This window comes from Sinohyriopsis cumingii, chromosome 5 (assembly GCF_028554795.1).
Source record: "Sinohyriopsis cumingii isolate HCF-2022 chromosome 5, ASM2855479v2, whole genome shotgun sequence".
NCBI classification, from domain to species: domain Eukaryota; kingdom Metazoa; phylum Mollusca; class Bivalvia; order Unionida; family Unionidae; genus Sinohyriopsis; species Sinohyriopsis cumingii.
In genome coordinates, this window is record NC_142965.1 from 129979405 (window position 1) to 130051493 (window position 72089).

A 72089-nucleotide genomic window follows, 5' to 3' on the forward strand; every position below is an offset into this window, starting at 1 on the left:
TCTGGATTCTTCCACTGCCATTTATACTGGCCGCCATGTATAACCTATTTTATGCTTAAAGATGGTGTTAAACCCTATAACAACCACCACCACCACCACCGTATAATATTTCAGAGAAAGTCATGCACATTAGATGGCAACACCGATTTGGAATGTAAGGATAGATCTGATATGCTAAGCACTGTTGGGTTTGATCCAGGTCATTAATTTCTAAATTCAAACTTTGGTAAATTCTTCACTGTAAACTATCTGGAACAAGGAGGCTCATTTATTGTCAAGTTGTTTAGGTAGGCACTGTAATTTGCACAACAAAAATTTGTGATGCTATTAGGTAACATAAAATGCAGCATAATATTAGATATAATGGACATGCATCGATGAGATTGAAAATTTTATATTGGTAGATTATAGGTATATTTATTAATTGCAAGTTGATGTGCAATCTTGTTATAATGTAAACGTTTTATGCGCCGTTAGAAACAATCTGAAATGAGTGTCACGTAGCTGTATTAATAGTTATCACTCAATTTTCAGAATTTCTTCTCAAGGTATATTCAAGCACTAATGATTCAAGTTATAGGCCCATGTATATAACAAAATGGAGACTCTACAGTATACCATCAAGTCTATTGTTAGTCTTTTGTCAACATTAGTGGTCTTCTCATGTCAGTTTTTTTTTCCATCAGGAAAAAAACATCAAAACTGGTTAGATAGTAAAAGGGGTTAGTGAAAATTGTCAAGATGCATGAACTCCATTTCACCTTATTGATGTTAATTAACGTGTCAAAAGTAATTACTTCTGAAGTGCATGAATCAGGTTTTTAATGTAGCTTTAAAAAATGTGTCGTATCGCTATGATGTCTGCAGTGTGGCAGTTTATAGTCGTGTCTAGCAGTGAGGCATCATGTCCCACCCAGTCACATCATCCTTGACACCAGACTGACCAATCCTAATGCTGAGCACTAGGCAAGGAAACTGCTAGAACCGACTTGTAGAAATATCTGCTGGCATCTTCAATTTGGTGAAATACATAAATAAGTGTGCAGTCCCAAACATAGAAGTGATCTGGGCATAACAATCATCTGAGCAGAAGGATATTTTCTTGCTCTTACCTACCCCAACATTATACCCCCAGCACTTGATGAAAAGCAAAACTTCACATTAAAATTACATCAAGATCACTAGAAAGTGGAATTGTAAAACAATTTCTCAAGTTACAAACTTTAATGCAACGAATTACACACGTCGTCTACATTCAGATAATGGAGTGGCCCATTGGTCAAAGACACTTGCATTTACCAATCACTGACATCCCACCTGATGCATTGATGCAAGTCTCAACTTGCCCACTAGGGGTATGTATTGTTGTTTTTGTGTGCTTTTTATGCATTTTCAGCATACATGGCAGTTGGAAGGAAGAACACAGGAAAAGCCACCAACCCATGGGAAGCTACTTGAAATGACACAGACCCCCCAAGAGCCAAGATCGATTGATTGCAGATTTTATGGCATATCAGCACAATTAGGCTATTTAGCACCATACAAAAGGTTATATGTAGGACGATTTAAAAGTGATACAAGGTATATGGACCAGTGATAAAACCACGTTAAAAGCAAATTAAGATGGTAAGGGTATATATATATATATATATATATATATATATATATATATATATATATATATATATATATATATGTGTATATATATATATATATATATATATATATATATATATATATATATAAAAAGCTTTCCTGATTAGTGGGGAATGTAAATGGTATATGTTAATTAAGATTTAAATGAAAAGGTATTGAATATCAAGGACGGTATATACATTACATAAAAATGCTCAAGGTGATAGCATACAAGTTATATTTTAGAATAAATGTTCACTTCTTTCAGGAATTTTAAAGAGCTGTTTATGGTATCAAAAAGTTCCTTCATGTCATGCACACTGTAGTATTGATTGCCAATGGTTGGAGATTTAAACACTACGTCATAAAGTGCTTAACAGTGAATGGTTCACTGCAAGAAGTGCACTCTGGTGGGTCTTCATCTTTTAGTATGTGGGAGTGGGTTATATAAGTATGACCAATTCTAATTCTTGCAACAACTACCTCTGTGATACTAGGTTTAAAATCAGTTTACAATATTTTAAAATCAGATGGTTCTAGGGATAGGGCCATTTTAGCAGCACGATCTGTTCTTTTCATCTTTAATACTAATATTGCCAGGTAACCAACAGTATAAAAAAAATCCATGTACCATTTGGTAAGCGAACTTTTGTTGCGTTTTCCACTAATGAAGGTTGCAGTAGCCTTTTCCTCATCCTTTGATCCATTAGTATAAATTCTTGTGTAGCTTTTAAATTCGATGAGGAGTTAATGATAAGAGTTGTTAAAGATGGAAGGCTTTGTCTGATTTTTTTTCCATCATGTAAAAGTACTTTTGCTTGCTTCAAGTAGCCAGGGAGGCATTTTGTAACCGCATATTTTCTGAATTTTAGAAATACCAACTTTTGTACCGTCAAGGCTGGATGATATTCTAATGCCAAAGGAAGGTGTGGCTTGTTTTGGTATAATGTTACGTATTTGGGTTGATATACAGCCGAAAAAGCAGGGTTCAGAGAGTTTGATCTCAATTTGAGAGCACACTGTGCAGAAAGCATTTCTCTATGATGCAATAAAAGGCGGTTTGTTCGCTTCAGCGAGAAGGCTTTCACATGGGGATGTCTTAAATGCTCCAAGAGCAAATCTTACTCCTTGATGATGAATTGGTCAAGCATCTTCAAATACATTCTAGCTGAAACATAACCAACGCAACCATAGTCCAGTTTGGAGGGAATAAGAGTTCTATATAAACCGAGAAAGATTTTTCTATTAGCACTCCAGTCATACTTTAAGTAAATCTAGAGATTTTAAGCATTTAGCTTTCAAGTTCTTTTTGTGTGGAATAAAGGTCATTTTTTTGCTGTCGACAATACCTAAAAATTTTGTTTCTTCAACAACCGAGTTTAGATTCATCATGGCATCTTTGTAACTGACAAAAATGCACGAATACTGTTTTCGATTTATAACATCTGAACCTGTTGGTATTGGCCCAATTTTGAATCTGGTCTATATTTTGTTTTAGTTGTCTTTCAACGTATAGAGAACAATCCACACCAGTAGCTAAACACTTGGTGATGCTATTTTGATGTTGAAAAGCGTTACAGATAAAATACTGCCCTGGGGTACACGCATCTTTTGCTCGTACAGATCCGAGAGGGTTGAACCCACTCGTACCTTGAATTCCCTGTTTGAAAGTTCGATATAAAAGGGGGCAGATGGACTTTAAGACTCCATCGTGCAGGTCATTCAATATCCCGTACTTTCATGTGTCATAGGCCTTTTCTAAATCAAAGAAAACCGCTACAAAATGTTCCGTCTTAATAAAAACGATGCAAATGTTTCCAGGCTAACCACATGGTCATTGGTGCTGCAGCCATATCAAAAGCCATTTTGAAAAGGAGATAGTACCATATAAGCCAAGAAATGATCATTTGTTTCATTGTTTTGCACACACACAACATTCAGTGCAATGGGGTGGTAGTTGGTACGATCTGTGCCATCTTTACCTGGTTTGGAAACTGGTATTACTGTTGCTTCTTTCTAAGCCTTAGGTACATTACCAGTACTCCATTAATCATTGAACATTTTCAATAGAGATATTAACGATGGTTCTGGAAGGTGTTTCAAAATTTGTCAGGTCCAGCAGATGTACTGAGAGCTGAGATGAAAGTGATGTGCAAGGGCACATTAGACCACTCAGCCACCCAGGGGTAAGTGACAAAGCTTGTCAGTAGCTTCCAGTGGGTTGGTGTTTCTTCCTCCACCAAAAATACTTGCCACAATGTATAGAATTGTGTAATGAAAATGGTGTTTAACCCACAAAACCGAACATTCACCCAAAGCATACAATTTTCATGTCTTGAGCAAATTTCGCTATCAAGCTTGCATCAGGTGATTGTACAGACAGCTGATAATTGTACATGTTCTCCTGGTTCATGAGCTTAAAAAGACTGCATTGCCTGTATGCTTATACTGAACAGCACGAACAGTAACTTGTTACAAGAATTAAGCATTTCTTTCCACAGTTTATGCACAAAGTTTCTGTGCCTATGCAGGTAAGATGATTTCAAAAACAGACCCAATCACACTTCTTTCAGTTTAAAAGCAGAGCTAGGACACATCAGCTTAGCATAACATTTATACAAGTTGACCAAGACTGTGCATTTCCTTCCCCCTTGTGTTGCCTCCTCTTCACTGGATGAAGAATTAAAAATAAAATAAAAAAAAAACAACACAACTTTCTTTCACTGTGGACTTTATTTTAATCTATGCTTTTTTTAAACGGTCCTCATGACTTGAATTACACAGACTGCAATATTGGAGGTTCATATCCCTCAGGTCTTTCCACTTTCTCGCCTGTCTCCGTGGCAGCAGGCTTGCTAGTAGTCCCTTCCCCATGCAACTCCATCAGCCTTCCCACTGCAAGAAAAGTAAAAGTTCAGTATATATGCCCTCTCATGGTCATCATTACTAGCATCAGCCATCATGTGCTGAACAAAACTCATCCGAAGATAAACCATGTTTGAACTGATATACCGATGTCATGTATTGATAGTGTAATAAACATTAATGATCCACGTATGAACTTGTCAGTGGTAAGTACACGTTGATATACTGGTTGCATTTCCAGTATGCAGATTACAGACATAGACTTCTGTTTATCTATTTATCGACAAGATAACAAAAATAATTCTAACAGACTACCTGTTGTCAGTGATTTTAATTTAATCTTTAAGGCCATTTAAGGCTGCTCCATTGCAGATGCAGGACTCACTTTGGCCACTATACCATTTGTTTTGTACTGTACTGATGTAGACCTGCCAACCCCAGCAAGACATCAATAAGACAGTCAATTGTTTTCTGTAAGTTAAATATCGTTTGATATTGCGATGTTGGCCCTATTTTGTGGCATTTCAGCATTACTTGTAAGTTTATGTAAAGACTTTCATGCCATGATTCTTTCGATCAAATCTGGCCACATTCTCATAGATGCCACCCTCCCCCCATACAAAAATACAGACGGCTTGTGACAAAAATACTGATTTTCAGGAACAAACATTGATTTTTAAAATTTGAATGCACATGTTAACTATTTACAACATATTCAACCATCAGTTAAGTATGACAGTGCCTTACATAATTATTTAATGTCAAAGATGTAGGTGTTGCACACTTATACCTTCTGGATGGGCACCATGTTCCATTCAGGTGCCCATTCAGAAGGTGCAAGAGTGCAACACACTCAGACACCGGCTGTTTATAGAAGCCATTTCCACACCCTTTTTTCTTCTTCATCATTATCGATTCCAATTTACCAAGTTTCATTGATGATCTCAATTCTGTTTGATTTTCTAGCATGCGAGTAATCCTTTGCGATCTTACTGTCTGGAAAAAGGATGCAATTAAATCGCCAGCAACACTAGTAACTGAAAGAGGAAGGTCCAGTTCTAAAAGAAATTTAATAAACTGAATTTCGATCGAATTACATCAAGGCTCTCTGCTGGTATTTATATATGTCGTAAGCGGAGGCTGAGTTGTGCATGATGAAGCAGCAAGCTGATGTTTATTAGCTTTTTCGTGCTATTGTATGTCATGGACACCTCCATGCCCAATAGCAAAACCACATTACACAATTTGCAAAACGTAAAGATGATTACACAAATCTAAACAAGATGGCACAATTATCCTTCCAGTTAAGTTGAATATTACGAAGATGAGATACAGTGACAGCGGTAACTTTGTGTGTGTTAGCCTCAGTTCTGAATGAACCAATCATACTGCAGAACTTTATTCCTATATACATGTGATACATTTCTATCAAAATGGAACTGAGTGCATGTTTGAAAATGAAAATGCCAAGGAAATTTTTTGTATTATTTTTTTTAAATTAAAAAACTTTTTTGCCAACAAATTGTACACCCGTATTCAGGTCCAAAATACGGGACAAATATGGTAAAAACAGGACACATGGCAGCTAGGCATTCTGTTAAATGATTTTAGAGTTCAATTTTTAGAACAGTGGTCATATTTGAAGATTGGCATCTTCTGAACAAATATGAAAGATCTTTCCATCAAATTCTATCGAGTGGCATTTGAGAAGTTAATGATTTTATTCTCTTTTTAGTAACGAGAGATTTTATCACAATAAGCTACATCTGAAGAGATTTAAAAAAAGCTTCATGTTGGGATGTTTTCCGTCAGATGTAGTCAAATCCTGCTGATTGATTTATGATAAATCCTTTAAGTACTTTCCTATTTTTCGTAATGGTGGTCATATTTGATGAATGATCAGCATCGCTGGAACAAATATTAAAGAGCTTATGCCAGAATAATTTCTTTCACATCTGATCAATTTCTGCACAAGTTTTTCAGAAGTCACTAGTTTTTTTTATATAAAAAAAATAAACATCAGCTAAATTTGACAGTGGACCATGCCATTAGCTAATCTGGCATTACAGAGTGACTAGGACAAAACAATGAATAAATACCAATATTCTGAGACATGAATCGTAGTACACGATTGTACTACGATTGTATACATGCTTGCTTTATATATTTTTCCAAAGTTATATCCTGATTCTGGTATAGCCAATGTCAGTTAAAAGTTTTCATCATTTCCTGCACGTACAAGACCAACTTGAGACAAAATCTGAGCTGTTCTATGGTGTAACTTGTTTAATAACATCCTTCTAAAATCGGAGCTGTTGTGAGTAGGGATGGATGGGTACTCGTGTCAGCTGGATTTTGTACTACCTAGAAACGTGATCTTGCCAGGATGCCCCCCCCCCCCCCCCCCGCAATAATGGTGATGTGCGTATCATGCGTGGAAACCAGACAAAATGGAAGTGGTGAAACCTGACCCAGCTGGATACCTTGCAAAATTGTATTATATATTCAACCCTTGTTATGAGGATGGTATAACTTGTTAAAATTTGTAACAATCTGAGCTGCTTTATGTATGGAGGAACTTTATAGAAGATGTTTGTTTATCAAATAAATGTAAAATTTAAACTCACAGTCAAATTTGGGTTTCTTAAGGACCTTGACTTTTCTTATGAAAACATCATGCAGGGGGTAGATGCCTTGACTGGCCTTCTCAATGTCCTTCCCAATACTGTCCGGGATCCTGGAAAGCAAACATACTGATGTAGGGCAAGCATACTAACCATAAACTGAAGAAACAGATCAGCATCAATCTCTGCACTGATATCAGTCATTTAGACACATTACAAATTCTATGGACCATTAGTCACAGCCCACATGTAAATCATTCACTATTGCCCATGAAATGTGAAGCTTATTTCCACATTTTTCAACGGCACAATGTTTTATATAAAGCACATATTAATTAGTTAGGCTTGGTGGGGTTCAATGCTATTTTTAAGTACAAGACAGGCTTTACATGGCAGTCAGTATATTTGACACATGTAAATGAAAATTTTCTGAACTTAATAATAATTTTCTATTCAAATGTTTTTCTCTCACTAGAAATTAAAGAATCTTGGTTACATTCCTACACCTTGGGTTGCAAACTCAGAATCCCACTCAGTCAACAGCATAGGAAAAGAGTATCAATTAAAACTGCCAAGTACAGGGTTAGCATACCTGTAACGTTGATTACCATGCCTCTGATCTAGTCAATGTTAATTACATTGCTTCTGATCTCATCAATGTTGACCACCCAACCTCTGATCTAGTCAATGTTAATTACCCTGCCTCTGATCTAGTCAATGTTGACGGCCCTGCTTCTGATCTAGTCAATGTTGACCACCCAACCTCTGATCTGTCAATGTTAATTACCCTGCCTCTGATTTAGTCAATGGTTGATGTTTTCTACAGAACCAAAGGCTGCATTTGCAAGAACCAGTCTATATTGTCACAATCATATCCTTATCACTTCAACTGATGGGGGCATAATGCTGATTAATTCCCCTCTTGAATGCCACCCCCACCCCAAATCATGGCTATGTTAGAAGGGCCAAATAATTGTCATGGGGATCCAAAAAAGTTGTAGATTTTAAATTTGAAAACAAAACAAGTCTGATATCATTGACCAACTCAAACTTCAGTAGAAAACTAATTTCTTTTTTTTTGAGTTAACATGTTCATTCAACTACCAAATGGAGTATAAAATTCTTTGCCAAATCTGCCTCAATGTTAAGACATATTCACATGCAAAGTTTGGTTAAAAGGGTGGGCAGATAGAGATGCACTGAATAGAGATTTGATGAACTACTGAATGAATAGCCAAAAAGTGTGATATCCAATGCTGCAAGCAAAGCTTTTAGGAATTTTTCTCGGGAGGACTTTAGGGTAGTGACAAATTCGTGCCATTTATACAGCTGTGTTCAATTCTGCAAGTGAGTCTCCATATTAATTAAAGTGAAGAAATGGACATGGGATCTCCATGTATAACAGGTACCTTCCAGTGTCAAAAACAGTCCTCTGGAATGCAGCCTGAAGAAATGTTTAGCTTGAAATAAAATGAAACTTACTTTCATAGAAAATGTTAAATCTAATCAAAATCAAGCTCCCCATTATAATGTAGATCCAACAGACACCAACAGCATCATGCTCTGCTTACTTTTAGACCCATCGATCAAGCTACAGCTTTCCTAAACTTAAAGTGAAAAATGTCACTTTCAACACGCAGTTCTGATAGGCTACTAATAAAAAGTGGACACGGAATCCATATAATAGATAGGTCTACTTGTACAGATATAGCATTAATCAGACAAAGCAAATGTAATGCTTATCGGACCAAAAAAAACGTCTGGAATACTCACAACTTGTTGACAACCTCCTTCATATCATTTGACGAGACCTCTCTTGTGATTATTTCAACCATCTTTTTCCTGATGGCCCTGACCTAAAAATATTAACAAAAAAAGTTTATTACCAGAGCAAGCTATGGATCTCTCGTCTGTAGCAAAAACAAATGAACTTTTGAAACTGATAAAATTATTGAAATTAGTATAATACACCAGACAAGTTTTGAACATAAAAAAGAAAATAAAGCCAAATAATGAGAAAGAATTGACAACTTCTGTGAAAATCTGCACAAATGGTACATTTGAGTATATTGGTCATATTTAATATTTAAAAAATTCAGTTGTCCTAGAGGTCGTAAAGGGTTTTTCTGCTTGTTGTAGTAGTGACCATATCTGATGACAGTTTAGCAACATTTAAGCAAAATTAAAAGATCTTCATTCCAGGATGCTTTCTTTCCAATTTTTCCTCAGAAACTTTTAACTCTTGGTTTAGTAATAGTTTTATCTGGATGTTTTCAATTTGGTCCGATGCTGATGCAGTGAATGAGATGTAAACAGCTATTGATAACAGAGGAAAAACCATACATCAAGCTACCTTTGTCTTATGGCTAGGTAAGATCAACATGCACAAACCTCTGGCTTACATAAATACCACCCATTCAAGTGAGCTTGAATTTTGAATATTTGAGCATGAAATCAAAAGGATTCCTTATCCCAAGTACAAGGCAGCCACAAAGTTGGTAATTGAAGAACTCAAAAATTATTGCTCAGAAATGAAATTAGCAACAGAGAGATGACAGAGAACAAAATATACTCTGCCTTATGGAAGGTGTATACAAATAAAATTTAAAATGCATATGGACTGCAATGACAGCAAATAATGTTACTGTGTGGAACCACCACCTTACTTTAATAAATTAAAATAAAAACCCAAACATTGCGACTGAATAAATAATTTAAAATTTACAAATATGTAATTTTAATAGAAATATACACTCATCTAACAAGAAAAAAAAAATCAATACAAAAAAATAAAATACAAATGGACTAAACATTTTCTAAGCAACTGATGCATCTAAGACATATGTTCAACACAATTCATACAGAATGTGGATGTTACATATCAACATAAAGCCAAGTTTTCATGATGAAAGTGTGAATGGAAAGGGAAATCACTTTGGGACTTGATCAATGAAACTATCATTAACAAAGTTTGCCACCAGTCATTAAATAGCAAACCTGTGTGTGTTGTGCATAACAGGTCTTCTTGACTTGGTAAGGCTTTTTCTTGGTGAAACCTATACAGAACATCCTAAGCAGATATCCGTCCGTGGTTTTGACATCTATGTGTGCCTCGATCAAAGTCTGCCACTTCTTTACCATAGAGCACAGCTTATCACGGGTCAAATCCATCCCATGGAAGTTTGTCAACACGTTACGACCCTGAACTTCCTCTGCCATCAATTTGAATTTCCTGAATGTGATCTCATCATTCTGCAAGTCAGCAAGTGAAATCTCGAAGACACGACCCTTCAAACCATCAGAAGCAATCTCTGCAAGATAGAAGTAAATATAGAAATATCTGAACAAATAACGTCTGCAGAATGTGGCATCTTGCAAGCACAACATGCTGTAATCTATCCAGATTCTTGCTTGCAAATTTGTGCAAAATTTTAATGATGCAAAAGCTCTAGCCTTCAAAGAGTGATGGGTCTCCCCAATTGCTAACAAAGAAGGGCTCCATCACGTCCCACGAACTAAAAGGGTCTTCCAAACCCAACAATAACTATTTCAACAACAACAAAAAGTCCCTTGAAGGGAGTTGTACTCTACAAGGCACAAAGAATATTCATATCAGTCTTTTAACTGTACTGTGTTGAAACCATCTCAAATATTTCGCAGTGATACAATTTTCAAATTATCTGCAGTGGTAGACATACTGGCTGTCTGACATCAAAATTTTCACAACAGCATTTGTTGCAGTTGTATGGAATGTATGACTGACATTTTCCTTTAGGACCAGCTTGATATCACAAGAAACCCACACCTATTTCAATTGTACCATACATTTGGGAGGATAATGGAGATAATACTATCCTGGCTGTAAGTTTTAAAGTGCCCTTTCTGGAAGAAAAATACATTGCCCTCTTTCAGTTCTGGGGGAAACAATCAAGTGCCAGTGTTTACTCCAACTTTCCGCGAAATAAAATGTTTGATGTTCTTTGCATTTTTGGAGGGGCCTTGCATACTACTTTATCATTTACTTGTTTACTGGAGGCCCCAGCTGGTATAGGGTTCCAAGGTGCTCACCTTTACAAATCATTGACATCTCATCTCTACAGAGGTCTTGCTAGGATTAGGAGTCAAGGACTCATATTTTGGGAAAAACAGGAGTCCCACCAGCAAAAGTTGCAGTCCCCTACCAGAAGCATATTTGGCATATCTGAAATGGCTAAATTTCCAGGTTAGTAGAACCATTGGTTGTCACAGAGTTTATTTTTCAACTTCTTGACACCACTGACATATAGCTGTTTTGTCCATGAGAGTAAGAGTGAATTGTCAGGCCAAGGAAAGGTCTTATTCCAAGCACCAGGCTAGTCACCATATATCCAAGCGATCTATCAGTTTTAGCAACTTTAGTACTCTGCTATATTTCATTACAATGTTCCTCAATTTGCCATTTAACCCCAAAATACTTATCCAAATTTGCAACAGCATTTTGTCCAACTCTCAACATGTCTTGATTTCGAGGTCACATGCACTACTTATCTGGCTACACTTGGAAACAAACACAAAAATGAATGCTAAAGTTGTTCATTTGATGTACTCTTATACACAAGTACATGACTGGGTCTTTTTGCCTCTGAATTCAGTCATTGTAAATAACTGCATATTTTCTCACCACTCAGCTAGTCAAGTCTTTGAACTTGCCGCCAAGCTATTAGGTCATATTCTTCTGATGTACTCTAACAATGACAACATGTACATCTGAAGTCCTTTCAGCCACTGAATTTTCTCATGGTAAATATCAGCACATCTAAAATGATCAATTGACCTACATATTTTTCCACTCAGCAGATGGTTGATGCAGGACAGGCAAGCACTTGAATTTGCCGTCCAGCAATCACATGCATATGGAGAACGCCTGCATAAGTGATTTTCTTTGTCCCAGTTAAAACATTTTCATCCGAATACACCTGATTACGCATTTCCGAGACCTCTGCTACCATTGCGGGTTTAAGTCTTGGTATGTGAGAAAGCTTGCCAGTGGTATCTCATGGGTTGGTGGTTTTTCCTGTGGCTTTCCAGGGTTAGAAAGAACAACTTGTTTACTGCATCCTAACAATTATGAACAGGCAAAAGTTCCTACAAATGTATTCAAACTGAAATAATGTTTATACATGCAGTACCTTAATTAAGCACGGTTTATTTAAATTTACTAAACAGTTGTTAACAAAATTAACTTTTTTCCATTCTGTAATTTTGAAACCTACCTTTTAGACACTATGCATTCTGCTGTTCTATCATTTACAGCAGTGGTTCAAGATTCCTGAGTGGATTCCCCACTACGGTCATCATTAACTTTGTTTCATGTGATCTCTAAAATACATTATATTACATCATCAGCTATTAAATGACAAATATTCCACACACAAAAAAGTAAAACATTCTTTACAATCCATTTTCCACCACAGCACAAAGTAATCTTGATCAATGAAAAGCTTGTCACATATCCAAGTTATAAAATCAAGCATCCCAAACAAGACCATCTCAGAATGCAGTCAAGCTAGCAAATGTCATAGGTTTTGCTTGATTCATACATTTCATGTGCAGTTTTAACATTATTTTCATACATTTCATATGCAGTTTTAACATTATTTTCTATTCATGTCAAGGATATGGGTATGTGAACTGAGTGCTTTTACTAAAGTCATGCCAAGGCAACCAACCAATGACGGGCAATGAACCAGACCAGAACCTGCATTGTCTGATGCTCTACCAATTGTGCCTCCACAGTAGCAATTTTTGAAAGCTCTTTTTCTTGTGCACTTTTCACGATCCATTACAGACTAATTCCAATTTTAATACCGAAATATAGCTCACTGGCATGGCCTGGAGAAAACACTGGAATTGTAAACAGAATTTGCCAGTGATTAAACCTTCAATATTTTCTGCCAAGATACCATCAAACATTTGTAATCTGGACATACTTGTTCCTTGTGTCCTGGTGACAAGGGTCTTGCCAATCTGGCGGATGTTGAACATGCTAGGAGCTTTAACATCATACCAGTCTTTCTTGGTGAAAGGGTCCACTCTGAAAAATTACAACAAAAGCAGAGGTCAAGTCAAATCCTGCAACTTGATCAGTGGAACCAGCTCCAAGCAGCCGTTTCACTTTTTAAGCAGACACTGCAAAAAAACTAAATCATTAAATAATTAATATTGCATTATAGCGGTAAATCCATTCATCAACACTCTACATGTTCAAAATTTTTACAATCATCTTTCATGACAAGCCCCTCCCCCAACGAAAAGTATTTCTGGTTGCACTGGATATAAAGTAGGGTGGGAAGAAGTTTTTCTTAATTAATTAATGAATAGTATATGTAATGTACCAAGTGCTTCAAGAACTGGGCCAAACTGGCTCAATTACATGCACATATCAATTTTAGGAATTGTATTTTTATTTTTAAATTTTGTTTTACCCTAGAGGAAAAGACATCTTTGCTAGCCAAGGTTTAGCTATGATAACCCTACTAACACATTAGCGGATCGAACAGATTTATTGGTGTATTGTCCTAGTGACATCTATTGGATTTCACGAGTTGCCTCCCTTAGTAATTCCAACTAACCAATAGTATGAGTACATCGGCAGAAAATGGAGGAGGCAATTGACCTAAAAAGGATACTTTCAAAATGTAACATCGACAGGATGACTATGTACCAACCATTACAAGTTTATCTGAATGAAATGTGTTTGTGCAAATACGGACCGGCAGTGGAAAATGGCTTATTTATGAGTCTATTCAAGTTCTGTACTCCCCATGTCTAGATAATGTTGTTGTCGGATTCAGCGGCAATTTTCAGCACACGATAGGCTATACATGACGGCCAGTATTAATGGTGGAGGATGAACCCGGGAAAACCCCAGAAAGAACCACTGACCAACGAGGAGCTATTGGCAAGCTTTCTCACATACCCACATTGGCTGAATCCAAGACTCGAAACCCACGCAGACAGAGGTGAGATGACAGTGATCCATAACAGAGAGTGCTTTAGACCACTCGGCCACTCGGGGTCCTTGTCTAGATCATGTAAGAATAGTTTAAATTTGAACTACGCTTTTCTACAAAGTAAAAGTCAATGTTTTTACAAAAGAAATGGACCTGTTTTCAAGTTTCATTGACCTACATTTCATTTGGCTGGAAAGCGACAAAAGCCGGGAATGCCAAAATTGGGTCAAGTTAAAATATTCTTTAATGACATGAATAAAAATATATTATGCCTATTGGAACTGTAAGCAACATTTCATCTGGTTCAAGAAACATATCCTCTACATGAACCTACTTATACATACTTCGGCACACCTAGACTACCATCGCATTGCAACAAATTCAAATGTATGTCAATGTAATATGACGATTCATCCCTTTGCTAGTGTCAGATTTTGATGCTGTTGTTCTAGGGTTTAACGCCATTTAACAGCACAAGATGGGCTATACATGGTGGCCAGTATAACTGGTGGAGGAAGAACCTTGGAAAACCCACCGACCTATGAGAAGTTACTGGTAGGCTTTCCCATGTACCCACGCTAGCCGAGCTTGGGACTCGAACCCACGCAGCCAGAGGTGAGATGGCAGTGATCTGGAACGGTGAGCGCTTAAGACCACTCGGGGCCCCATCAGATTTTTATTCCATGTGGATAAAAACAGCACAGCAAGTATATTAATTACATATCAATTTGTGGAAGAATGTTGATATGGGCTGCGAAGTGAGATAATCCAGAAACGTTTGACTACTTGTTCCAATGTCAACAGACATTGGAACACGCTATGCAAGACCATTCTTTGGGAAGCAAGACATAGCACTAAAACATAAATAATGTAATACGTCTTACATTGAAGGACTAAAACATTATGACTTTTCTTTGTAGAAACGCGTTAGTTATTTTAGTTGTCAGTTGTGTGAAATACTCCTGAAAATTTTACTTTCATACCGATGTTAGTCAACATCAAAACATGCTACACAGCGCCATTAGTTAGGCTGTAAGACCTTGACGCCCACAACATAAATATCAGCGTCAAGGTCTTACATGTAGGACTATAGTCTGATAATACAAGCCAGTTTGTTTGCAAATACCCCTACCGATTTAAATAATGGAAACCTTTGTGATAAAAAGTGTAAGGAACTTAGTCAATTCATTCACTGATTTATAATTTCTAACCTGACTCTGAGTAGAGTGGCCCTAACACTGTTACCTTATGTGCATTTCATGCTTAATGGAAGTTTTCAGTGCAATAGACGGACATGCTCGGATCCATTTCCAGTTTCTGGACAAGTCCATTTTCAGCAAAGGGGTCTATCAAGACTACAGATGTACATACACAAGTCGTGCTTCCAATATTTACAATGCCGAATCAAGCAATGGAAAATGACAACTACGCTTTTCATGTGGATTTAACAAGCGGTTTAATTTCTATGTTCATGTATGCAGAGGGATATAATTCCAAACTCTCAACGTTATGTAGTTTATGCAATTATTCAGCATTTGCCGAACGGGATGAACTACGTCATTAAGTTGTCTTATGGAAATAAACTAACCTACAGTATACGCAATATGGCGCCGTGTTAGTATGGAAAGTCCGTTAAGCATGAAATGGTGCATGGGATGCCAGCATTAGTGCCATTCTGGTCAGTCAGGTTAGAAATTATAAATCAATTATTCAATTGACTTAGTTCTGTGCCCTTTTTATCACATTAAACGTTCTCGTTTTTGAAATCGGTAGCGGGGTACGAACAAACGAGTTTGTATTATCAGACTATAGTATTATCAGACTATAGTATTATAGGACAAGGCAGACGTTTTACATTGTAGGACTATGTCAACGTCTTACACTTTCGGACTAAAATCTTACCGACACTGACCAGGATAATTTAACAATCACATCACATAGGCCTAGTTAAGATGAATTCACATTTAATAGGCCCAATATATTACCAACTGAAATACAGTACTTGTTAGCGATTACAAAGAATCTAGAACCGATAAATGCAGTTTTCATGATAGCTGCCTAAATTTTAAAATTACCCATTGCTTTTCATTAATTTCCCGTTGCCTTATATGGTTAAATTGAGTCACTAACCCATCACAACAGCTTTCTACTTTTCAAAGGTGCAGAGATACATGATATGGTTAACTTGGTGTAAATCGCCGATACCACAAGTAATGTTTATCCGGTTCAATCGCAGTAGCACGAACAACATCAACACACTCTATTGTGATGTAATCATAATTCAATTCTTAAACAAAAGAAAAAGCAGATTTATATTACGTACACTTTTTTCTTAGCACCCTTTTTTCCACCTTTAGTAAGCCTCTTATTTTTTCCGACTGCCATGTTTCATGTACGAGGCAAAAGAGGAAGTTCACACCGGAAGCTCAATTGAGACTCCGCGGATTTCATCGTAGGAACTATTTGGTTCGCCATATTGTTATGGTGGAAATCGAAACAATTAAACCATACAGTGTGTACCGTGTACGTAACTCGCATGGGATCAAACGTAAAAGATCTAATAAGCGCTCGCCTGCCACCCTATGAATATCCTCCTCCCTGGATACCGCCTCATGAAGTAAAACCATCTCTCTCTATCTCTCTCTCTCTCTGTCTCTCTCTCTCTCTCTCAGTCTTTAGACATTTGCAGCACACCAGAGACCACAGGCACGTATAGTTGCTTAGAATGTACTTAAACACATATATTATGCATATTATATGGCAATTTAGTATTATTATTATTATTGTATAATACATGTGTATGAGTAAAATGTAAGCAACTTTATTGGTCTCTGTTCAAAACAGGTAATCAAGTAATGGCTAGTATTTACCATCCAGTCGTACTCGCCATGTTCTTAGTGAAGTGCTTGAGTCTGAGAATATTCTGTTCTAACAGCATGAAGCATTTAGATATTTTTTTCTTTGACAGTTACCAGTGTGTGTGTGTGTGTGATTTGGATTTTAACATAACTTTGACAATTTTTTCAGTCATATCGCTACGATGTCTGTAGTGTGGCAGTTTATAGTGATGTCTAGTACTGGGGCATCATGCCGCAGACATGTAGCATAATGTCCCACCCAGTCACATTATCCTGACACCAGGCCAACCAGTCCTAACACTAACCTCTTAATGCTAAGCGCCAAGTGAGGCAGATGTTAGTTCTATTTTTATTAGTCTTTGATAAGACTTGGCCGGGGTTTGGACCCATGACCTCCCGCTTCAGAGGCGGACACTACATTTACCAGTAATGCTGTCCAGAAATTGCACAGAAACACAGGTTACAAAAACTGTCTTATTATCTTGATGATTGGGGTAAACAATTAGAAATGGGTGACCATGTTTTGTATTAGACTGTGAAAAATGCTTTTGACACTGTCCACCACTGAATTGTCAGAGAGAATATTATTTATTTAATTGCCTGCAAAAGTCAACACTGAATTTACTATTCTTTTTTATGTTTTAAATGTCCATTAAATCCACTGACAGGTATTAAGCTTTGACTGTGAACTGATGCCTTCACTTTGCCTCCCAAAACCAAGTGGAAATTTGTGCTAATTTCATCCTATCCTTTGAGGATTTTGTTATTTTCTTATATTTTAGGACTTATTTTACAGATGGTATACTTTGTTTTTTTTTTAAGCCTTAATTAAGAGCATTTTTTGCCTATGTTGACTTAGTTTGTGTTCTCAGCATGGTCTACATGGTTACATTGTAGCTGAATGTTTGAAATTTGTGTTTAACACCCCTGGTATAGCATGTATTGCTGACTTTGTTAATATAGTTAACTTTTAATTTCTTCTTTCTTTTTTTTTCTTTTGTCATTGCAGAATTTACAATGTTAATGAAGTGAACTTAGTGCAAGACATTCAGTTGAGGATTCTCATTACTCACACTTCACCTGTACAAACTTTACTTTGTTGGCTAACTTCAGCATGTGTGCTGATTGGTCAGAGACTACATGGTGGACAGTAGGAACACTGAAGAAGAAAAAAACAGGTTGTGATGTGGAAAACCAAAGACAAAGAATACTGATGTTTAGAACATTCACCCTAAAACTAAGTCTTTTGCCATTCTGTATGGGGATACCATTGGAGCTCTTCCCCCAATAATGATACATCAGACATTTCCTATTGCTACTGTTTATATCAAGGGAATTGGAGGACACTGTGACTTCTCTACCATCTACACCATTTCTGGAGTTGCAAGTGAGTCGTTTGAGTCAGCAAGCAACAACAGAGATGATTAGTTCTGGCCAATTTTTCCCTGGCTTTCTGTCTTCTGTTTTGAGAATTTTGGAACTGTATGAGTTTCCAACCAATCCTAGGCAACCTAGTGGGCATAAGTCCTACTGCGTGTCCATGCATGGCCTTTAGGCCTGTAAGTCCAGACACATAGGGTTGATAAATGACATTTTTGTTTTCAATGGCATATCGTCCTTGCATCAAGTAAGAGCCATGGAATATTAACTTTATGGGGGTACTTATTGATAGATCTGCCTGTTTGGCTGTCATTACTACTTTTCTGGCAGTGCCACTGTCTGTATGTTGACACCTTCAGCAGTGACTGATTTTGATTTTGACAAGTGATCCATACCAACAACTACATTTTCTTAATGCAATTAGCCATCATGGCTTACCTTCTTGAACAGGGGCCCTGAGTGGCCGAGTGGTCTAAAGTACTCTCTGTCTGGGATCACTGCTATCTCACCTCTGTCTGTGTGGGTTCGAGTCTTGGGATCAGCAAATGTGGATATGTGAGAAAGCTTGCTGGTAGCTTCTCGTGGGTCGGGGGTTCTTCCTCCACCATTAATACTGGCCGCCATGTATAGCCTATCTTGTGCTGAAAAATGGCGATAAACCCTATAACAACAACAACCTTCTTGAACAGTAATGTGACAGTCTTAGAGATGATGACTGTGCCTATTCTATGCCTCCAGGTATTATCTGAATATTGTTGTTGATTCCAACAAGGACTACCCACATACTGAGTATGGGGATGAACCTTATCATAGTTCCTGCTTAGGTCTCATCGTGGAAGTGATTGACTAAAGCTTTAGACAGCATTAGAGGAAATTTATCTGGTGAATGTCTGCATCCCCCCACTGGCATATGTGGTAAAGGCCTCAGTCGATATTGATAACAAGGAACATCTTTACTTTCTTCAGTTTTTAACTGCATTATCAAGGAAATTGCTGAGAGACTGTCTGCCAAGATCAGTGAACCTGGCAATTCCAAAGATCAGTGAACCAGGCAATTTCAAAAATCAGGGAACCAGGCAATTTCAAAAAATCAGTGAATCTGGCATTTCCAAAGATCTGTGAACCAGGCAATTTAAAAAAATCAGTGAATCTGGCATTTCCAAAGATCTGTGAACCAGGCAGTTCCAAAGCCTTTTATTTCTGTGAGTCAACTACAAGTATACTTTGCATTCTGCTGGTATAAGACCCATTCTTGTGCCTTTTCTTTAGATCTCACATTGTTAGATAAAAATTAAAAATTATGCTGCAGTTAATCTGACTTTGCCTGCACACTATACAGTCAATACGGATGGTCTAAGTGGTTAGAGCATCCACCTTGGATGGAGGAGCTACAAGTTTGAACCCCAGCCGAGCCATAGCACAGACATATAAAAAAAAAGTGGTACTAGCAGCTGCCTCACCTGGCTTCAGCATTATGGGGTTAGTGTTAGGACTGGCCTGGTGTCAGGATAACGTGACTTGGTGGGACATGATACTACATGTCTGCAGCATGGTGCCCCAGTGCTAGACATCACTAAGCTGCCACTCTGCAGACACCAAAGTGATAGGACTGATTTTTTTTTTTAAAGCTATGTTAAAAATCAAAAACACAGAGACACTAAGGTCAATGCAGGTGTATTGTACACCTGTTCAAAGCTCGATCAGAATGTATTGGCTGTGTCTTCATTGTTGGACTTGGCATCTAGTTATTTTTTGGCTTGCAGACGGCTGGCAGTGAACATGTATGGGAGTCAGTATCTAGAATATCAACAGTGTAACATTGCATTGACATCTGGATCAAATATATGTGTATTCCTGGCTGACTCATTGTCTTGGCCAATTCTCTGTCAAGCAAGGAACAGAGTCTCCATACAAAATGGCCCCTCCATCCATTGGTCCTTCATCAGATTTTCCTGCTTTTGGAGTATCTGATAATCAGTCTAGTTGGAATCATAACTACCCACCTTCATTTCCGCAGTAACAGATACTGAGGCTCGGTCCATCAATGATCTTTCACTCAGTTGGGAGGGTCTTTGGGACTTTTCCTACTCCCAGTAATCTTAGTAACAAAGATTATACAAAATTTGAGGGGCCAGACTTTGATTGCCCCTCTCTGCTGGGACAAATCTTGTAGCAGCGATCTCCTCAGTCTAGCTATAGATCTATCAAGGAAGATCCTGGCCAGGCCTAATCTTCTCAAACCTACTTGTTCCGTTTTTGCACAGACCATTTTTTCCTTCATGATTGGCTCTTGTTTGAAGAGTCTTTGAGCAAAAACAGTTCACCCCTTTGATTGTTGAAAGAATTTTACAATCTAGAGGACCCTCCACATTAAAGGTTACAAAGGAAATTAGCATGTTATGAGGAACTGTTACAAAGTAAAAAAATATTGTACCTTTGAGTGCCATTAAGTAGATGACTTTTTTTCTCTGGCTGTTCTGGGAGAAAATGTTGGCTCTGATTACTGTTAATGATATCATTATGATAATGATATCACCATTCAATGATATCAGATACAGTCCATCATCGTAGCAGAGAAGATATCTGTCTTATTGTCCAACTTTTACTCCTAGGCCTAAATCACTCACACACTGTTTCCCAGGTGGAATCTTTCCTGATTTCTGACTTAGCTGAATTCAAACAAATTCGAGTTTAGCCAGGACCTAGCTGAAGCTCCTTTTATACAAAGCCTGGTTCCTGACAGCATAAGCTTCGGCATTTAGAGTCAATTGTTATGACTCTATGACCTTAAACTATGTAACAAAAATGAAGTGAAACCAACAATTTGAGTAAAATACAACAAGCATTTTATATCCCAGGAATACAAAGTGAAAATTCAAAAGAAAATATTTTTAATTAAATTCCAAACAATCCTACATGTTTTATCCTAGGAAACTTACTTGTAAACAGGATCAGGTCTTGAACTTAAAATTAAGAAAGCAACCTGTTTGCTTCTTAGAATCAAGACAAAAAGCAGGTATTCACAATCCTCATTAACAACCAATTAAATTTTCACAACACAGTGAATAACATGCTTTCTCTTTTGACCCAGCATAGCTTCAGTTTTGATCAGATGGCTCAGTGGTCCTAATGAAGCAATCTGGTTTTTGTCGCGAAGATAATGTTGCCATCAGTGGGCAATTATAAAATGATGCTACCATTCTCTAGTATTGAAACATTCCAAGATGCTTTCAAACAGGACTCGGTACATGCACTGAATTTACCTGACATCAACTGGGCCAGTTCTTGGAGCTCGAAGATGGCTCTTTCTCCCAGGTAAACCTGGGCAAAAAGGACATAACCCCTCAAGCCCTCTCACTGTGTTTGAAGTGGGTAATACTCACAGCATACTCTTACATATCAACAGAACAGTCACTTCATGAAGATCTCTGCATATGAAATAAGAGCAATCACTGCCAGCCTTGCCTTTGACCATAATGTCTGTTAAAAATACCATTGAGTCAGCTTTCTTAAGTTTTTATCTATGAGACTCAGTTCCAGAGTAAGACTGTGGGTCAGGTCAGCCCAGTCTCATTCATACAAGCAGCCACCATACCCATGACATCAGCACAACTTCCAGATGGGCACCATGAACAGCTTTTGCTGGATTCACCCAGGAATTGATATGTGGTAAGAAGATCTCATTATTCTTTCCATGTCACCTACAGTTGTGTTGCTCACAAGATAGGAGAACAAGTTACCCTTCATATAGGGAATTCAATCTTTTTCCTTCAGAGGATACCTGAGGTATAGGTTGGATGCCCAACATTCCCTCTACCTATTACCTACTCTTCTAACAGTAATGTGATCAGAGAACATATTTGAAGAAGAAAGCAAATTTTTAAATAAATTATGTTTTGCCTAGAATACTTAACTGGTCATTTTATTTTAATAACCTCTCCTTCTCCCTGCAATGCGAGCATCGCATTACATGATATTCCACTCAGATTAAAAATAGTGCCACCTGTCAGTGGCAAGGGGAGGTAATGGTAAAGAATTGTTTCCCTTTGTCTATATAATATAGACTCGAAATTTTCATCTCTGGGAGGGCATGTATTCATATTCTATGAGAAACATAATTTACTGAAAAATTCACTTTCTCTTTGTATATTAATTATATTATGCTAAAAACTGGTTAAGAAATTTGCCTCTTTGTAGCTGCCATGCCTGTGTATGCTACAGAAATGTTAAGACCTAGCATTATACTAAGATACTACAAAACAGCATTAATAAACTAGTAAAGGGGGCATGCGATTCCAGCTGGAAGAAGTTTTTAGTAAATCTCAATAAATTAAGTGGCCTCAGGTGGCTTAGTGATTTACACACTTGCCTTTACAGATCACTGACATGTCAGTTCTGTTCACATGGGTTTGAGTCTTGTATTCAGCTGATGTGAATTTGTGAGAAAGCTTGCCTGTGGCTTCCAGTGGATCATTGGTTCTTCCCTGTTTTTTTTTAATGGGTTCTTCCATTTATAGCCTATCATGTTCAGAAAAATTGCTTGAAGCCCACGGAAACACCACATCAAATCAAGCGAAATAGTTAGGGGTCACAGTTATTAGTGATATGAAATAGAACCTTATATTCATGAATTATTCACCGATTGTACTTTAGGCCTATTAAGATATAACTTATCTTGACAAAGTGTGGAAGAAATGGTTTTCATCAGTGTTTTAGCACTAAAAAACAAGTCAAGATATAAAATAAATTGAGATCATTCTGTCTCTCTCATTAGGGTATTCTCATTGCATTCTGCCCTGGAGTCCTCAGTTGTGACACACTTCAGCACTCATATTTTCAGGAATATACTTCACTTTGATAGACACTCCTTATTTCATTTTGCATATCAGGAATATACTCCACTTTGATAGACACCCCTTATTTCATTTTGCATATCAGGAATATACTCCACTTTGATAGACACCCCTTATTTCATGTTGCATATCAAGAATATACTCCACTTTGATAGACACCCCTTATTTCATTTTGCATATCAGAAATATACTCCACTTTGATAGACACCCCATATTTCATTTTGTATATCGGGAATATACTCCACTTTGATAGACACCCCTTATTTCATTTTGCATATCAGGAATATACTCCACTTTGATAGACACCCCATATTTCATTTTGCATATAAGGAATATACTCCACGTTGATAAACACCCCATATTTCATTTTGCATATCATGAATATTCTCCACTTTGATAGACACCCTTTCATTTTGCATATCAGGAATATACTCCACTTTGATAGACACCCCATATTACATTTTGCATATCAGGAATATACTCCACTTTGATAGACACCCCTTATTTCAGTTTGCATATCATGAATATACTCCACTTTGATAGACACCCCTTATTTCATTTTGCATATCATGAATATACTCCACTTTGATAGACACCCCAAATTTCATTTTGCATATCAAGAATATACTCCACTTTGATAGACACCCCATATTTCATTTTGCATATAAGGAATATACTCCACGTTGATAAACACCCCATATTTCATTTTGCATATCATGAATATTCTCCACTTTGATAGACACCCTTTCATTTTGCATATCAGGAATATACTCCACTTTGATAGACACCCCATATTACATTTTGCATATCAGGAATATACTCCACTTTGATAGACACCCCTTATTTCATTTTGCATATCATGAATATACTCCACTTTGATAGACACCCCTTATTTCATTTTGCATATCAAGAATATACTCCACTTTGATAGACACCCCTTATTTCATTTTGCATATCAGAAATATACTCCACTTTGATAGACACCCCATATTTCATTTTGTATATCAGGAATATACTCCACTTTGATAGACACCCCTTATTTCATTTTGCATATCAGAAATATACTCCACTTTGATAGACACCCCATATTTCATTTTGCATATAAGGAATATACTCCACGTTGATAAACACCCCATATTTCATTTTGCATATCATGAATATTCTCCACTTTGATAGACACCCTTTCATTTTGCATATCAGGAATATACTCCACTTTGATAGACACCCCATATTACATTTTGCGTATCAGGAATATACTCCACTTTGATAGACACCCCTTATTTCATTTTGCATATCATGAATGTACTCCACTTTGATAGACACCCCTTATTTCATTTTGCATATCATGAATATACTCCACTTTGATAGACACCCCTTATTTCATTTTGCATATCAGGAATATACTCCACTTTGATAGACACCCCATATTTCATTTTGCATATCAGGAATATACTCCACTTTGATAGACACCCCATATTTCATTTTGCATATCAGAAATATACTCCACTTTGATTGATACCCTTTATTTAATTTTGCATATCAAGAATCAGTAAGTTGAGTCAAGGTCATACCTGGACTACGTGATATAAAGCATGTGTTAATTCGTAAACAAACTCCTATGTTTCCAGAAGTATGAACTCATGACCCCCATCCAGGCATCTGTTTTGAGTTCTAGTTAGTCTTATAACTGATGTTATCATAAGAATTCTATCAGTCGTGCCTTAACACTTGTGAAGTCAAGTTGTTTTATGTTGTGTCCAGTTTGGGGCTGAATTTTTATTTTTCTTCAAATTATTGAATTTCAAGTGATTTTTTGTCCTGGAAATACTAAAGTGCTCTGATAATTCTTGGACAAAGACATTTACTGGAATTTATACAGAATTCAAACCTGGAATAATATTTTCTGTGATTCAGAAAGATACTGTTGACACATCAGTACATTGCTGACTATTGCAGACATCATTGCCTTCCATTTTGGATTTTCATTGTGATTTGAGCTGTGATTCACTTAGAACTTTTCATTGATTGGACTTGTGTTTTTTTAATTCTTGGATTACAGTTTGGATTTAATTCACAATACCATTTTTTTTTAACTTTATAGTCTAGGGAAATAATTTATTTGTTAAATTTTACATAGCTTGTTGTCTTCACTCTTTGTTGCCTTTTTTAAGAGCATAGATTCGTAACATAGTGAATAAAAAAAATTCGTATAAGCAGAAACACTTTATGGATGTATGCTGTTAGCTTTAAATTATAGATCCAATGAACAGAGTGTATTCTGATCTGATGGCACATTATACATATAGGTGTAAGCTGTTCTGTTTAAATTATAAATACAATGAATAGACTGTGTTCTGATCTGATGGAACATTATTCACATTGGTGTATGCTGTTTTGTTTAAATTATAGATTAAATGAGCAACATGTAGTCTGATCTGATGGCAAATTATGGGATAACAGGTCTGGGTTTTTGTTGATAAAAAGATGACTTTTTTTTCTTTTACAGAGAGAACATCACCCAGATTACAGTTCTGATCTTGAGCAATTTCTGCCAAGGAATATCAGCTTGCAGAGAAATGAAGCTTCAGAACAGGTAGATACAGAATATTGGTGTACAGCATAGTGTTTCTTCTTCATAATGTCATTGATAGGGGCTCTTTATAATGTCATTGAATGGGGCAATAAATACTCTATAATGCCATTGATAGGGCCAATTAAAACTTTATAATGCTATTGATAGGGGCAATAAAAACTCTGTATAATGTCATTGATAGGGGCAATAAAAACTCTATAATGCCATTGATAGGGCAATAAATTTCTTTATAATGCCATTGATAGGGGCAACAAAACTCTTTATAATGCCATTGATAGGGGCAACAAAATTTCTTTATAATTCCATTGATAAGGGCAATAAAAACTGTTGCCATTGATAGGGACAACAAAAACTTTTTATAATGCCATTGATAGGGACAACAAAAACTCTATAATGCCATTGATAGGGGCAACAAAAACTCTGTATAATGTCATTGATAGGGGCAAGAAATACTATAATACCATTGATAGGGGCAATGAAAACTCTTTCTGTTGCCATTGATGGGGCAATAAAAACTCTTTATAATGCCATTGATGGGGCAATAAAAACTCTTTATAAAGCCATTGATATGGGCAATAAAAACTTTTTATAATGCTTTTGATAGGGACAATAAAAACTTTATAATGCCTTGATAAGGACAACCAAAACTCTTTATAATGCCATTGATAGGGGCAATAAAAACTCATTATAATGCCATTGATAGGGGCAATAAAAACTACCCATGTTATAAGTGAGATGAGCCTTACAGTTAGGTCTGTGACACAATGATATGTCATCACTATACAGAGTTGAGCAGTTGCACAGCCTGACATTCAGGACAAGTGAAATATTTGGACTAGTGAAAATTTCAAAGTGACTTGTCCATAATCATTACATTATATCACTTTTTACCTTGTGTATTAAAGTGCTATAAACACTTGAAGTGATTTGATGTATAATGACATCATTGTTCTGTCTCATCAATGAAAAACAGCAATATGCAAGTTTACAAATCACAATAACAGTCCTTCAAATAAAGTGATAAAGTAAACAAAAACTCTAATCTTTCTGAAACTTTAGCAACAGGATTACTTTTTTGTGTATTGTTCTATACTAATGTCCCTTACTAGCGGATATATATATACAAAAAAAGAGTACCAATTGAAAATGCACAGCATTGAATGCTTTTAGTGATTTTGGATGTCTTGGACCCATAACTGTGTAAATGTATCAGTTTTGCATAATGTTACATTATCCAACATTTCACATACAGTCTGTAAAACGAAAGAGAATTCAATGTTAGTTTGTTATCAGCACTAAGAATGATAGAGGCATTGTTTATTGTTAATATATTTTTGTACAGTGGTACCAGTCTTATAAGCCACCCACCCACCCCCATTTGCACCTGGAAGGTGGCCCTAAAAGAGGGATAGCTTTTCATGAAGGTGATAAAATAGCAGTAATTAACTACTTTCAATTAGGACAGGTTGCCTTCCAATTACAGGGTATGTTTTTATGGATGATTGTGTGGCTAATGTATATGGCTGATTGCATGGTATATTTATATGGCTGAGTGTATGGTATGTGTATATGGATGATTATATGTTATGTGTATATGGATGATTATATGGTATGTATATATGGATGATTATATGGCATGTGTATATGGATGATTATATGGTATGTATATATGGATGATTATATGGTATGTATATATGGATGATTATATGGTATGTATATATGGATGATTATATGGTATGTGTATATGGGTGATTATATGGTACATGTAAATGGATGATAACATGGTGTGTGTGTATATAGATGATTGTATGGCTAATGTATATGGCTGATTGTATGGTATGTTTATATGGCTGATTATAAGGCATGTGTATATGGATGATTATATGGTGTGTATGTATATATAGATGATTATATGGTACATGTATATTGATGACTGCATTGTGCATGTATATGGATGATTATATGGTATGTGTAAATGGGTGTTTATATGGTGCATGTATATGGATGACTGTATGGTTTATGTATATGGACATTATATAATTATTGATTTAGATGCATTATAATTGTTTGCATGTGGAACATGAGACTGAATTTATATATTTTCATATGTATTAATGTTAATGGTTTTGCAAAATCTAACATTTTCTTTGGAACTTAATTTTGTGAATATGGAATGGCGATTTTTTCTTCAAAGACAGATGATAGTTTTTTAATCTTTAGATTAGTAGCAAACTGAAATAACTGTAAATTGACACACACGTTATAGACAATTCATAGACAATTTATAGTTTTAAATTTATTTCTTTTTTGCAAACAAAATATCAACTTCATAATATTTTAGAAAAGATATTTATATTTTAGAAAAGTACTATGTCTGCTCATGTATAAGTCTAGTCCAACTGCAAACCACATAGACTCTGATCTGCTATTGCATAATGCACCATATATCAGGGTCTGTCATATTTGTTTACTGATTAAATGTGTTGACCCAGATCTTCATGCACATTCTGTGACAGCATATCTGAGTCATTTTAGTTTGCAGTCGACTTGTGGGTATTTATGGTATTCCTATGACATTTCAGCTTGGATTCAATATACGAGGAGGAAAAGAGCATCATTGTGGAATTTATGTGTCTAAGGTAAGAGGTCTGAAATCCATTTCTTGAAAAGGCCATTTTTGTCCAATTTTCAATTCCATCTAATCAGTTGATGATGCCTTTCCAGAAGTCCATCAACCCATCTGTCCATCATGTGTCAACATTAGGGATGGGGTTTGCATTTAAATCATTTTCTCAGGTAGAACTGCTTGTTGATGGATATGGTATGTAAATATTTCATGAGGAGTAGTACAGTCATCAGAGAAAACTAGGTCACCATGACCATTTTTTCATGGCTTGGTGACATGTGCTTACCTTTCTATTAAACTGAATTTTCTATGTTCAGGTTTGTATTTATCTCAGCTACTGTGATACTTGTCTGCAGAGTCATGTAACTTGGAAAAAAGAGGCATCATGAGAAGTACAATACTTTCATTAAAACTAGGTCACCTTCACCTAAATTTCATACTCTATTACTTGCATTAACCTTTGTGTTTAGCTAAGTGCCTTTGCACCATAGCATACGGTGCCATGTAACTTGCTAAAAGGATCACACACTTCAATCGATATAAGTCACTATGACCTACATTCTTTGCTCCAGTGATCTGTATTAACATCAGTGTTTAGCTCAGTTTCTTCAACACTGTTACTCCAGAATGATGTAACCTGATTATACTGTAACTTGATTATACAGGATGCATCATAAGAATCACACCTGTCTTGAAAGTCCACCCCTTCTGCCAAAAATGTTTGATATCTCATGATAGGTAGTCTCTCATGACACATCATGTCATTTTATAATCAATAAATCTCCTTTGACAACATGGTCTCAAGAAAGGTGGTCTGTCAGAGCATTGGTCGTTACAGACAGGATTTAATGTTCTACATGGTTTAGACAAACCAAATCTGTACACTTCAGCCAGGCTTTGGTTGATCTGGTCTTAGTGGAAGCTTGATCCAGTCTTAGTGGAAGCTTGATATACTGATCACTCTTGAGCATCCTTTTGCATGTCTGTCTGATTGTATATCCAACCTAGAGTAACCTTGGTGTTAATGTCCTTTCTCACTAAATAAAAGCCACGTTATCAAACATGTGGGCAGACTTGCCATGCTGGCCATTTTTCACATTATAGTCTTGATATTACATTTCATATTTTAAATAGATCGATGTTTAGCTCATTAAATGAAAATGCAATTTCTGTCCAAGTTAAGACGAAAAAATGTCCAATTGCCTAAAGTTTATACTGTTACAAATAAGCAGTTATTTACCTTTATGCTTTTTAAAATTAAAAACCATGCTATTAATATAAAAATAATTAGGCAGCTTTTTTTAAAATATTTCTCCTAGATTGATTGATAATTTAAATTAGATGTACTGGTACATTCTACTGTGTTCAGTCATCATGAATCAGGGCTGTTTTAGCTCACCTTGCTGGACATGGCATCAAGGCAGTTCACGTCAGTTTGCCATCAAATATGGCCACCTGTACAATAATAGAAAACTTTTAAATTACTTCTTGTCAAAAAATCCTCAACAGAGTTTGACCAACTTTAGCAAAAAATACTTTTTAATGAATTCTTTTCAAGGTTATACAAATGATGTCAGTCATCAAATGTGGCCACCATTACTAAAAATAGAAAAACCATTAATTGAATTATTCTCATAAACCTGCAAAAGTGAGATGGTTTCAAACTAAAATTATGCATATAATTGTACCAACAAAAATACATTTTTTCAGCAAAATTGGAAAAGTCCCAACAAGCATGTATTCTTTTATGTAACGACTCCTTAGAGATCTTATCAAATTGTTTTGGAACTGTTTCAAAATTGAGTCACTACTTTCTAGTTTTATTGGGTGGATAAGGAGTAAGTGTAATCATCTACACAGTGTTTCAGTTTGTAAAAGAGAATTTATTCTTGGTATAATAAACAAAAGAGATAGAATGATCTGAATGTAGATTTAAGAAACACCAAACATGGCTCTTTCAGAAAAAGAAATCATTTTCAATTCCATATCAGAAACATATTATGCATATATCAATTGTATATGAAAAAAGTTTGATGTCAGATGGCAACTATACAGATCTTTGAATGATTCACACCGTATTTTCAAATCACAACTATAACGTTAAGTTTTAGATATGCCCATATTTCAAATTAAGCATGTGTGCAGTGATGTGGGTATGACCCCATTTATTTTGTTGTTAGGTATATTAGAAAGGAAAAATGTAGTAGTAGTAATAGTGTGTTTGTGTGTGTGTGTGTGTGTTTGTGTGTGTGTGTGTGTTCATATATATGTATATGTGGATTTATATGTATGTGTATGTATAATTGTATGTGTTTATATATGTCTACATGTAAAAATATATTTGCAAGAAATATACTTTTTTTCTTTTGCTCTCTCTCTCTCACTTTCTCTCTATGTCTCTCTCTCTCTCTCTCTCTCTCTCTCTCTTTCTCTCTCTCTCTCTCTCTCTTTCTCTCTCTCTCTCTCTCAAATAGCCAATATTAAATTCTGTAATGAATATAGAATTAGAGAATAATAATATCTACTAATGTCAACCACTATTTACTGTGAAGACTATTAAGCTCTTATAATGAACTGTGAGGTTTTCAGTGGGATGGATCCCCAACCAACTACTACCCACGTACTTGGAATAATAATTTTTTTAAATTTTAAAAATTATTACCAAAAGCCACATAACAGAACTGGACCAGATTTGACAGCATGACACCTGGCATGAAGACTAAACCTTTAAACAAATTATTCTTAAACAACACCTAACAGAATTTGACCAACTTTGTAAAAACAGCTTCCTGTTTGAGGACCTGAAAAATTTGTACAAAAGATGCCAATCTGTTAAAAAACATAGCCACCATTTCAAAATAAATTGATAAATGTTTAATCACATAAAGCACTTAGCAGAATTTGACCAAATTTGAAAGACCCTGGAATGAAGAAATTTCAGTTTTGTATGAAGGATGGCAATTTGCCGTAAAATATGGCCACCTTTGTGAAAAACAGAAAAATATTTGAATGACTTCCTGCCCATAATGGCTGAACTAGCTTTGACCAGATTTCACAGGAAGCATGAAGACATTTCATATTTATACAGATTATACACATATACCATCAAACATGATAATTGTTAATAAAAAATAAATTTGTAAAAATTTAAATGACTTATGTCTTAGACAAAAATTGTTTTTAATGTTTTAAAATTTTGCATGTCTGTTTTGCTGTGTACCTTGAATTGGCACTCACAGAAAAAGTAGAATTTGAAATCATAACTCAGATTTTCCACATTTAAGCCACATTTTGATTGTGTGCAAGCAGATAAACTTGAGCCAAAGATCTTGTTATGGTCCTTTGTAGAACGGAAGTGTTTATTTCAAATTAAGTAATAACATGTAGTGATTTGGTATAATGCAGTTATATAGAAATCAGTCTCAGGGGACAACTATCTTTCTTATGGCAATTCCATCCTGAATATTAGATGCTTAGATAGTAAACTGGCTATTTTTATTGATAGGTGATGCCTGGCAGTGAAGCAGAAAGGTTGGGACTGCATGAGGGAGACCAGGTAAACAATAATTTGTCTTGGGTAATTGACAATCCAAGAATGCCCCTTGGACTAATTGTGATAGCTAAGTCATTACCACAGGTGTTTGTTCCTTAAAATATGATTTACATATGACCTTCCAGTACTATGAATATAGTCTCTGTGTGTGTGTGTCTGTGTGTGTTAAGCTGACCATTTTCCATGGTACTGTGGATTGGCTATTGTGTGTGTTTGCATGTGGATCAGGCATATTATTTTTCATGGATTTACTATTGTGTGTGTATGGGTTGGTTAGGTTTACCATTTACATGGATGACTATTGTGTGTGTGTGTGTTCATTAGACTTAAAATTTTTCATTGATGACTATTGTATGTGTGTATTCATTAGACTTACCATTTTCCATGGATGACCATTGTATGTGTGTATTAATTTAACTTACAATTTTCCATGGATGACTATTGTGTATGTGTATTCATTAGACTTACTATTTTCCATGGGTAACAGTTGTGTGTGTATGTGTTAGGTAAGCATACCATTTTCCATGTATGAACTGTTGTGTGTGTGTTGGTTGGGCTGACCATTTTTCATGGATGACTACTGTGTGTGTGTATTCATTAGACTAACCATTTTCTGTAGATTAACTGTTGTGTATGTGTTGGTTAGGCTTGCCATTTTCCAGGGATTTACAGTTGTGTGTGTGTATTCATTAGACTTACCATTTTCCATGGATTAACTATTGTGTGTTTATTGGTTAGGCTTTTCATCTTCCATGGATTAACTTTTGTGTGTTTGTTGGTTGGGCTTACCAACTTCAATGGATTGACTATTGTGTGTTTGTTGGTTGGGCTTACCAACTTCCATGGATTGACTATTGTGTGTTTATTGGTTAGGCTTATCACCTCCCATGGATTGACTATTGTGTGTTTGTTGGTTGGGCTTACCAACTTCCATGGATTGACTTTTGTGTGTTTGTTGGTTGGGCTTACCAACTTCCATGGATTGACTATTGTGTTTGTTGGTTGCCCTTACCAACTTCCATGGATTGACTATTGTTTATGTTGGCCACCCATACTAAAACTTTAGTCTTTTTGCCTTAAAAAAGTTCTTGAACATTGAATCAGGATAACATGTTGTATATTGAACTTCAAATATATTGCACTGGAACAACCAATCTCCAAAATTGGCACTTTGGACTTGTCATATGATTGGTTATGGCCACAAGAAAAATGGGTTTGATGTTGTGCATGCTTCAGGTATGGGGACATGAGCATTCCTTTAAAACACAAAAACAATACTTATTTTTTGAGAGGACCATTTGAACAGCCACTAAATTAGTGTGATCTTCAATAACTCCCCTTACAGCTTCACCCCCTGACTGCTGTTCATATTTGTCCATTTAGCTGTACAATGCTTACTGTGTCATTGAAATTGTGTCACTGCTTATTTTTCTTGTCTATTTTTCCATATATGGAAATGTTGCAATATTCATAGCTTTTTTTTATAAAGTTGAAAATATAAAAAGTGACATCTTCATAAATGATCCCTATCATTGAAAAGGTCACTGTATTGACAAAATGTCTCTGCCCTTGGTCATAGAATATGAAAACACTTTACATAATTAATTAATCTATGTAAATAATTTTTGTGGAACTTTAATGAAATTTAAATTTTGGATAGTCATGCCGAATTTAATATGCATTTCTTATTCATTTCAGATTCTTTCAGTAAATGGCGTAGGCTTTGAAACCATTGAACATGCTGAGGTAGGAGTGATATGAAATGCCAAATGAAAGAAGAAGAGAAAAAAAGCTGAAGCATAATATTCAAAAGATTAAATTAATTTATTACAGGACACACACCTGCTTCAAATAATAATTTAAACTGTTGTATTCAAGCATAGTGGTTATAAATGCAAGCTAACATGTGATTTTTAGCTCTGCTGGTTATGGATTGAAAGAGAGTATGGCATGGTCTATTGTCTGTCCATTCATTAGCATTAGTTATTATTACTTATCATATTGGAGCATTGCCATGAAACACAAATTCATCCCCTCATGTAGCTAGTCCTTAATGAAACTTGTGCTACTTGGACATACAAAATGGCCACCAAGGTAGCCATCTTGAAAAAGCTTGTCATCACCACTCCTATTAAATGGACGGTCATATCAGCATGGGATTTTACTGAAAGACTTTTATGATTGTCTAGTTGGTCCTAAATATATATATTGTTACAACTCTGTGTTATTTGACCAAGTAAAAGAAGAAGCAAAACCAACAAGTTTTGTGAAATAGAACAAATAGGTTAATTCTCAAAGTTATAAAATGGAAATTTAAGAGGAATTTACAGTATTATGAATTAAATCCCAAATAATCCTAAACATTGTATCCCAAGTCCAGAAGTATAGAGTGTTCCAAATGAATTCCAGTCTTGAATGTGCAGATGTACCAATAGCCTTGAATGTGCTGATGTACCAGTAGTCTTGATGTATGACAATCATATAATCCAGAAAGTCTTTTAATGAATTACCAATAATCCCAAAGCAGTGTTTTAGTCCAAAGAGTAAATGAGCACTTTGTATTTCCAGTGAATAATTTAAATGATTCGTTTCAAATTATATCTGAACACAACTAACAATGATCCTAGAGACTGAACTTATTGTAGGAATAATTGTTTACTTGGCCTTCTTTATATACAGACTCTGACCTGACTTTTGAGACAACAAAATGCCATCAACTTAGGTTGTTTCCAGTGGAAATCTCCATCAAATTTGTAAACAAGGTCTGCTTATTTAAATTTTGGCAAACAACATAGCAAAAATCCTGCAGATTATAGAATTTTGAAGGGAAAAAACAATGTCCTGAAATCAAACCCAAATAAACATGGTGTTTGCAAATGATCATTATCTTAATGTACAGTCATATACAAAAGTTAACTATGCAATATGTTGTTTACAAGTGAGCCTTACAATCTGCAATGATGGACAAAAGTTAAACACACACACACACACACACACACATATATATATATATATATATATATATATATATATATATATATATATATATATATATATATATATATATATATACATATAAAGAGAGAGAGAGATGTTGGGCATCCATCTTCCACCAACAACAAATATGACAAAGTTTTATACTCACCTTCTCAACAGGTAAGATAGATGTCTGGGGCCCAAATCAGCATCCCATTGCAAGAAGAAAGATTTTTCTTGGTGTTTATGATTTTATATATTTCGGGGTGGAAGATGGAGGATATTCATTTCCAAGAGTGGTTTGAAATTTTCAAGACTGTTTCGGAAGTAACAGACTCTACTAACTTTTAAGTGAACTCTCTGCATTTAATAATTTTTGCTTGCAGATCTCAAACAAATATATTTGAGTTTGTACACTTCTTGTTCACTGCAAGTAAACCCTGCATTCACGTCAGTTTCACTTCATCATGAACTTGAGATTGTTGCTCAGTAATATCTGTCACTAAAGATGCAAAGAAAAACAGATTATCACACCTTATTTCTGACAGATTATTTTTGTTTGGATAAAATGCATGCAAGCATAGAGTTTGTCAAATCAAAAATTTGTATGATTAACATGTGGCTATTATTCTTTGCATATTAGTGTACACTTCATTGGTGAATATTTTTGAAAAATCAATTAAGGTTCAAGATGAGGAAAAGCTGAGGTGACTAAATGGTTCACTCATGAAAATGTCAATAGTTTGCTTTAAAGTAAGTCCCAGTTTGTTATATTCTAAATGTCGCCTTATACACCACTAAGTATATTTTACAAAATTCAAAGCATAAAGATGAAGAGAATTATTTTTATTGTGATGGAAAGTTTAATTTGGGCCTCAGGTCTCTTTATTTTCATTTGTGATGCTAACAGTTTGTGAAATTTGTTTTCTTGGTGAGAATTGCATGCCTTGTGTGCCAACATACTGATGATGCCTATCATTTCTCCTCTTTCTCTATGTTTTTCTTTATCTCATCTCATGTCAGATCATTCTTTATCTCTCATCTCATGTCAGATCATTTTTTTATCTCTCATCTCATGTCCGATCATTTTTTATCTCACGTCTCATGTCAGATCATTCTTTATCTCTCATCTCATGTCAGATCATTCTTTATCTCTCATCTCATCTCAGATCATTTTTTTATCTCTCATCTCATCTCAGATCATTTTTTTATCTCTCATCTCATGTCCGATCATTTTTTATCTCACGTCTCATGTCAGATCATTCTTTATCTCTCATCTCATGTCAGATCATTCTTTATCTCTCATCTCATCTCAGATCATTTTTTTATCTCTCATCTCATCTCAGATCATTTTTTTATCTCTCATCTCATGTCAGATCATTCTTTATCTCTCAGATCATTTCTCTGGAGAAATATGAAGCACTGATAAATATGTATAAATTATGTAGGTTTTAAAAAATGTCAGATTAGTGTGTACAATGGAATCCGATGTAGAATGATATTTAGTACATTTTCATATTTATGACATAAAAGCTTACTTGTTAAATATGCTTTGTGCATTGTATATACTTGGTTTGATGACAAGGAAAATAATTAATCCAAGAATAATAAACTCTGTTATTACATCCTTCATTTATACCATTTTTAAGAAGTGAAACAGCAGGGACATTTATTTTTCTTGTGTTGAAATATTTACATGTCGGGCCAAGAATGCATTTTTATTGAAGGATATTTATTCATTTTTAATACATTTTGGAAATCATTTTGGAAATCATTTTCAAACAATAAATACTTCAGTGCCACATCTGGTTATCAAAAACATTAGAGTCACTGCAAATAGAGGATATCTAAATTTTTCTAAGTAGATTTAAGGAAATATTACATGAGTAATGGGGAAACATTGGACTGTCATCAGTGGTGTAGCCTGCTTTTTATTGTTAGGGGTTCATTGCTAGGTATTCTTGACGGTGTCAGCTCTTTAATTATGTATACTAGATGGTCAACGGTCTTGACACATTTTAAGATCTATTTATCTGGATGGGGAGAGAGAGAGGAAGGGTGGAGGATGGGGAGAGAAAGAAGAAAATCAGATATGCCTAAATATGGCAGTATGTGTTGGAATAAGATACATATCTTCCTAAATAGAAAAAAAGTCTTTCAAAACATGATATCCCCACTGTGGCAATAAAAGTGATATCCCCACTGTGGCAATAAAAGCGACATACCCACTGTGGCAATAAAAGTGATATACCCACTGATCTGTTTCAGTATCTTATAATAAATATCATTATGTTTTTATTCTCTGTGTGTCTAACTATTTATCTATATACTGAGTGAGAGAAAGAGAGAGTGTTTATTTATCTATATATTGAGTGAGAGAAAGAGAGAGTGTTTATTTATCTATGTATTGAGTGAAAGAAAGAGAGTGTTTATTTATCTGTATATTGAGTGAGATAAAGAGAGAGTGTTTATTTATCTATATATTGAGTGAAAGAAAGAGAGTGTCTATTTATCTATATATTGAGTGAAAGAAAGAGTCTCTATTTATCTATATATTGAGTGAGAGTGTCTATTTGTATATTGAGTGAAAGAAAGAGAGAGTGTCTATTTATCTATCTGTTGAGTGAGAAAGAGAGAGTGTTTATCTATCTATTGAGTGAGAGAAAGAGAGTGTTTATTTCTCTATCTATTGAGTGAAAGAAAGAGAGTGTCTATTTATCTATCTGTTGAGTGAGAGAAAAAGAGAGTGTCTATCTATCTGTTGAGTGAGAGAAAGAGAGTATTTATCTATTGAGTGAGAGAAAGTGTTTATGTATATATTGAGTGAAAGAAAGAGAGAGTGTCTATTTATCTATCTGTTGAGTGAGAAAGAGAGAGTGTTTATCTATCTATTGAGTGAGAGAAAGAGAGTGTTTATTTCTCTATCTATTGAGTGAAAGAAAGAGAGTGTCTATTTATCTATCTGTTGAGTGAGAGAAAAAGAGAGTGTCTATCTATCTGTTGAGTGAGAGAAAGAGAGTATTTATCTATTGAGTGAGAGAAAGAATGTCTGTTTATCTATCTATTGAGTGAGAGAAAGAGAGAGTGTTTATTTATCTATCTATTGAGTGAGAGAAAGAGAGAGTATTTATCTATCTATTGAGTGAGAGAAAGAGAGTGTTTATTTATCTATATATTGAGTGAAAGAGAGTGTCTATTTATCTATCTGTTGAGTGAGAGAAAGAGAGAGTGTTTATTTATCTATATATTGAGTGAGAGAAAGAGTGTCTATTTATCTATCTGTTGAGTGAGAGAAAGAGAGAGTATTTATCTATCTATTGAGTGAGAGAAAGTGTCTATTTATCTATCTATTGAGTGAGAGAAAGAGAGAGTGTTTATTTATCTATCTATTGAGTGACAGAAAGAGTGTTTATTTATCTATCTATTGAGTGAGAGAAAGAGTGTTTATCTATATATTGAGTGAAAGAAAGAGTGTCTATTTATGTATCTGTTGAGTGGGAGAAAGAGTTTATTTATCTGTTGAGTGAGAGAAAGAGTGTCTCTTTCTCTATCTATTGAGTGAGAGAAAGAGAGTGTCTATCTGTTGAGTGAGAGAAAGAGTCTATTTATCTATCTATTAAGTGAGAGAAAGAGTTTATTTATCTATCTATTGAGTGAGAGAAAGAGAGTGTCTATTTATCTATATATTGAGTGAGAGAAAGAGAGAGTGTCTATTTATCTATTGAGTGAGAGAAAGAGAGTGTTTATTTATCTATCTATTGAGTGAGAGAAAGAGAGTTTATCTATTGAGTGACAGAAAGAGAGAGTGTTTATTTATCTATCTATTGAGTGAGAGAAAGTGTTTATGTATATATTGAGTGAAAGAAAGAGAGAGTGTTTATTTATCTATCTGTTGAGTGAGAGAAAGAGTGTTTATTTATCTGTTGAGTGAGAGAAAGAGTGTCTATCTATCTATTGAGTGAGAGAAAGAGAGTCTATTTATCTATCTGTTGAGTGAGAGAAAGAGTGTCTATTTATCTATCTGTTGAGTGAGAGAAAGAGAGAGTGTCTATTTATCTGTCTGTTGAGTGAGAGAAAGAGTGTCTATTTATCTATCTATTGAGTGAGAGAAAGAGTGTCTATCTATATATTGAGTGAGAGAAAGATTGAGTGTCTATTTATCTATCTGTTGAGTGAGAGAAAGAGAGTGTCTATTTATCTATCTGTTGAGTGAGAGAAAGAGAGAGTGTCTATTTATCTATCTGTTGAGTGAGAGAAAGAGTGTCTATTTATCTATCTGTTAAGTGAGAGAAAGTGTTTATTTATCTATCTATTGAGTGAGAGAAAGAGTGTCTATTTATCTATCTATTGAGTGAGAGAAAGAGAGAGTGTCTATTTATCTATCTGTTGAGTGAGAGAAAGAGTGTTTATTTATCTATCTGTTGAGTGAGAGAAAGAGAGAGTCTATTTATCTATCTGTTGAGTGAGAGAAAGAGTGTCTATTTATCTATCTACTGAGTGAGAGAAAGAGTGTTTATTTATCAATTGAGTGAGAGAAAGAGAGAATGTTTTTTTTAGCTATCTTTTGAGTGAGAGAAAGAGTGTTTATTTATCAACTGAGTGAGAGAAAGAGGGAGTGTCTATTTATCTATCTATTGAGTGAGAGAAAGAGTGTTTATTTATCAACTGAGTGAGAGAAAGAAAGTGTTTATCTATGTATTGAGTGAGAGAAAGAGTGAGTGTTTATTTATCAATTGAGTGAGAGAAAGAGTGTCTATTTATCTATTGAGTGAGAGGAAGAGCATTTATTTATCAGTTGAGTGAGAGAAAGAGAGAGTGTTTATTTATCTATCTGTTGAGTGAGAGAAAGAAAGTGTTTATTTATCTATCAACTGAGTGAGAGAAAGAGTGTTTATTTATCAACTGAGAGAAAGAGGGAGTGTCTATTTATCTATCTATTGAGTGAGAGAAAGAGAGTTTATTTATCAACTGAGTGAGAGAAAGAGAGAGTGTTTATTTATCAGTTGAGTGAGAGAAAGAGTGAGTGTTTATTTATCAGTTGAGTGAGAGAAAGAGAGAGTGTTTATTTATATATCTGTTGAGTGAGAGAAAGAAAGTGTTTATTTATCTATCAACTGAGTGAGAGAAAGAGAGTGTTTATTTATCAACTGAGTGAGAGAAAGAGTGTTTATTTATCTATCAACTGAGTGAGAGAAAGAGTGTTTATCTATCAACTGAGTGAGAGAAAGAGAGAGTGTTTATTTATCTATCAACTGAGTGAGAGAAAGCGTGTTTATCAACTGATTGAGAGAAAGAGAGAGTGTTTATTTATCTATTGGCTGAGTGAGAGAAAGAGTTTATTTATCAACTGAGTGAGAGAGAGAGTGTTTATTTATCTGTCAACTGAGAGAGAGAGAGAGAATGTTTATTTATCTATCTATTGAGTGAGAAAGAGAGAGTGAAAGAGAGTGTTTATTTATCTATCAGCTGAGTGAGAGAAAGAGAGAGTGTTTATTTATCAACTGAGTGAGAGAAAGAGAGAGTGTTTATTTATCTATCAACTGAGTGAAAGAGAGTGTTTATTTATCTATCTATTGAGTGAGAGAAAGAGAGAGTGTTTATTTATCTATCAACTGAGTGAGAGAATGTTTATCTATCTATTGAGTGAAAGAAAGAGAGTTTATTTATCTATCTATTGAGTGAGAGAAAGAGAGAGAGTCTGTTTTCATTCATGTATTTTAATTTCAGACTCTGTAACTTATATATGTGCAATTCTTTTTATTCTAGGCTGTCAAAACATTGAAAAAAGACTCAAAAATATGGATGATAGTACGAAATTTTCCCTATGGTACGTTGGATATCTCTGACTTTAATAAATATATCCTTTACATATGGCCTGTACAACCTTGAAAAATCATTTAAATGGTTGTCTTGAAAACTTTTGTTTGAATTTGAAAAAAGTTGGTTGTATCATTGAGAAGTCCTTGAATTTCTTTATAAACTATGTGAAATTTTCCCAGGACTCTTTCAATTTATTTACTTTTTTTCCAAAATATATTGCATAGATAAATGTATAAATTGGGTCAAAATTGGGTGAATGAAATGGCACATAATATGGGTAGTTACCAGACGATTAGTATCTGTTTACTTAAGTGGTATGTTAATTATGTTTGTTGGGGTTGGTGGGGGGGTTGCCTTCTACTTGTATACCTATATGTGCAGTGATAAATGTAGTAAATTATCAGGGTTCATACAGTCATTGACAGTTTGGGAAAAATGAGATAGCATTTTCAAGGCCTTCAAAGTTTGGGACAATCGAGCAGATTTCCCTGAGGTCTTTAAAAGTCTTTGAAATACACCTAAACATTTTAATTTCTTTCCATATTCACAAATAAAATTGTCCAAGGTTGTTAGATTTAGATGTAGTCGAGTTTTCCTGGTTTCTTTCGATGACCCATTCATTTTCATGTCATCATTAAACAATATTTTAGTATTTTGCATTCGTTGTTGTTTCATATAACATAACTTGTATACAAAATGTCAGCGAACATAGGTCTTGAAAATCTATGCTTGTGGTCTTTGAAAGCTTAGGAAATGTCTCTGAATTAATCATTCAGAATTCTGTATGAACCCTGGTTATGGGGAAAGTTGTTTCCTTGATAAAATTGCTACTTTAAATCAAACTGAAGTAAATTTAAGACTTCTAAAATTTCTATAAACAGTTAAGTAACTTTTTCTTTACATGAGTTATGGAAACTTTTTGATTATCCCATGGCAAAAGACTCAAATTTGATGAGAAAGTCTAAGTTTAGAATGAAAAGTGAAAGCAATTCAACTAGATGAAAAGAAGGAAAGTTTTTTTAAATTCATTGCTGAGAAATTTGATGTCAGAAGGATTCATTCTGCAGCAATGAAAAATGGAACGGAATGAGAGCTACAGCCAGATGTTTGTAGCCAAATTTTCTTGACAAGGTTTTTGACTAGTTTTCTACTCTGATGGTTATTTATAATTATTTTATATAACAGTAATAAGTTTTGCCAAATTGATCCTGTAACATATATATGATTTTGAAATGAAATATTAAATATTTAGGAGTTGGCTACACGTATAAAGATGTGCATCTCATGGATTATATATCAGATAAATATTTTCTAAATGAAAGTACACATCTTTTATGTGTACAGCTCATTATCATTAATTGGTTTCACACCTGCCAGGTGTGCATTATGTTATGATGATGTCTGCAATCCATCTGTTCCCAATTTCATTTCTGCACAATGACTAGAGTCCTCCATGATCTACACTTATCACACTTTATGCATTTGGGGCAAGGAAGAAACTTTTTTGGGATCAGTAGATAGAAGGTCAAGGTCATTGTAAAAAAGAAAATGCCTTTTTGCATAATGATTTCCGTAATAGATCATGTACCTTGATCATAATGGAAGGCTTGCACTTACAGAATTATCAAAGAAACTTATAGATGCCAGGATTTAAAGCATTGAGGTCATGGTAAGTCTACAGAGTATGATTAGCTCAAAGACCACATTACTTTGACCTAAGGTCCAAGCCATTGAGACCAATTGGCAGGTTGTATTTTGAAACCTAAAATTTTGGGAACAAATTCCCCCACCTGTCCACCCTTCATTTTGACATGACGATATACAGGTAGGGCTTGAAAATATGCACAATGTATGCACACGCTGTTATTTTTTGGACATGGTTTATAAATAAAAGTGGCATGAATCTTGGAATAGTCCTGCATTCATCAGTATTTTTGCCTCATAATAGGACTGTTAAACATGGGGCAGCCAGTGTGCCATTTATGCTACTGTTGTTCATAAAAGTTACACAAATGAAAATATGAAATAAATGTGACAGGAGAAACTCTTTAGACAACTTTTGCTCTGTTATTAATAATCCTATCATTTAAAGGTGTACAGTATTAAAACAAAGAAAAGTATGGTAATATCCAGGGCTGAAAGAATTCTAACATTTGCTAAATGCCAAAAATCTATCTTATTTTAAATTTTATAACATGCAAAATTTAATTTCATATTTGATATAAACTTCTGGACAAGTGGCAGGAATTTATACCTGCCAAGCACAATTTTCAGCTTGTATGAGGCTACCAGATAAAGAATTGTTGCAGTCCTGAAATGATATATCCTTTTAATAAATTATTGATTGATTGATCATTGATTATTAATTACTTGATTGATTCCAGGTTACCATCAGACGTATGACAAGAGCTAATTTTTTATGGGCAACTGGCTTCATGCATCGACCATCTTTTGATGACCTCATTGATCAATGCTGTTTATTTATCAAGACAAAGCCAACAAGACAGACATGGGAAATAACTCTCACCAATCTGAAATTTTCAAATTTTAGTATTTGAAAGAGAGATACCTAAGGACTCAAATGAATAAAATAAAAAGGATTATTTCACAACATTCATATTTTCACAGCTTTAACTTTGTTTTATAAATGACGCATTTATTTTGTTGTAAATTTTTTAATCAGGATGACAGGTGTAAGGATGCACTTGATGGTTTTATTTAATTTTCAATCAATAGTTATCTTAAATTTAGCCTTGTAAAGCCTTATCACAATTGGTCATAATTCCTATCATAATTGGTCATAATTCCTATCATAATTGGTCAATCTACAGAGTCACCCTTTAGTGACTCAGTCCATCAGAAATACTAGTTTTACACATTGTATATATTTCGTACTTAGCACCCAACTTATATTGTGGAAATTTTTCTGATTTGATATTTTCAGATTTTTATATTTTCACATTTAAGGAATTCTATTCTTTTTAGATTGTGTAATTTATACAATGCCCATCTATTACTTTTGTGTCACTCACAAAGCATATGGAATATTTACATCTATAATGCAAGATATTATTTTTCAATGGATGTGGTTATTGGTAATGTATTTATTTCTTTCATGCCAATTATTCTCAATTCTAATTGGCTGAACAGGTCACTTGTGCACCACAGTAAATCATCTTATTGGTTTTCTCATGGTGATTTAAGTTGGGATATTTTAGATGGTGGTATAAAAGTAATATAACATTTTAGATCATGGTATAAAAGTAATACATTTACAGGCTTTTGTTTTTCTTGATACATCATTTTATTATGAAGTACAGTAGAGATCCATATTATATTTATCAACACAGTAAAACAATATACTGAGGTCAACAAAAGCCCATCATTTTATTTTATTGACTTTTTAAAGTTATTTTTCACTTTGTTTATTTCTAATCACATGCCATTAATGCAGTGAAGTTTACTCGCTGCCACCAAAAACAAGTCTTAGAACCAGTATTTAAATTCCAGTGATAATGTGACATTTCATCATCAAGCTTTGGATTTGTTTTTATATTATTACTTTATTTTCAACTTGGAAATTGTAAAATACAGTCTCTCTGCTCGTTTTTTTGTTTTATAATTTTCAGATTTAACCAGAGAAGAACCGGCTTTAAACATTGTATAACCTGGAATATTGGCTCAAGTTTGATAGGTTTAAAATTTGGATGGAGTTTGGGTGATTAAAATTCACGATATCCATCATTCATCTCTTCCTTGGTACATTTTGGGAGTGCAGTATTATTCCGAAAAAAACAAGTCAATATTTTCTCACACAGTAGCTATTTTATTATATAATCATTTTGTTTTTCTACCTGAGGCTTAATAATTAAAAAACACACTACAAGAAACAAAGTAACTGAATTAATGCTATATTCGAAAATAAATACACAACTGTACATTCATCAATACACAACTGTACATTCATCAATACACAACTGTACATTCATCAGTACACAGTAACAATATTAATGTGCACATATTACCACTCAGTGACCTTTGAACTTGATCATGCACTCATCATCATCATCATCATCAAACCCTTAACCCAAGGGGTCGTTGGCGCACCACAATTGACTTTACAACCAATTCTCTCCATCTTTCCCTGTTCTCTACTACCCTTTGGGAATCTCCAAATCCCATGCCTGTCCACTCCTTAATGTTGTCTTCCCACCTCTTTTTCTGTCTGCCTCTTCTTCTGCACCCTCACACTGTGCCTTGCAAGACTGTTTTTGCCAGTCCAGATGATCTTGAGACATGATTCACAAGCATACAGAAAAATGGATATGACAGTCAAGTGCATCAGCCTGATTTTGGAACCAAAAGCAATATTGGTATCTTTCCATATTGGTCTCAACCTTGTTATTGCTGCTGTTGTCTGGGTAATCCTGCAAAGTAGTTCTGGTTGGAGCCCTCATCTATGATAACTGATCCCAAGTACTTGAAGCGTGAGACTCTTTCCAGCTTCTGTCCACTGACCTTTTTTTCTTCCCTGATGCTGTGGAGGTTGTGTCGAGGCGCTAATCTCCATACCATATGCTGTGGAGGTTGTGTTGAGGCACTAACCTCCATACTGTATGCTGTGGAGGTTGTGTTGAGGCACTAATCTCCATACCATATGCTGTGGAGGTTGTGTTGAGGCGCTAATCTACATACTGTATACTGTGGAGCTTGTGTCAAGGTGCTGATCTCCATACTGTATGCTGTGGAGGTTGTGTCGAGGCACTAATCTCCATACCATATGCTGTGGAGGTTGTGTCGAGGCACTAATCTCCATACTATATGCTGTGGAGGTTGTGTCGAGGTGCTCATTACCATCTCAATAAGACATGTTTATACCTTGTAAGTTACATGCTTTTTGTAGGGCCCCAGGTCATATACATGACTGTTTGGCTTTTTTCACTTTACAAAACAGTGTATCAAAAAAGTTAACGTGGAAAATTGCAAACCAGCTGCTTTGTGATGGTTCCATTAGCCAGAGGAAATAGAAATTCATTGTTGTCTTTGCTTATTGGCTCTGAGGCTCTAATTTTTCTACCGAAACCTTTTGTTGCATTTTTTTAAATATTTAGTTCTTTGACTTATAAATCATTTCTGATAGCCCTTGGCCTCAGTATGCTTTTCTGTATTATTTTTATAGAACCCATAGAGCAATGGGCGTAGTCTGAACCATCCTATTTGTGAAAAGTGACAGACATTTCTCCTAAATAACTGTTTAAATTATCAGAATGATATTTCTATACTGTGTCTCTCACGTTTTGTTGTGGACATTGCGAATACCATATTCATTTGTTTGCTTGTTTCAAGATTTAATTTGTGACTCAATAAACTCATCCACATTGTTAACTTTATCATCTCTACTATAGAATGGATGAAATAGCTTCTTCAGTTTATCCACAAACAAATCTAATAAACCAAAAGCTGAAGAGTGTGCTACATGAGTGTACATTGTTTGCAATCAAAGTAGTTCCTAATAGGCGATACTATTTTTAGGTACTTGTGTAGTTCTGTACGAAGCCATGCAGTATGGAGAAATACTGCATGATTCCGACAATGTAAAGTTAGTAGAGAAAGAGAAAAAAATGAGCATATAATAATAATATATATTTTTAATTTCAGTCTTTTATATTAACATTATATGTATACTGATGCTTGTTTAGTTTATGTTATTTCTTTGTGTAACATTATGCAGCGGATATTTCTTCAATCTGATTAGACCGAGATTAGGAGGATTTATATTCAGTTTTCATCTAATAATTAACACAATGTATGTTACAGGTATTCTATTTCCTCTACATGTTATGAATCACCTTTAAATGGTTTAAATTCTGTAATCCTTGAGTTAAGTTCCAATTGCACAATAGTTTTTAAAAGTTTTTTTTAAAAAAGTCACAAATCCTTCAAGACATAATAAGAGTCAGACATTTAGTCTGGCTTGATCCACCAACACTCCATGATTTTCTTTTGTTTGGTTTGGTTAGGTGCTTTTAGGCACAGCAACACAAGTAGGTTATTTAGTGCCACAGCTATTGAAGTCAAGTGCCTTGCCCAAGAACATGCCATGGTAGCTGATCAAGGCTGGTCTTTTGTAAACTTATACGTATCAGTATTTTAAGCACTATTGAGGGGTGGAGGTTTTGCTCATGAATTTGCTTCATTATGAAGAATTTTAAGTTACATTTTTTTAGTGGACATAAATTTTAATGATTTCGTCCAAAAACTTGTATTTTAAATTTTGATCATTTGTATTTTAGAGACTGAATCATGCAGGTTACAATATATAAAGTGATAAATTTTAATGGGGATTTATATTTGTAGCTTTATTCTTAGACTCATAAATCCACAGGAGAGAAAATACCTGCCATACATGAATAGAAAGCACTTTAAATAAATTTGTATCAGTATATAATCACGTATATTATTTCTGACACTGTTACTTTGATTAACAGCAATGCTAAACCAACATTATTCTTTAGTAATTCTGTATTGAATTTAAAAAAAAGAAATTGTCAAAAGAGTTTAGCTAAATATGTGTAAGGGATTCAGCTCAATAAAAATGTGTAAGGGATTCAACTCATTAAAAATGGGTAAGGGATTCAACTCAGTAAAAATGTGTAAGGGGTTCAACTCAGTAAAAATGTGTAAGGGATTCAACTCAGTAAAAATGTGTAAGGGATTCAACTCAGTAAAAATGTATAAGGGGTTTAACAGTAAATGGCACTGTAATTAAGCCCTATGTTTAGAAAGCAGTTCTTGCAATCAGAAATGGAGGTGTAAAGGCAGTTATGGATAACTGGAGGAATACAAGCATAGGGAGAACTAGGCCCAGCAATCAATATCATCCTAGTTTGGAGGGGGTGTGTGTGTGCTAATGCTAATGATTCCAACATTGTTAGTTAAGAGAAAGAACATGAACTGACTCATCCTTGTCACTGTATTTATTGCATATCTATTTTTTATACAGCCTTTTAAGGATATAAATTAAGTCTTGGATAAAGGGTATTTTTATTCTCTGTCCTGATTTTGTATTGTAATAAAAATTACTGTATTTGATGAAAATATATGGGAAATTAAATGCTATATTTAATATCATTCTGATTTGGTGATTTGTTCTAACCAGAATATCATCTCATCATGTTTTAAGCTGCAGTAATCAATCAAGAATGTACAGAATCATTAGGCAGTGTGAAGGTAGCTTTACACCTTTTTAATGAGTGTACATATCAAGGTTTTATTTGGTTTTGTGGGTTTAACAAGCTGTAGCACATGATAGGCTATACATGGCAGCTAGAATATTTGGATTAAGATTGGAAGAACCACTCTGGAAGATACTTGCAAGGTTTCTCACATAACCACGTTGGTCAAGCCAAGACTCAAACTCGTGCAGACAGATGTGAGATGTGTGAAGGATCCATAAAGGCAAGTTGTTTTGACCACTTGGCCATCATTTGTGGAAATAAAGATTGGTATATTGCGAGTCTATACAAATAGTAATTGGGAAGACCAAGGTCAAAAGAGTATCTGAGATAATAATGGTAATTATCAAGACCAAGGTCTAAAGAATATATCAAGTAATAACAGTAATTAGCAAGACCAAGGTCAAAAGTGTATCTCAGGTAATGTAATTATCAAGACCAAGTTTTATAAACTATCTCAGGGGATAATGCTAATTAGTAAGACTAAGGTCAGAAGAGTATCTCAAGGAATAATTTTAATTAGCAAGACCAAGGTGTAAAGAGTTTCTTGGGGAATAATGGTATCTGTGAAGACTGGTCTAAGAGTATCTCAGGGATTAATTTATATTAACAAGATCGAGGTCTAAAGAGTTTCTTGGGGAATAATGGTAATTACCAAGACCAATGTCTGAAGAGTATCCGAGGTAATAATGGTCATTAGCAAGACCAAGGTCAAAAGAGTATCTTGGGTAGTGATGGTAATTAGCAAGATTATGGTCTAAAGAGTATTTCAGGTAAAATGATAATTAACAAACAAGGTCTAAAGAGTGTCTCGGGTAATAATGGTAATTAGTAAGTTAGGCCTAAAGAGTAACTCGGGTAATAATGGTAATTAGCAAGCAAGGTCTAAAGAGTGTCTCAGGTAATAATGGTAATTAGTAAGCAAGGTCTAAAGATTAACTCGGGTAATAATGGTAATTAGCAAGACCAAGATGTAAGGATTATCACATAGAATAATTTTAATTACCAAGACCTGGTCCGCAGAGTTTACTTAAAATGCCTGGACCATTGACTCAGTACTGGAAATTAGAATTTTTAATGAGAAAAAACTTGGCTCACCAACACCAAATTTTCATGAGCAGAACTTCTGGTTCAGTTGGTATACAAAAACTTCTTATAAGAGTGCCACCCATGCACCAAAAAATGTAGGGTAAAAAGGCAGCACCCATCCCCCCCCCAATCCGTCAGATACATCACCCAGTCACATTAACATTTGGAATTACTTCTGCTATATCCTGATTCCAACTAGATTGTGCTCAGTATACAGGATATCATCAGTTTAATGCTATGAACTGTCGATAGGCCTCCAAGAATCTGTGGATTGTTATCCTTTTCAATTAGCCTTCCAGCAGCATTTTTTGGTGGCAGATTAAGTCAAACAATCATACTATGTATATAGTGTATAATACATTTTGGTGAAATTTCAGATAATTTGTATGAATATCTTACAGCTTCAAATGATGTGTTTACATCAGTAATCAGGATTCCCATGCTACCAGGAAAGTGGGAAAAAGTCAGGAGAAATGATAAATTTTTTCCCGTCCGTGAAAAATCCTGGAATTTCGCGAATATTGATGAAAGTCAGGAAAAACCTGGGAATTTTCTGCCACCACTTGACGCCTGAAACAATCACATAACTGAGTCATAACTAAACTGAACGTGAGTTAAATTTATTGAGTTCTAACCAGAATATTCAGAGAGTGCAGCATGGATCATTTGGTTGCTTGCAATAAACATATATGCTGAGTCAATCCAAATGCTCAGTGGATTAGATTCGTCTAGTAGACTTTTATTTTCAAAGTCAGCTCGATATCCATATCTCTCGTTACATAGAAGGTATGAAAACCACTCCAGCATCACAAGAGGCAAACATGGTGTTGGCAAAGCATAGCTGCTTACCGGATGGCCTAGCAAACTTTAAACGTTGTTAGATTGAGTGATACATGCATGAAATGGATATGAAAATTACTTATTTTCTCAGAAATTGTGAGTATTAAAATCGGAGTTGATGAAATGTGACCTGGTAATCGCAATTTGCATTGCTAGTTGCATGAGTGCACAAGTCTAGCAACCCACATTTTCAAATGTTGTGGAGAAAAAAGAAAAAAATATTAAATGAAAGTTGTATACTGGTTGTAATCAAAACAAAAACGAAAGAACACAAAGTTTTCCATATTTATATATTCCGAGAACAACTGGAATTCTGTTGTATCGCAGGACTACCACATTGACGTGCTCTCTGCTTGACAAATCAGACTGGCCAGATTGCTGGCTTTTACAAAAAGTATCTGACCTTCATTTAATATAATTGAATTTCTCCACAACAACATTAAAATGGAGTTTGTTGTTGATATGACTAATGAAGTTCCGGTGTTGTCATTTGAGATTCGTGAAGTGACTAGTAATGCAAATGGCGAGTACTGGGTCAGGTTTTATCATTGCCGTAGTTTTGTCTAGTCTGTCAGCGGAATAAAGACATAACGATTATAATACTTTCCATTTATGAGAAAAGAAAAAACTTTCTACCGATTTCATGCAGGTATAAGTCGATATAACATAAGTTTAAATTTTCTAGGCCCGCTGGTAAGTGACAACCATATGTTGCTACCGCAAGGTGGCTGCAAATTCCAAATTTTCAATATGCAATTGCAACAACCCCATATCATAACCTGAATGCCCAAATATGAAAAATGGGGTATTAATATTTGGAGGAAACCCGAATTAGAAAATGGACTGCTATTTGTTGTAATCAAGATTTGTAGTCCAAATTGTTGAATCTCAGAGCTGAAATGATAAATTATCATCCCTTATATTATATATTAAACAACTAATTGAGCCCCTGTATCAATACAGGTTTGGGGTCAACGAATTACAAGAAGACAAGTTGATTTTACAGAAAATTCAGTCCTTGTTTATACAACAGTATATAACCAGATCTTCTTAAGAGATTAGGTTGTTTGAAAATCTTGCTTGGGATTTTATTGGCACTGATAAATTCCGGGTTAAGCTCTCTTTGTTACAAGATAAGATTCTAATTATTTGCATTTATTGTTTTTTTTATGCTGTAATAGGAAATGTTTACTTTCTATAAGATGCATATATATATATATATATATATATATATATATATATATATATATATATATATATTGCTATAGAATTCTTTAGAATTAAAGGTTTGAAAGGAAACAAAACGTAATGAATGTTCGTTATGTTGTTCCCGCTTAGCAACATAATGCAGGTCGGCAAAATAAAGTTATGATTTTTATTTTTTACATTGTAATGACATTACATGTCATTTTAAAGGAATATAATCAAACTTGTTTTGTGTGATATATTTTGTGGTTTTGTACATGATCATCTTTTCTGGCTTAGATGTTTTGGAGAGTCTTGAAAGAGAACCATCTTTAGATTTAGAAATTGCATGTTTTATAATCTAAAATGTTCTTTAATTCCATTCAGTAATGGTCATATGTGGACCTTGAAAAAGTAATTTCATCCAGAAAATGACCTGGAAATTTATCTTTAGAAAGGCGTGGAAACCATGAATAATGCCATGTTGAAACTACGTATTACTCCAGTACATCACTTCTTGTTATTTTTTCACACTTATCACTTTATTCTATTTATTCAATTAGTACCTGTTTATTCAATTAGTACCTGTTTATTCAGTTAGTACCTGTTTTCATTTTCCATTTGCAGACTATGGTTAATTTAGGATGACTAATGAACTGTATGTATTTTTTAGATTTGATAGCCATTATCTCACACTGTATTTACACATGGTGTGTTTTGTTTTTTTATATTTTCAGATAGTCTGTGACAACATGACTGTTAAATGTAAAAAATGCAGACATTTAATGGTGGTGGAAGACAGTCATTAATTCTGCCTTGCCTGCACTAACTTTTCATTGTCCAAGGCTTGCTCATTGTAGACAGAATATGCATGGTCCAATGTTCTTAGAAAACAGCTCAGGTGCAAGTAAAAATGAGTTTGACCCAAATCTAGGGATCAAGACGTTTGAAGTTAACACCTTCCCTAAAGCTTATTATCTGTTATAGCCATGGATACGGGAATGCCTCCCCCTCCACCTGTTAAATTGCTTCCTACCGGGGATACATTGCAAACATATGTGAGCAGAGCTCTTGAATCAAGGATGATTAAGATGATCCAAGAATGTCAACAAGCAAATATGACAAATTTGCATTGTACAAATCTAGGCAACCCACTAGGTATAAGTCAAGCTCCATTGTACAAATCTAGGCAACCCACTAGGTATAAGTCCAGCTCCATTGTACAAATCTAGGCAACCCACTAGGTATAAGTCCAGCTCCCCATCCGGACATGAGATAGGCAATGAAGCCAGGTGTATGTGAATATTTTGTGATTTTACAAAACAATCTGGCCAGCATCATACCACTAGGGCTTGATCAATCTGTCCAGCGGTCTGACCACAAACTAACAACAATAATATATTTGCAGTCCTGGCTGTCAGCAGAGACACACAGCCATTTGGACACAGTAGATACGGTACAGGCTCGGTTGTCACACCAGTCAAGCCAACTGACCATACCAACCAATACAGCTCTTCTAGGCCATCATATTGTGTATAAGCAGTCTGAAATGTCCCAAAATTACATTTCATAACCTTCCAGTGCAATGATTTTCGGCAGTGATGTGATAGCATCATCATTGCTATATGGTAGGACACATCACAGGAGATACCCACTTGAGGAAGAGGACCCTCAAGTCAATGATCATTCTGACTTGGAGTATCCAGATAATTCTGATCCTACTGTTTAAATAATGGAATTTTTCATATTCTACAGCCTATGGTATGTTCTCCACCACCAATTACAAATACAACTTACAAAGTCAAGCCTTCAGTTGATAAGGGGAAAGATGATGAACATCTGTCCTTCGTAATTTTACTCCAATCTTTGAAGACTTCAGAAATAAATGGTCGCTTATTAAAGACGATCAGCAAGCCCTTTTTTCGGCAAGTCCATATCTGGCCACCTTTCTCCATGTTGGTACAGGTCACACAGTAACACCTATCATACGGATGTGCTGAGCCTAGACAAAGGTTTCATTGCTGCATATATGTCCCCTTTGTATTACAAGGTGGACAGGCAAGTTTTCAACACTACATCAAAACATGTACTAATGCGGTTTCTACTACCTTCTTCGATTCACCCTCTCTCGTGGTGTACCATTCGACAGAGAAGGCAGAGAATTACCACACTTGGGATACAGAGGGTTGTATCATCAAAGTCATTAATATAAAAGGCTTGTGGAGGTCATTCAGAAAACAGCTTCCCTGGGCTTCTATTCCAGACTGTAGTTGGTGAAGAAAACCAATGGAAAATTAACCCCATTATAGTCTTAAGTAGTCTCAACATGTTCATAAAAACTCCAAAGTTCAAAATTGACACAGCAAGGTCAGTCCAGTTTGTTCATATGTCCAAATGAATAAAAAAAATAAGGGACACATACTTCCACGTTCCCAATCATGTAACATGAAGAAAATACATGTATTTCCCGTATAAGAGAGTATTGTATAAGTTTCATGCCCGACCTTTTGACCTCAATATTAGTTTCTATCATCACCCTTTTCCACAAGAAATCCTCATCCAGGATATCAGTGTACCTAGACAACATCCGACAGGCAACCAAAAAATACCTTCATGGCCACTTTTTTTGGATCAATTCAAGAAAGAAGCAAGGCTACAGGACCAGCTACATGATCTCCAAATTTATCATGAAGTACATCTGGTTTTGACATCAGCGGCTTTACCTTGCACTAAATCAAGGGGAACAGGACATAACTCTACAAATGTTAATGTTCTGGCTAAAGGGAGTCACCCAGTCAGGATGCTCTGATCTTTCATAGGGACAAGTATGTCCTATTTTCGGCTAATGAAATATGAGCTATTTCTGTGAGCCTTTCCAGCCAACACAATATCTTAATTAAAGATGTAATGGAATTAGTCAGCTGGCTTGCCCAGTCCTCTTTTGTTTTTTTTCTGTTTGCCTGACATGGCACCACAAAACAAGGAGATGAATCTCGTTGGTCCCATGGTTACTGCCCAGACAGTTACCAGACCACACTACTCCAGTCACAACCGCATCCTCAGCTAGGATCTGTCAACTATTCCAGGATTTGTCTGAGAAAAAAACTTTCCTTTGTAGTTATTTATCAAGTGCTGGAGTCCACAGGATAATTCTTTGCACATGTATATACATTTATATTCAGTTGTGTCAACTATCGTTGATAAAATTTTGTCCCTTAAAGTAGTGTTTTGACCCTAAAGGATGTTTTAGGTAGAAGTTAGATACTCAGCATTTCCTCCTCTTCTTACTTATTCTCCCAACATTAATGTGAATGGGCAATAGAGAATATTCGATGGAGAAAGGAAATTTTATAGTAAATAATGCTTCTCCATAAATACTTACCCAATCACATTATAATAAAACCCTCCCACCCCTACCTTGCTGCTTCATTAGTACACATGGTGGCTCATTTGACGTTCATTTGCTTGTGTTACAAGGCTCCCATTGCACGTACTTTGCACAAGATCAGCACCTTCCAAGTGATGTTCTGTCAGACATGGGCTACTTCATTTAGTGTATATTCAACAACTTTTATTTTCTTTAATTGTTTTTTTATAAAATTTATTATGCAGTTTAGATTTTTATCCGCTTTTTTTTAATGCCAGCTTTCAGTAGTAAGGTGGTACTCGGTTATATATGCAGATTATTTCTTAGGCAGAAACCTGACTTTATATCATCAACCTATGGTTTGCAAGTATGATGCATATAACTATTCACCCGACTGTATCACTGATTTCATTGTAAATACTATCATATGGTTTGCAAGTATGATGCATATACCTATTCACCTGACTGTATCAGGTATTTCATTGTAAATACTATCATTTCGATACTATGACGAATGAATGCATTTCCCATCTACTCAGGTAAAAAAGACTTTTTTTAATAGTATCTTCTAAGAAGCAGTCCCTATGGCAACACGTTTCAGTCCTGCTCTCCCCGTACTATTATAAAATATCCAGGGTTATTAAAATGTTTACATCTTTTACTTTATCACAGAATAACTATATAAATTTAAAACCAGGTCATTCAAAATATTACAATCTTCATATAATTATATTCTTTAATTATCATTTCATGCATAAAATTTACTATATTCTAAAAATCCAAGGTGGGCCTATCAAAATAGGCAGACTGGTCCCGTATATGCTTATTTTATTAAGAAGTCACTTTTACTAGAAACGGCTTTGCTCACTATTTTAAGTATACCAAGGTCATGGGCACACATATAAACAGCCGGAAAGATCAAATGCCACTATTTTAAGTATACCAAGGTCATGTGCACACATATATATTCAGCCTGAAAGATCAAATGCCACTATTTTAAGTATGCCAAGGTCATGGGCACACATATATAAACAGCCTGAAAGATCAAATGCCACTATTTTAAGTATACCAAGGTCATAGACACACATATATAAACAGCCTGAAAGATCAAATGCCACTATTTTAAGTATACCAAGGTCATGTGCACACATATATATTCAGCCTGAAAGATCAAATGCCACTATTTTAAGTATACCAAGGTCATCTCATGCATGTATATAAACAGACTGAAAGATCAAATGCCACTACAGTTGCTCCCTCGATAACTCGCGCCCTGATAACTCGCGAACCCGCTTATAACGCGGTGTCCGGCGTGGATCCCGTTTTTTTTAAAGAAAATATTTTTAAAAAATGAAGAAAATCGTGATCAGAACTGGCGAATGAAACCTTGATATATCGCCCGTTTTATCGTCGAAAATGGCGGTTAGTGCCCGAAAAGTTAGAATCAACATCGTGAAATTTTCAGGTTTTAATAAGGAATCACATATCTTGTTAGATTTTATCGGAAAAAATATTTTCTCAGTTCATTGTAAATAATAATACTGTATATGTATACGGCGAAACAGCGATCAATGAATTATAGTAAATGCTAACAGGTGGCAACACTGAATGAAATGAACACTAATTAAATATGTCTTGTCAGGGGAAATTAGTGTTTTAATCTTTTCATTGTGTAGCAGTGTAAGCAGTATAATCGTTCCATGTTCTCTTCTATTCAAACATGAAAAGAGTCAATTGACCGTCACATCGATGTCCGCGAGCACATCTGTGAGAACCTAATTAAGTGCCGGCTGCGTTTTGATCGACGACTTGGGGAAGTGTTTGTTGCATTGTAAAAATCAATTAAAATAGACCTGCTTTGTTTTATCACGTTAAGTCGGTCTTTTGTATCAAATCAGGTAAAAGACGTACAATACAAAAGTTCAAAGGAATGCAAATCCTACATGCATAAACTCTTGTGGTCAATATCGTGTCTCAACATCAATCAATTTAATTTGACCAATCGAACATGGTTTCAAATAGTATGTACTTATTGTCATTAAAGTATATATTAATCAGTAATTTATCCTAATCATTTGTGAATGTGATCATGGAGAGCAAGGGAATCAAGCGAAAGGCGTACTCGGTGAATGAAAAGCTTACTGTCATAGAGAGGGTTCGTAATGGTGAATCAAGATCAAAAGTTTGTAGTGAACTTAAACTTGCCGAGTCGACACTCAGAGGTTGGCTCAAGGATGAGCAGAAATTTCGGGATTATTTGCATGAAGTTGATTCTGATGATGGATTTAAACGGAAACGGGCACGCACTGCAAACGACACAGAATTAGATGATGCTGTGTACACCTGGTTCACACAGCAACGTGAACAAGGTGTTCCGATTTCGGGAACAATTCTCAAGGCCCAGGCAGAGAAAATGGCCAAAACTAGGGATACTGATTCAGATTTCATGGCAAACCATGGATGGCTTTGGAGATTCCAGCGCCGACATGGAATAAAACAAAGTTCGTTGTCGGGAGAGATACGCTCAACAAATCAGGCGGCCGCATCTTGTTATCCCAACCAACTCCGAGAGATACTGACCCGTGATGGATATACAGACGACCAAGTTTATAATTGTGATGAGGCTGGTCTATGCTATCGGATGATGACAGACAAAACTCAGATTGTACATTCTGTAACAAACAGAGTCGCACTGGAAGACGATTCCAATTGGAGCACCCCTAGTGTCGAGAGTGAAGCCGATTCAGATGTTGCTCCACCTCCCCCCTCTGCACAGGAAGCAATAGAATCTTTTAATGTTGCCATCCGGTGGCTGGAGACCCAAAATGTTGACTCTGTGAAGATAATTCAGTTGAGAAACCTAAGAGATTTTGCTCGGCGGCAGAGAAATCAACTGACAACACAAAAAAAAAAAAAATAAACAGATTTTTTCAAAATGTGAATTTATATTTGTTAACTGTCAAAAACTGCAAATATTGTCGTATTCTCACTCGCGTATTTGTATTTAAATATTTTTTTTTTTTTTTTTACATGTCTGACGTTTAAACCCATTCAATTCATGGTTGGTAATGGTTTATCTTTGTGAATTTATTTTTTTACAGTTTACTCTATCTATCTATCTATCTATCTATCTATCTATCTAGTGATAGCAGAATGTTTTTTTAGAGCAACACAAGTTTCGACGTTGTCGTTTTTCGATATGAATATTATCTTTTTTGATAAAAGAAATCTCGATTCATTTTGAACAAACAATAAAACTAGAATTTATCCACATCAACACAAAAAGCAGTGACGTAATACACAATGTGTTTAGCGATACACATGTTAAGAGTACTGATACCTCGTGGAATAATGTTTGTTTTTACGATCATTTCAAGATACTTTATCCAGAAATTAAAGGTAATTTATAAAGAAAAACGAACAACACCTTTATAAAGAAATATTTATTCATAGCTATTTTCAGCACGATTATAAAACGAGTATTTAACAATGCAACCCCCCCCCCCTTCGCCTCTCTCTGTCGATCTCCATCTCTTTATTAGGTTTTTTTTATAGGTCCCTCGGTAACTCGCGCCCTCGCTTATAGTGCGGTCGATGTTTTTGGACCCCGTTGTGCGCGAGTTATCGAGGGAGCGGTGTATTTTAGGTATACCAAGGTCATGGGCACACATATATAAACAGCCTGAAAGATCAAATGCCACTATTTTAAGTATACCAAGGTCATGGGCACACATATATAAACAGCCTGAAAGATCAAATGCCACTATTTTAAGTATACCATGGTCACGGGCACACATATATAAACAGCCTGAAAGATCAAATGCCACTATTTTAAGCATACCAAGGTCACGGGCACACATATATAAACAGCCTGAAAGATCAAATGCCACTATTTTAAGCATACCAAGGTCACAGACACACATATATATAAAGCTTGAAAGATCAAATGCCACATGTATTATTAATGAGCATATGCATAAATTGTAAGTTCGTAGAAAACAAAAATATATCTGATTCATTTGATTTAATAGCAAACATTTGTGTCTCACTATTACCTTCATTTTACTGGATGTAATCACAAACATGTAAGATGTATTGGAGTAAGGGTAATTCCATAACATGAGTTAACTGTAACTATTGTAGACAAATGTATTTATCGAATATATTCAAAAAACCATTTTATATGATTGTGTGTCTGTTATATCTCTAAGAAATGTGTGAGGTTCAGTCATTTTATCAATAGCTGGACTACATGTGCCCAGTGTTATGAAAATCATATTATAATATACTTACAGTTTTTTCATTTTTAATCACATTTCTCTTTCAGATTATTATCCTTCAATGTCTTTCATATTTGACTGTCAGGGCACTTTTGTACAAACTAGACTGTTAAGACATACTTTAAGAACTAGACTGTCAAGACATCCTTGTACAAACTAGACTGTCAAGACATCCTTGTACAAGCTAGACTGTTGAGACATCCTTGTACAAGCCAGATTGTCAAGACATCCTTGTACAAACTAGATTGTCAAGACATTCTTGTACAAATGAGACTGTCAAGATATCCTTGTACAGACTAGCCTGTCAAGACATGCTTGTACAAACTAGAATGTCATGACATCCTTGTACAAACTAGACTGTCAGTACATCTTTGTACAAACTAGACTGTCAACACATTCATGTACAAACTGGACCATCAGGACATCCTTGTACAAACTAAACTGTTAATACATATTTGTACAAACTAGATTGCTAATACATCTTTTTACAAACTAGACTGTCAATACATCTTTGTACAAACTAGACTGTCAAGACATTCTTGTACAAACAAGAATGTCAGTACATCTTTGTACAAACTAGACCATCAATACATCCTTGTACAAACTAAACTGTTAATACGTCTTTGTACAAACTAGGCTGCTAATAAATCTTTGTACAAACTAGACTGTTAATACATCTTTGTACAAAATAGACTGTCAATACATCTTTGTACAAACTAGACTGTCAGTACTAAAATATTAACTGTCATATCATTGTACAAACTAGACTGTCAATACTACAAAATAAAATGTTATATCATTGTACAAACTAGACTGTCAGTACATCTCTATACAATCTAGACTGTTAATACTTCAAAATAGACTTTGAATACATCTTTTGTACAAACTAAACTGTCAATACATCTCTGTACAGTCTGGATATTCAATACTACAAAATGAATAAATCCCTGTCCAATCTAGACTGTCAATACTATAAAATAAACTGTCACATCGTTGTACAAAATAGGTTGTCAATACATCTCTGTACAATCTAGACTGTCAATACTACAAAACAGACTTTGAATACATCTGTGTTCAATCTAGACTGTCAATACTACAAAATAAACTCACATCTTTGTACAGACTACAATCTCAATACATTTCTGTACAATCTAGACTGTCAATACTACAAAATAGACTTTGAATACATCTTTGTACAAACTGGACTGTCAGTACATCTTTGTACAATCTAAACTGTCAATACTACAAAATAGACTTTAAATACATCTTTGTACAAACTAGACTGTCAATACATCTCTGGTCAATCTAGACCATCAATACCTCAAAATAGACTTTGAATACGTCTTTGTACAAATTGGACTGTCAGTACATCTTCATACAATCTGAACTCTCAATACTACATAAAAAGACTTTGAATACATCATTGTACAAACTAGACTTCCAATACATCTCTGTGCAATCTAGACTGTCATTACTACAAAATAGACTTTGAATACATCTTTTGTACAAACTAGACTGTCTATACTACAAAATTAGCTGTCGTATTGTGCAAACTAGACTGTCAATACTACAAAATAAACTGTCATATTATTGTACAAACTAGACTGTCAGTATATCTCTGTACAATCTAGACTGTCAGTACTACAAAAAATAGACTTTGAATACATCTTTGTACAATCTGGACAGTCACTACATCTTTGTACAAACTAGATTGTCAATACATCTTTATACAACCTAGACTCAATACTACAAAAAATAGACTATCAATAAATCTTTGTACAATCAAGACTGTCAATACATCTTTGTACAATCAAGACTGTCAATACTCTAGAACAGACTGTCAATTCATCTTTGTTCAAACTAGACTGTCATTACATCTTTGTACAATCTAGACTGTCAATACTACAGAACAGACTGTCAATACATCTTTTTGTTCAAACTAGACTGTCAATACTACAAACTAGACTGTCAATACATCTTTGTACAAAAGTAGAATGGCAATATATGTTTGTAAAATCTAGACTGTCAATACATCATTGTACAAACCTGACTGTCAATACATCTTTGTTCAATCAAAACTCAGTACTACAAAATAGACTGTCAATACATCTTTGTAGAAACTAGAATGTCAATACATCTTTGTACAAACTAGACTGTCAGTACATCTTTGTACAAAATAGACCTTGAATACATCTTTGTACAAACTAGAATGTCAATACAACAAAATATTCTTTGAATATCTATTTATACAATCTAGACTGTCAATTTATTGCTCTTTGATCTTCCTTTGTTTAAGACTAAAGAGTCATAGCAAAAAGACTATAATTGATGGCTGCCACTTGGTAACTGTGAAAGACTACCTTTGACAATTGTCACTATGCTGCATACCTTTGACAATTGTCACTATGCTGCATACCTTTGACAATTGTCACTGTGCTGCATACCTTTGACAATTGTCACTATGTTGCATACCTTTGACAGTTGTCACTATGCTGCATAGTTTAAAATATTTAAGATTATAATGTCTTCATCATTATTGTTTTCTTCTCATCGTTTGAAGTTCGAACTGTAGTGTATTGTAATTGTCCAGACATTTCTTTATTTCCTACATATCCTTCTCTAAGGTTGATATTTCAGCATTTATACTTTGTCGAATGCACATAGTAATTGCTTGGAGGATATACAGGTCATATGTTTATTTCTGCCGCTATGAGAGTTATACATAACTTCTTGTCTGGATGTTTGTATCTTTCAAATTATGTTAGTTTCCAAGGATTTACATATTTGGGTGTCAACATGCTTTTGTACAAAAAATTAATCGCACAAGATTTTCATCAGGTCTGCAAAATTTCTATTATGGTCATTTTTCAAGTTTAAGGAACTGTTTGGCAAGTGCTCCTTTTATTTATTTATCTTTCTGTTTGAATTTAACACTAAAGTAACTGGGATCTTCTAAAGATCTATTTTCAATTAGTTAACTCCAGTAGCAAATTAATTGCTTGAAATATTGAAAAGATATATATGTCATCGACAAAAATCTTTTCAATCTTCAAATTTAAAGTTAATATTTAATCTGGTTATAGAGCCACATGCTATCTGTTGATTTAAATAAATGTATTCATGACTCCACTATTTGTCCATGGCATTGTGGAAATTTTCTCCATTTGAGTACTAATATTTTGGATGATAACTTGTAACTGATTCTTTATAGATGTATTTCTGTTTATTTCTTCAGATATATAACAAATCATCCAGCAGAAGCAACTCCATCCAGTAATAACTGTTGCATCTTATCTTACAACATCTTTGTCATGTTTGGATAACATTATTCTCCAATATTAGCCCAACTATTTTATAATATTTTCTTTCATTTTTTCAAATTGTTCTGAACATTTTCCAAGTTCTTTACAAAGTTCAACTTTATGATGATATTTTGTCTCTAGTGAAGCTACCTTTTCTGGAGATTTTCTTATGTTTTACTTTCATAAACAAGTTTGTATCTACTTTCTATTTATTTTGTACATATCTTACAGTCTTATTTTAATAACTATTGAAAGTATTCTAGTTATCTTCAAGTTATGAACAAGTTATCTTCAGTTTACCTTCAAGTAATTTTCAACTTACATGTACTTGTTACAATCAAGTTATTTTGAAATTACCTTCAAATTAACTGTGTTGATAATCCAAGTTATCTTCAGGTTATTGACTTTCTAACATAACTAATTCCAGCTTCTCTAGAACTTCCTGGCTTCTCTTTGTCAAATTAACCTGCATTAAAGTTCGCTAGCTAGCATTTGATGCCAGAATTGGCAATCCATAAGTAAAGATAAAACCCTACTAGCTCTTTCTGTGTTGTGTGTAGGCTGTTTGTTGTTAACTAATCTTCTTCATTCAACTCTTTCTGTGTTGTGTGCAGGCTGTTTGTTGTTAAGTAGCCTTCTTCATTCAACTCTTTCTGTGTTGTGTGTAGGCTGTTTGTTGTTAAGTAGCCTTCTTCATTCAACTCTTTCTGTGTTGTGTGTAGGCTGTTTGTTGTTAAGTAGCCTTCTTCATTCAACTCTTTCTGTGTTGTGTGTAGGCTGTTTGTTGTTAAGTAGCCTTCTTCATTCAACTCTTTCTGTGTTGTGTTTAGGCTGTTTGTTGTTAAGTAGCCTTCTTTCAACTCTTTCTGTATTGTGTGTAGGCTGTTTGTTGTTAAGTAGCCTTCTTCATTCAACTCTTTCTGTGTTGTGTGTAGGCTGTTTGTTGTTAAGTAGCCTTCTTCATTCAACTCTTTCTGTGTTGTGTGTAGGCTGTTTGTTGTTAAGTAGCCTTCTTCATTCAACTCTTTCTGTGTTGTGTGTAGGCTGTTTGTTGTTAAGTAGCCTTCTTCATTCAACTCTTTCTGTATTGTGTGTAGGCTGTTTGTTGTTAAGTAGCCTTCTTCATTCAACTCTTTCTGTGTTGTGTGTAGGCTGTTTGTTGTTAAGTAGCCTTCTTCATTCAACTCTTTCTGTGTTGTGTGTAGGCTGTTTGTTGTTAAGTAGACTTCTTCTTTCAACTCTTTCTGTTGTGTTTAGGCTGTTTTGTTGTTAAGTAGCCTTCTTTCAATTCTTTCTGTGTTGTGTGTAGGCTGTTTGTTGTTAAGTAGCCTTCTTCATTCAACTCTTTCTGTGTTGTGTGTGGGCTGTTTGTTGTTAAGTAGCCTTCTTCATTCAACTCTTTCTGTGTTGTGTGTAGGCTGTTTGTTGTTAAGTAGCCTTCTTCATTCAACTCTTTCTGTGTTGTGTGTAGGCTGTTTGTTGTTAAGTAGACTTCTTCTTTCAACTCTTTCTGTTGTGTTTAGGCTGTTTTGTTGTTAAGTAGCCTTCTTTCAATTCTTTCTGTGTTGTGTGTAGGCTGTTTGTTGTTGAGTAGCCATCTTTCAACTCTTTCTGTGTTGTGTTTAGGCTGTTTTGTTGTTAAGTAGCCTTCTTTCAGCTCTTTCTGTGTTGTGTGTAGGCTGTTTGTTCTTAAGTAGCCTTCATTCATCTCTTTCTGTGTTGTGTTTAGGCTGTTTTATTGTTAAGTAGCCTTATTCATTTAACTCTTTCTGTGTTGTGTGTAGGCTGTTTGTTGTCAAGTAGCCTTCTTCTTTCAACTCTTTCTGTGTTGTGTTTAGGCTGTTTTGTTCTTAAGTAGTCTTCTTCATTTAACTCTTTCTGTGTTGTGTGTAGGCTGTTTGCTGTTAAGTAGCCTTCTTTCAACTCTTTCTGTGCTGTGTGTAGGCTGTTTTTTGTAAAGTAGCCTTCTTTCAACTCTTTCTGTGTTGTGTTTAGGCTGTTTTGTTGTTAAGCAGCCTTCTTTCAACTCTTTCTGTGTTGTGTGTAGGCTGTTTGTTGTTAAGTAGCCTTCTTTCAACTCTTTCTGTGTTGTGTTTAGGCTGTTTTGTTGTGGTCTTGTAGATCCACAAAATCTTTGCTGCGAATGACAAATTTAACAAGTGGTGGAATTCGAACCTGTTAACCATTAATTACATTAGTAGTTCATGCTTCCAGAGAGTGTGTCGTACATAGAAAATATATTGATGAAGCAGACGTGATTTAATCCTAATTTAGAAAGTAAATATTGAACATTGTATGAATAAGCAAAAATACTATTATCAATTGGTTATACAGACTGTAGTGAAATAAGCAGAGGTGTGTGTTTGTGTGATTTGGATTTTTAACGTAACTTTACCAATTTGTCAGTCATATCGTTTCGATGTCTGCAGTGTGACAGTTTATAGTGATGTCTAGCACTGAGGCATCATGCCACAGACACGCAGCATGATGTCCCACCCAGTCACATTATGATAGCACATAGACACATAGCACGATGTCCCACCCAATCACCTTATCCTGACGCTAGTCCAACCAGTCCTACCACTAACCTCTTAATAATGAGCACCTAGCGAGACAGCTGTTAGTACCATTTTTATGTCTTTGGTATCACTCGACCAGGGTTCTAAGCCGCGACCTATCGCATCGAGGCAGACGCTCTAACCATTAGGCCACCGGAGCGGTGAAATGGGCAGAGGTAATGTTTTGAATAAATTAGGATGGACAGGAAAAGATAATACCTTTATCCACATCTACTGTGATACAACAACAGCCAAGGCTAAAAGTTCATAAAGAAATGGAATTGCAGGAAAATGATACAAATGAACCATTTGACTAGCAAGTTTAACAAAAAAGCATAAACTTTGATAGATCAACAGCATTTAAACCTCTATAGTGAAGAACTGTCTAGATTCTATGACGTACAGTAATAGAGGGAATTAAGCGGTAGCGCTTTTACAGTCAAATTATTTAATTCAAAAGTTTAATCAACGAGAAAAGGTCTTGGGGTGTTTGACAAGAAGAGACAGAAGATATGAAGCAAATTTCGATGAACCTTTGAAGAAAAAAAGAAGATAGGAAATCATAATAGATGAGCATATAGATCGTATGATGGGCATATAAGCTAGTAAGTAACCTGAGAAAAAATATATAATATCTGGGATATAATTTGCGCTTACAAAAATTTACATAAAACTACAGCTGTCGTTATGGCTCATCAATTTCAAGGTAAATAAAAATATTTTCCAGCATCCGCAACAAGCTGAGATAAACTAGTTGATGCATAATAAATTTAAAGGTTTAATTCCTATAGAAACAGCCATGCAAAATTTTGCAAACACAATGGTTTTGTGTTGTATTTGTTTGTCTTGTCCATGTTTTTGTATTTGCCTTTGAAAAAGACTCAGTAAGAGTCGAAAGTTCTCATGCTGATAAAATACTAGTTTTGCACTGTTTGTTGTCAGTTTATTGCATTTATCTTAATCAATGCATTATATATATATATATATATATATATATATATATATATATATATATATATATATATAGAGAGAGAGAGAGAGAGAGAGAGAGAGAGAGAGAGAGAATTTGTAAATTCAACAGAATATAAGTTCTGTTAATCCTTTGTTCTTTTAAACGCTTTCGCACCATTATCATGGATGCTCTTAAGGTGGATACATTTAAGAATTTGGCGTCAATGATATTATAGCTTCTATGTTGTGTCAGGGAGGGGACTTTGTTACAATTGCTTATGTACTAAATAATCTTTGTGTGTTGCTGTGCAATGAAAATCAAAACCAAAGTGAACCATCAGTCTGTGTTTTTGTCCATGCCTTATAGCGTCTGTACTTCATGTACAACATCTAGGACTATAACTGACCAATCGCAAGAACCCCGATAACTGTGCATCTGCAGTTAGCGGTATTTATGAAAGTACAGTGATATCTACTATGGTATACAGCAATAACATTAAGGACCAATAATTCACAGTTCTGGGGCGAGGGGTTGACACTGGGGGTTTTTTGTGTTTTAAAAAAAAAATTCCATCAATCAGTAGCTGCTAAATATCTTGTTTTGATTTATATCAAAATAACACCATATTACATCCATCATGTTATATGGAAAAGTATGAATTATATTTAGATAAAACAAAAGAAGATATCTCATCTGAAAATGAAATGGCCAAAACTTTATAGTAGGTGAATTTGCTATATGTATGTTAATTGTTACACAAATTGTAATCTAAAACCTGTAACTAAAATGAGATGATCAAGCTCACGCTATAGTTGATACTGTGAAAGACATCGTGCTGACGTTTGAGAACATGTTCATAACAAAAGAAGAGTTGATACTGGAGCCTCCAATTTTCTAGCTACACTTTTGATGTAGTATGCAGAGAAATAGCTACACTATTGATATAGAATGCAGGAAAATAGCTATATTATTGATATAGTATGCAGGGAAATAGATACACTATTAATATAGTATGCAGGAAAATTAGGAGTAGAGTTGATACTAGAGCCTCCAATTTTCTAGCTACACTATTGATATAGTATGCAGGGAAATAGATACACTATTGATATAGTATGCAGGGAAATTAGGAGTAGGATGCTAGTATTATTGATATAGTATGCAGGGAAATAGCTACACTATTGATATAGTATGCAGGGAAATAGCTACACTATTGATATAGTATGCAGGGAAATTAGGAGTAGGATGCTAGCATTATTGATATAGTATGCAGGGAAATAGTTACACTATTGATATAGTATGCAGGGAAATAGCTACACTATTGATGTAGTATTCAGGGAAATTAGGAGTAGGATGCTAGCACTATTGATATAGTATGCTGGGAAATAGCTACACTATTGATGTAGTATTCAGGGAAATTAGGAGTAGGGTGCTAGCACTACTGATATAGTATGCATGGAAATAGCTACACTATTGATATAGTATGCATGGAAATAGCTACACTATTGATATAGTATGCAGGGAAATTAGGAGTAGGATGCTAGCACTATTGATATAGTATGTAGGGAAATAGCTACACTATTGATATAGTATGCAGGGAAATAGATACACTATTGATATGGTATGTAGGGAAATAGCTACACTATTGATGTAGTATCCAGGGCAATTAGGAGTAGGATGCAAGGACCTGGGCAAGATATTAATCCTACAGATCTATTAAATATAAAACACATTTACTCAGCAAACTAGAAAATGTTTAATGGACTTAAGAAATTGTGTAAAGTTCAGACAGGGAAAAAGTACACTCCTGAAAATTGTAGGCTTATTCGCAGTCATCAAAGGAATATATATACTAAACACATTTACATACGCTAGTAAATAACTAATACATGACATGTGGGTGTTTGTTTTTTTTTATTATTTTTTATTGTTGTTGTTGTTTGTTTTGTTTCTTGTTTTTGTTGTTGCTTTTTTGTTGTTGTTGTTGGTGTCTTGTGACTATTGAAAAAATTTCTCTGGATGTTAGATCTGGCTCGAATGTTTTCACAACATTCCATTAGGCCGTAGCGTGTGCAAGCATGTGACTAAAGGATCATAAAAGTAATTATATTTGTAATATCCACCATTAATTTGTGTTTAAAAAAAGATAATTTATGGAACTATTTTGTCACGAATAATGAAAACACTATTAATAGCATTAGAATTGTAAGTAGTGAATGGGGCCACCCTAGGGCCAATGGGAATTAGCATTACAGACTCCCCCTGGGCCACTCTGGGGACTATGTAAATTTAACATGGGGAAAATTGCTGGGCCACTCTAGGGACAAGGGGAATTGAACATGGGGAATAGAGTTTGGGCTTGTCTAGGGACAAGGGGAATTGAACATGGAAGAAAAAAACTACTTTAGGGACAAGGGGAATTTTACATGGGATTTTTTTAAAAATTTTTTTTTAAAAAGGGTAGGCAATTGAAAGTCAATCTCTTTTCGAGACCTATGAGTGGCCCTGAAAAGGGCCTTTGGGTTTCTTCTTCTTCTTCTTCTTCTTCTAACTCCTTAACTTCTTTATCCATCCTCTTATTTTTTCCATCATTCCTTTCTTCTTCTTCTTTTCTGTTTCCAGTATCCAGTCCGGGTGACCCATGGCTCGGAACTTCTGTTGGATTTTCATCCAGTTAGCGTTTAGTTTCTCTAGTTCTTCCTTTTTCTTTCTATTTTCTTCTTCTTTTCTTTCCTTTAACCACTTTTCTTTGATCTTCTTGACCTCTTCGGTCAGCACATTCTTCATTACTTCTTCCGCTTTCTTAAGCTTGTCTAAGCCCCACTTCACAAAAGACCAATCTGTCCATTCTACAATGTCTTCTAAAAAACACCTTACACTCATCACATAAACTATGGCTTCTTTCAACTTGCCCACTTTCACATACGGTGGGTTAATGAAACCTCTGATTCTCTTCTCCTCATCCTCTATCATTTCTTTCACAATATCGATGGCTAAGTGGAGGCTGGTTACTTGTCTTTTGTCAGTGCATGCCTCCATTCCTGTTCAAGCCTTTCTGCTACATTCAATCCATCCACCATCCAATACCAACTTCCCATAAGGTTGTTATACAAAGCTGAAGCTGCTGGCATCTTCTTGTTTGCTTATTCCGTGGAATGGGCTCCAATGTTGTTGTTGTTGTTGGATTGAATTATAGTGGCGTTCGCTATGCAATGAGCATGTACCACTGGTTTATGATGCCACAGGCACCTAATTGATTACTCCTGGAGGGAAGGTATGGAGCCACTTCCTTCCAGGCATTTATGTGTTCACGGAACACTAATTGATTGGGCCGTCAGGTCGAGATACTTTTGTGTACACATCGATCTGATTGTAAGGCCTATGTCTTTTGGTTGAGTGGGATTGGACCCAGCACACATTCTGTCATTCTTTTGCATTGATTAGTGGCTAGTGGGATTGGCCCCAGTCTAGTTCGCATTTTAATTTATGATGCGTGCACTGCACGTATGGGTTTTTGATGTCTGTCCGTGGTAAAGGGTGAAAGTGGTCGGGCTCGGGCGGAGTTGTCTTTCCACAGGTTAGCATGGTTTCTCCGATCCAGGATATTTTGTTCTAAATTTCCGTCTTTGGAATTTGAATAATAAAAAACTCTGTGCTGTTTTTTTTTTTTTTTATAGAGAGGTATAGATGTTAGCTACTAGGTGACAGCAATTTGATTAGTTTGTTTTGCAGCATTGTGCTGCTGGCTCTGGATGGAGTTGGTGTTTTTTCCATCTTATTTAGTAATTATTTTGGGTCTTATTTTTCTACGTATAAGTTTAGTTTGCAGCCTTGTGCTGCTGGCCCTGATAGTCATTGGGTTTTTGACTACCTTATGCGAGTAATTTTGGGGTTGTAATTACATTGTTTGTTATTTTTGCAGCATTGTGCTGCCGGCCCTGATAGTCGTTGGGTTTTTCGACTACCTCATATATGTAAGCTTGGGGCCTTAGTAAGTTGATCCCTGACGGTCTGTTCTTGCGACCACCTTATACGTTCTATTTTTGGGATTACATGGTTATATCTAGGTTTATCTTAGCTGTCACCTATGTATAGAGAATAGAGTTTTGTAGCTGTTGGTTAGGGTATTAGGAGAAGGGTAAGTGAAGAGGAGTGGAGTAAGAATTTTATTTTCACCACCTACCCCCCTGTATATTCCTTCCTGGTTTTTGGGCTAGTTGTTTTTTGTGGTTGGTGTTTTTTATTTTATTCTTGTTATTTGTAAAGTTTTGTCAGTCAGTGGATTTGTTTTGCTTATAATTGTTTGGATATATCCTTAGTTTGTTTTAGTTAATCAGGTCCCTGCACGGTCGTGTTAGTCCGTGAACCCACAAGACCTATCCAGCCGTCCCAGTTCATAATTAATTGTATTTAAATTTTTGTATAAAGTTCGGTTTTTTAATGAAAGTAGTTCCTTAGTTTTTTTTAGTTAATCAGGTCCCTGAACGGTTGTGTTAGTCTGTGAACCCACAAGACCGATCCGGCCGTCCCAGTTCCTAATTAATTGTGTTTAAATTTTTGTATAAAGTTCGTTTTTTTAAGGAAAGTAATTCCTTAGTTTGTTTTAGTTAATCAGGTCCCTGAACGGTCGTGTTAGTCTGTGAACCCACAAGACCTATCCGGCCGTCCCAGTTCCTAATTAATTGTATTTAACTTTTTGTATAAATTTCAGTTAGTTTAAGGAGAGTAATGCCTTAGTTTGTTTTAGTTAATCAGGTCCCTGAACGGTCGTGTTACTCCGTGAACCCACAAGACCTATCTGGCCGTCCCAGTTCCTAATTAATTGCGTTTAAATTTTTGTATAAAGTTCAGTTTTTTAAGGAAAGTAATTCCTTAGTTTATTTTAGTTAATCAGGTCCCTGAACGGTCATGTTAGTCTGTGAACCCATAAGACCTATCCGGCCATCCCAGTTCCTAATTAATTGTATTTAAATTTTTGTATAAATTTCAGTTAGTTTAAGGAGAGTAATGCCTTAGTTTGTTTTAGTTAATCAGGTCCCTGAGCGGTCGTGTTAGTCCATGAACCCACAAGACCTATCCGGCCGTTCCAGTTCCTAATTAATTGTATTTAAATTTTTGTATAATTTTCAGTTTTTTTAAGGAAAGTAATGATATTGTTGTATGTGGTATTTAAATTGGGGTTTGTGCTATTTAGGAATTCTGGATATGTACTCGGCGATCCTATTTTATTCTGTTCCGTTTTGAAAATTTCCCTTTCTTTCTGTAATTTGTAACATATGTTAAAGATATGGTGCAGGTCTTCAGGCTCCCGACAGTAGTAACAATTTGGGTTGTGAGGTTTTGGTCCTATGTGTTTTCCGTAGCTGTTAGCCAACTTGGTTTTTCCTGTGTAAATTCTATTTATTACTTTTTGTTCTTTCCCTTTAAGTAATGGTGGTTTTCTATTTCTGATGGTTTCTTTATGTATGTTTTGTAGTTTTTTACCTGTCTTGCTATTGTCCCAAAATTCCTGCCATTTCTGATTTATCATGATTGTTATTTGGCTATATATTTCACTAACACTGTATGCCAGTGGTACGTGGTTTAGTTCGCTTAGCTTTAGTTTGGCTAATTCATCTGCTAGATTGTTTCCTATTATGTTTATGTGGGATGGGACCCATAGGAATTCTACTTGTTGTTTGGTTTTTTTTAGTTGTTTTAGAATAAGATTGGTTTGATTTAGGAAATTTTCTCTACTGTTGGTATTGTTATTTAGAATAGTTGTAAGGACGCTTAACGAGTCGCTTATTATTACTGTTAGGGGTGGTTTGTTTTTCTCCACCCATTCTAGTGCTTGTAGTATTGCCCAGAATTCTGCTGTATAGATTGAACAGTGGTCCGGTAGTCGGTGACCAACTTGTATTTTAAGTTTGGGGATTATGTATGCAGCTGCTGTTTTTGCGGGTTTAGTGGTTTTTGAACCATCTGTGTAAATTTGTAGGTGATTTGCATATTTAGTTGCTAAAATTTCTGATGTTATAGTGTGCAGCTGCAGTTCTTGGTTTAATTTATTTCCATGTTTGGTGATAGAGGTATTGATGTTTGGATCTTCGTTATACCAAGGTTCAGGATCGGAGTTATTGTATTTTTCTTTTTGGTTTATGTCTATGGGAAGTAGTTTTGCTAATTCGTGCACTATTTTTCCTGTTGGTACGTGGTGCTTTTGGGTGTTACTAAAGGAGATGTTGCATTTCTCTATTGCTAGTAAGGTGGGGTGAGTGTTTGATTGTGTTCGTAATCGGGCTGCATATCTCAGTATTAATTCCTGTCTTCTGAGATAGAGCGGTAGCTCACCTGTTAGTACTTGGAGTTCTGCTAGAGATGTTGATGGTAATGCTCCAGTTATTGTAATTAGGGCTTTTCGTTGTACTTGCTCTAATTTTTTTAGTTGTTTTGCTGGTGCTAGGTTGTAAACTTGGCACCCATAATCAAGTTTGGATCTTATTAGTGCCCGATATATTGCTAGCAGT

The 72089-nt window shown here is 35.2% G+C and overlaps 2 protein-coding genes across 4 annotated transcripts; one reads left to right on the forward strand and one right to left on the reverse strand.

Annotated features, from left to right (window-relative positions):
• Positions 1-4349: 4349 nt before the first annotated feature.
• LOC149800237 (small ribosomal subunit protein eS1) lies at positions 4350-16562 on the reverse strand. Its single transcript, XM_089959811.1, has 6 exons — positions 16440-16562; positions 13094-13197; positions 10122-10435; positions 8898-8980; positions 7128-7237; positions 4350-4530 (listed from the first exon to the last, which is right to left on the reverse strand). Exons 1-6 carry the CDS (start codon positions 16499-16501, stop codon positions 4412-4414), a joined length of 792 nt encoding a protein of 263 aa, XP_089815937.1. The 5' UTR covers positions 16502-16562; the 3' UTR covers positions 4350-4411.
• Positions 16562-47906, forward strand: LOC149800238 (PDZ domain-containing protein 11-like). 3 transcript variants are annotated; one of them, XR_016421345.1, is made up of 8 exons: positions 16562-16733; positions 25714-25800; positions 28383-28439; positions 31932-31982; positions 33678-33725; positions 40722-40782; positions 43160-45566; positions 45608-47906. XR_016421345.1 is itself a non-coding variant. In XM_089959812.1 (7 exons), exons 1-7 carry the CDS (start codon positions 16653-16655, stop codon positions 43186-43188), a joined length of 414 nt encoding a protein of 137 aa, XP_089815938.1. In that variant the 5' UTR covers positions 16562-16652; the 3' UTR covers positions 43189-47906. The 3 variants fall into 3 exon arrangements, 1 of the variants encoding a protein (XP_089815938.1); XR_016421346.1 differs by lacking the exons at positions 43160-45566; positions 45608-47906 and adding an exon at positions 27143-27284 and having other exon boundaries at positions 40722-40758; XM_089959812.1 differs by having other exon boundaries at positions 43160-47906.
• The last annotated feature ends 24183 nt before the right edge of the window (positions 47907-72089 follow it).

Bases quoted from the DNA above. Each gene is read 5' to 3' on its own strand.
- LOC149800237 (XM_089959811.1), bottom strand. From the start codon at position 16,501: ATGGCAGTCGGAAAAAATAAGAGGCTTACTAAAGGTGGAAAAAAGGGT. The intron at 13,198-16,439 runs GTACGTAATATA...GTAATTTTTCAG, and splicing joins AAGGGTGCTAAGAAAAAAGT to AGTGGACCCTTTCACCAAGA. The intron at 4,531-7,127 runs GTGAGTTTAAAT...CTTTTCTTGCAG, and splicing joins TAAGAAACCCAAATTTGACT to TGGGAAGGCTGATGGAGTTG.
- LOC149800238 (XM_089959812.1), top strand. From the start codon at position 16,653: ATGGGATCAAACGTAAAAGATCTAATAAGCGCTCGCCTGCCACCCTAT. The intron at 16,734-25,713 runs GTAAAACCATCT...TTTCTTTTACAG, and splicing joins CCTGGATACCGCCTCATGAA to AGAGAACATCACCCAGATTA. The intron at 25,801-28,382 runs GTAGATACAGAA...ATGACATTTCAG, and splicing joins GAAATGAAGCTTCAGAACAG to CTTGGATTCAATATACGAGG.